This window comes from Furipterus horrens, unplaced genomic scaffold, assembly GCF_987537825.1.
Source record: "Furipterus horrens unplaced genomic scaffold, mFurHor1.1.pri manual_scaffold_11, whole genome shotgun sequence".
Taxonomy (NCBI): Eukaryota; Metazoa; Chordata; class Mammalia; order Chiroptera; family Furipteridae; genus Furipterus; species Furipterus horrens.
This window is the reverse complement of record NW_028327181.1, coordinates 29,960,554-30,032,642: the sequence shown is the minus strand read 5'-3', so window position 1 is coordinate 30,032,642 and position 72,089 is coordinate 29,960,554. Positions and strand designations below refer to the sequence as shown.

Here is a 72,089-nt window from a genome sequence, read left to right as displayed (position 1 = left end):
CATTCATACATGTTCCTTGACTAGTCCCTTCCCCTTCTTTCCACCTTTACCCCCCTCCCACCTCCCCTCTGGTCACTATCAGTCTGTTCCTTGTTTATATGCTTCTGGTTCTATCTCGCTCATTTGATTGTTTTATTCATTAGGTTCCTGTATTAGGTGAGATCACATGGTATTTGTCTTTCGCTGACTGGCTTATTTCACTTAGCGTAATACTCTCCAGTTCCATCTATGTTGTTGCGAAGTTCCTTCTTTCTTTCTGCTGCATAGTATTCCATTGTGTAAGTGTCCCACATTTTTTTGATCCACTCATCTACAGATGGGCACTTAGGCTGTTTCTAGCATTTGGCAATTGTAAATAATTATTGTAAATAATGAGGCTATGAACATAAAGGTGCACAGGTTCTTTTGAGTTGGTGTTTCAGGATTCTTATGGTATAATCCCAGCAGTGGGATCACTGGATCAAAAGGCAGTTTCATTTTTAGTCCTTTAAGGAAATTCCATACTGTTTTCCACAGTGGCTGCACCAGTCTGCATCCCCACTAACAGTGCACTAGGGTTCCCATTTCTCCACATCCTCACAAACACTTGTTTGCTGATTTGTTAATGATAGGCATTCTGACTGGTGTGAGGTGGTATCTCAGTGTGGTTTTAATTTGCATCTCTCTGATGGCTAGTGATGATGAGCATCCTTTCATATGCCATTTGGCCCTCTGTATGTCCTCCTTGGAGAAGTGTTTGTTCAGGTCCTTTGCCCCCTTTTCAATTGGATTGTTTATCTTCTGGGTTTTGAATCGTATGAGTTCTTTACATATTTTGGAGATCAAACCCTTGATTGAGGTATCATTGACAAAAATGTTTTCCCATATGGTTGGTTCCTTTTTCATTTTGATGATGTTTTCTTTAGCCGAGCAGAAACTTTTTAGTTTGATATAGTCCCATTTTTTTTATTCTTTCCTTTATTTTCCTTGCCCTAGAAGGTATATCAGTGAACATGTTGCTGCATGGGATATCTGAAATTTTACTGCCTATGTTTTCTTCTAGGACTTCTATGGTGTCGTGGCTTACATTTAAATCTTTTATTCATCTTGAGTTTATTCTGGTGTATGTGTATGTTGGGATCTAGTTCCATTTTGTTTTTCATGTACCTGGCCAGATCTCCCAACACCATTTATTAAAGAGGCTCTTTTTACTTCACTTTATGTTCCTACCCCCTTTGTCAAATATTAATTGACTATAGAGACATGGGTTATTTCTGGGCTCTCTATTCTGTTCCATTGATCTGTTCTGTGCCAGTACCAGACCATTTTGATTACAGTGGCCTGTAGTATAGGTTGATATCAGGTAATGTGATCTCTCCTACTTTGTTCTTCTTTCTCAAGATTGCTGAAGCTATTCAGGTTCATTTTTGGTTCCATATTAATTTAAGTTTTTTTTTCTAGATCTGTGAAATTTGACATTGTTATTTTAATAGAAATTGCATTGAATCTATAGATTGCTTTGGGTCAGCTAGACATTTTAATTTTTCCAATCTATGAACATGATATATGATTCCGTTTATTTGTATCTTCCTTAATTTCTTTCTTCAGTATTCTGTACATTTCCAAGTACAGGCCTTTTACCTCCTTGGTTAAGTTTATTGCTAGGTACTTTATTTTTCTTGTTGCTATAGTAAATGGGAATTTTCTCCTCATTTCTATTTCTGGAACTTCATCATTGGTGTACAAAAATGCCTTCAATTTCTGAATATTGACTTTCTATCTTGCTATTTTTGCCAAATTCACCTATTAGGTCAAGTAGTTTTTTGATGGAGACTATAGGGTTTTCTTTGTACACTATCATGTCATCTGCAAATAACGACAATTTTCCTTTTTGCTTTCCAATTTGGATGACTTTTATTTCTTTTTCTTGTCTAATCACTGTGGCTAGAATTTCCAGTACTATATTAAATAGAAGTGGTGAAAGTGGACATCCTTGTTTTGTTCCTGATCTTAGGGGCAAAGCTTTTAGTTTTTGCCTATTGAGGATGATGTTGGCTGTAGGTTTCTCATTTATGGCCTTTATTATGTTGAGGTAGGCTCCCTCTATTCCCACTTTGCTGAGTGTTTCGATAATAAATGGGTACTGTACTTTATCAAATGCTTTCTCAGCATCTATTGATATGATCATGTGATTTTTGTCTTTCATTTTATTTATGTGGTGTATTATATTTACTGGTTTGCAAATATTGTACCATCCTTGCATCCCTGGGATGAATCCTACTTGATCACGGTTTGTCATCTTTTTAATATACTGCTGGATCCAGATTTTCAATATTTTGTTGAGGATTTTAGCATCCTTGTTCATCAGAGATATTAGCCTGTAGCTGTCTTTCTTTGTTGTGTCTTGATCTTGTTTTGGGATTAGGATAATACTGGCCTTATAAAAAGAGTTTGTGAATCTTCAATATTCTTGAAATTTTTGGAATAGTTTGAGAAGTATAAGAGTTAGTTCTTTATGATCCATGGCTTTTGTGAGCTGGGAGGGTTTTTTTTATTATTCTTCAATAACACTAGTTGTTATCACTCAGTTCAAGCTTCTGCTTCTTGATTCAATTTTGGAAGCTTGTATGTTTCTAGCAATTCACCCATTTCACTCAGGTTGTCAAAATTCTTGGCATATACCTGCCTGCTGTGGCTCAGTGGATTGAGTGTCGGCCTGTGAGCCAAGTGTCACTGGTTCAATTCCCAGTCAGGGCACATGACTAGGTTGCACGTCAGGTCCCCAGTTGGGGGCGCATGCAAGGCAACCGCACAGTGATGTTTCTTCCCTCTCTTTCTCCTTTCCCCTCTCTCTAAAAATAAATAAATAAATAAACAAATAAATTAATTAATTAAAAACAATTCTTGGCATATAGTGGTTTGTAGTAATTTCTTACAATCCTTTATATTATTGTCCTGTCAGTTATAACTTCTCTTTTATTTCTGATTTTATTTATTTGGGTCTCCTCTCTCCTTTTCTTGATGAGTCTGGTTAAAGGCTTATTGACTTCATTTATCTTTTCAAAGAATCAACACCTGAATTTATTGATCCTTTGAATTAATTTTTTATTCTCTATGTCATTTAATTCTGCTCTTATCTTGATTATTTCCTTCCTTCTACTAGCTCTGGACTTTGTTTGTTATTGTTCTTCTAGTACTTGTAGACATAGGGTTAGGTTGTTTGATATTTCTATCCTTTTTAGGTAGGCCTGTATTGCTATGAACTTCCCTCTCAGGACCACCTTCGCTGTGCCCCATAAGTTTGGGCTATTATGTGTTCATTTCCATTTGTTTCCAGAAAATTTTTGATTTCCCCCTTCATCTCATTGTTAATTTATTCATTAGTTAACATGTTACGTACAGAGAAATTTAAATGCTTTTTGGAAATGATGAGAATTCTTGCCACCCGTACACAATGTGTTAATAGTATGTTATTTAGTCACCATGAATGAATTTTTTTAGCTTTTTCCTAGATGTTGGTTTCTAGTTTCAAACCATTGTGATTCAAGAAGATGCTTGATATGCTTTCAATTTTCTTTAATTTGTTGAAGTTTGTTTTTTACCCTACCATGTGGTCTATCTTTCAAAATGTTCCATGTGCACTTGAAAAGAATGTATATTTTGCTTCTTTGGGGTGAAAGGTTCTGTATATATCAATTAAATCCATTTGGTCTAGAGTGTTGTTCAATGCTACAATATCCTTATTGATTCTTTGCTTGGAAGATCTATCCATTGCTGACAGTGGGATGTTAAAATTTCCTACGATGAGTATGTTGCTGTCAATTATTTTCTTGAAGTCCTCCAAGATTTTCCTTATATATTTAACTGCTCCTAATCTGAGTGCATATATGTTTATAAGGGTTAGATCTTCTGGATGGATTACTCCCTTAAGTATTATGTAGTGTCCTTCTTTGTCTCTTTTTATGGCCTACATTTTGAAATCTATTTTGTCTGATATAAGTATTACTATTCAGAATTTTTTTATGTCTGTTTGCTTGTAATATTTTTTCCATCCCTTCACTTTCAGTCTGTGCAGATCTTTTGTTCTGAGGTTGGTCTCTTGTAGACAGCATATATCTGAGTCAAGTTTTCTTATCCATTTAGCTACCCTATGTCTTTTGATTGGTGCATTTAATCCATTTACATTTAAGGTTATTTTTGATAGGTACTTATTATTTGCCACTTTTTCCTTTGAACCTATGTTCTCTCTCTCTTTTTCTTCATCTTCTTAAAGCAGTTCCTTTAGCATCTCTTGCAATTATGGCTTGGTGATGTATTCTTTTAGCCTTCTTTTGTCTGAAAAACTCCTTATTTTACCTTCCATTTTAAATGAGAGGCTTGTGGGGTAGAGTAGTCTTTGTTGCAGTCCTTTGCTTTTTATTACTTGAAATATTTCTTGCCTTTCTCTTATAGCTTTAGTGTTTCTGTTGAGAAATCAACTGATAGCCTTATTGGAGCTCCCTTGTATGATACTAGCTGTTTCTCCCTTGCTGCCTTTAAGCTTCCTAGTCTTTAAATTTTTGCCATTTAATTACAATGTGTCTTGGAGTGGACTTCTTTGGATTCATCTTGATTGGGACCCCCTTTCCTTTCTGGACTTACATGACTTTTTCCCTCATTGAGTTATGGAAGTTTTCTGCCATTACTTTCTCAAACAGCTTTTCTATCCCTTTCTCCTCTTCTTCTCTTTCTAATATCCCCATGATATAAATATTATTGTGTTTCATGTTGTCCTACAGCTCCCTTAAGCCCTCTTTATTCTTTTTTAAGTCTTTTTTATTTTGTTGCTCTGCTCTGTCTTAGAGTTTGCTTCTACTTTGTCCTTCAGCTAACTGGTTTGATCCTCTGCTTCATCTAGCCTGAATTTAATTCCTTCTAACATATTCTTCATTTCAGATGTTGTATTCTTCACTTCCTCCTGGCTCTTATTGATAGTTGCTATGTCTTTTTTATGCTAGTGTTGTTCACAGTAAGTTCCTTATAGCTTCCCTGGAGTTTCTTGTGGTTATCACTGAGCTCCTTGAGCATCCTTATAACCATTATTTTGTACTGAATGTCTAATAGTTTGCTTGTTTCTCTTTCTGGGGATTCCTCCTTTCCTTTCAGTGAGGGGTTGTTTCTTTGTCTCCCCTTTTTAGGTGACATCTTATTTGTTTCTTCTAATTAGATTGATCTGCGACCTGTGAGACTCAGTGTTTTAGTCTCCTTGGTCTCCTGAGCTGGATGCTCTTGGAATGCCCTTTATGCTGTTTGTGTGTGCTATCTCGTTGTAATTTGGTTTTGGTTGTTGTTGAGTCATTCTTTGCTGGGTCCTTCCCAATAGCTGGCTGACTGAGAGTCACACCTCCCACCATGTCTTGTATGTCATTGTACAGGGGCTGCCAGAACAAAACCAAGCAACCCAGGAAACACAATCACACCTACAAAAATAACACCTACTCACAACCACACTATCCATAACAAATGAGCAAATACTAATAAAGCTATAAAGAAATTGAGACTATAATAGGAAAGAAAAAACAAATATGAGATGACTAACTGAAAGAAAAATTATTTTGAGAGGGTTGAGGGAAGAGAAATAATAAGAGTAGGGGATAGAAATTAGGCAAAGAAAGAAAGTTTATATTGTAAATAAAATAAGAAGGAAGATAGCAGAATGGAGTGAAAAGGGAAAAGTATAGTATTAGGTTTAAACTAAACTTTGAAATAAATATAGTGAAAACACAGGAACCAAATCGAATTAAAAATCCACCACAGCAATATCAATAACAAATGAGCAAAGATTAATATAGGTGGAATGGGAATAAGATGGAAAAGAGAAAGAAAGAAAAGCTTAAGAGACATCTAGGGGAAAGAAAGGTGATTTTGAGAGTAAAGAGGGAGAAGGAATACTAAGAGTGGGGAATGAAAACCAGGCTAAGATCAAGAAAAATTATTTAAAACAAAAATTAAAAGAACAGGAGGAGTAGAAGAAGGGAAGGGTAAAATTTGAGATTTGAAATCCAAAAATTGTGCAGATATAGAAATAAAATTGAAAAAATGCAACAACAACCACCATATCATCAAACAATGAGCAAGACTGATAAAGATGAAGAAAGAATAAGGGTATTTTAAGAATTGGAAAAAGAATATGAGATGACTAATGAGTATGAAGTGTTTTTAAGAGGTTGGAGGCTGGAGAAATAGTAAGAGTGTGGAATAGGAACAAGTCATATCAAGAGAAGAAAAAAAATTTAAAACAAAAATAATTAGTGGAAGAAAGAAGGTGAAATGAAGTAAGAAAAGGGAGGAGCAAAATATGAGATTTGAAATAATGAAATAAAAGTCACAAACCTGAAGGACAATAAATGGTTGTTAAAAAGATGTACAGGAGAGGAAGTAACTTAAGTCATGAAGACCACAGTGGGATTTGTCTCAGTAGAACCCAGTGTTTACCACTGTTTTTTCTTTCTGGATACACCTCTGGTAATGTCAGTTTTACATCCCACATATAAGTGGAATCATATGGTTCTTTTTCTGCCTGATTTATTTCACTTAGCATGATATTTTCAGAATTCATCCATGTTGTCACAAATGGCAGTATTGTATCTTTTCTTTTGGCTGACTAGTATTTCATTTTGTATATGTAACATATCTTCTTTACCCAAGAATCTAGCAAAAGACACTTCAGTTGTTTCCATGTCTCAGCCACCATAAAAAATGCTGCAATGAACATAAGGGTGCATATGTATTTGTGAATAATTGTTTTCAATATTTTTCGTAGATACCAAGACAAGGGGGTGCTGGGTAATATGGTCACTCTGTAACAGATCCCCTGAGCTGCTTCAATTGAAACAGAACCCATGGGCTGTTTAGTTAGGGGGCCGATTGCCCGCCACCAGAATTATAACTCTCAATACCAGAGTTTAGTGAAAAGAAAAAGAACTGTTTATTTAACAGTTATATAGATTTAGATTATTTGCAGATTTCTGTTGTTAAGTCTTATGTTCTTTAAAACACCCACAAACACATAGTTCTGCCTCCCCCTACCAAACCAGACTAGTTTTAGAAAAGTTAGAGATATTGTTTCCCTACTTCCTAGACACAGTTCAGCTTTACTGGTAGCTTGCCAATCATTCAATTCTGATTGGGGAGATCTTTCTGTGTTGTGGTGCCTGCCAGCTCTCAATGAAGAACCACATGGATTCTCAGCCTCCTTGTAAACTGCCTTCTCAAAGCCACATGGTGTTCCCCTCTCAAAACAGCATGGAGAACCTTCCCAAAACTTCATGGAGAACTCAGCTTCTTTAATCCACATGGAAAAACAGAGCCTTCTTCCTGAAAACCGCGTGGATCTCCTCTCCTCAAAACTGCATGACGAGAGCCCCTTCACCAAGCTGCAGGAGAGAGCCAGAGCTAAAAAAATGTCTGCAGCTGCTTTTTAAATCCCTGACTGCATCCTCTGACACAGTGGGCATGGTAAACAGTTCTGACCATTGACAGAACCTTACACAGGCTCTGTAAACTCTTTCAATACCATCCCATGGTCCAAGACCTCTCCCATCTTCCTGGGCCCTGAAAGCATCAAAGCCATTTGTGCAACAAAATTACCATCCACTAGCCCCAGGCATGCAAAAGCATCCTAAAAGCTGGTTCCTTTTCACCATCCTCCAGCTGCAAGCTCTGGGGGTATTTGGACACCCCCATTCTGTAACAACTCTATTCTTAATTTTTGAGAAGACTCCATACTGTTTTCCATGGGGAATGTACCAGTTTACATTCCAATCAGCAGCAGCAGTGAATAAAGCTTTCTTTTTCTCCACATCCTCTCCAACACATAACTTTTCTTGTTGATGATGGCCATTCTAACAGGCATGAGGTTGTATCTCATTGTACTTTTGATTTGCATTTCCCTTACACCTAGTGAAGAGGAGCATCTTTTCATATATCTATTGGACATTGGTATGTGCCTTTATTTTTCTCTTTACCCATCACCATTTTTCCTTCCTATAACCTCTTCTACCTCCACTCACCACATCCCCCATCACAATCACCACACTCTTGTCCATGTCCATGAGTTCTCTTTTTTTCTTTTTTGCTCAATCCCTCCACCTCTTCATATGACCCCAGAGCTATGAACCTGCTCTCTATTTACGACTCTATCTCTATTTTGCTTGTTAACTCAGTTTGTTCATTAGATCCCACATCTGAGTAAAATCATAGTGTACTTGTCTTTCTCTGACTGGCTTATTGCACTTAGCATAATGTTCTCCAGATCCATCCATGCTGTCGCAAAGGATTGATGTCTTCCTGAGGGAAGTGTCTGTTCAGCTCCTCTGCCCATTTTTAAATTCTATTGTTTTTTGTTGTTGTTGTTGCTGTTGTTTTATGAGATCTTGACATATTTTGGATATTAACCTATTATTAGAGGCATTGTTTGCAAATGTCTTCTCCCATTCAGTTGGTTGCCTTTTTGTTTTATTGACAGTTTTTTCCTAATCAGAAGCTTATTGATTAGATATAGTTTTGTTAGTTTATTTTTACCTTTACTTTCCCTGCCTTTGGGGGAAAATTCATAAAATTATAAGATCCCCTCTAAGACAAAGGTCCATAAGTTTAGTGCCTATATTTTATTCTGTGAACTTTATCGTTTCAGGTGTTTGATCCATTTGGAATCAATTTTTGTCTAAAAAGCAAAAAGAACCATCAGGGTCAATATTGAAAGTTAAATGAAGTGGGTTTAAATATCTCCATTTTGCCATTTAAAACATAGCAATTCAGGTAAGTAATTTGTTAAAGGTCATAAAGTAATCCATGTTAAGACCAAATTTAAACCATATCTGTCTGATTGTATTATTTCTCTAATGATAAACCATTACTATACTCAAAGTAGAACAGGACTCTGTTTCTAGCTGATGCTTAATAGCTTCTTAAAATTTATAGACTGAGGACCTTGCCATCAACAAAATGTCATCCAGAAGTCACACTTTCATTTATTCATTCACCAAATGAAGGGTTGGACAGTTCTAAACTGTAAGTACCCATCTGTCTCTCTTCGTCTCTTTGCACTTAAGTTAACTGTTACCCTTGAGAATCACTAGGTCAATCTGATTTTCACAGGGTGATCTGATACTTTATGTCATGATATAAAATTGAAACACAGAGAAATAAGAACTTAATTGTGTCTTAAATAGAAAATTTTACAAAAGAAATAACTAACTGTTCAGCTGAGGTTATGAAGGATAAGTAGAAGGGTTTCCAGCAGAGGAATCAGGGAAGGACATCTCAAGAAAAGTGAATAAAATCTACAAAGGCACGAAATTGTGAATGAATATATTTTAAGTCCTTTACTTAAAACACTTCAACCTCTGTACAGGATTAATTATTCCTGTTTTATTTTGCTTGTCTATTTTATATATTTCTATTAAATATTCATTATACTTTATTTCAGTCAGGTTTATATCTACCTTCCATGCTTAGCTATAAGCTTCTTAAGAATATGACTTAGAGATATTTGTTAATCCAGTGATTAACATAGTAATTATTCAATAAATGTGTCTTTATTAAAGGAACAAGACAATGGATGTATAAAAATGCAAAGAGGTAGAGTTAGGGAGTAAGCAGGAAAGTTTAGCTCAATTCAGGAGTATTGTGTGTGTTGCTGGGTAAATATAAGGCTTTGAAAGTCTAAAGAGGAAGGTGGGTCTGATTGTTGATTCCACAGATACTATACTAAGTCATTAAGTTATTTTAATTTAACCTATGAGCAACAATTATTGAATATTCTAAAAGAGTAGACTAGTATTATATGGTTTGCATTTTGTAAGAATACTAGTTTAAGATGTAAAGCGATGACAGCCGCTGGCAACGCCCCCTCAGCCAACTGCAGTGGTCATCTTCAGGTTGTCTTCAGGTCCCGAGTGCTCCCCCTGTCTTCTGTGTGGGAGTAGTTCCGGGACAAGAAAAAATTTCAGTCTACATACATGGAACTAACCAGGAATACCTGATAATTAATGTTCCCCAAAACATCCACCAACTAACGTGGGGCCGGAGTTGGTATAAAAATACCGTAGCTTCCTTTACACCCCAGTGGAACAACCTAGAGGTTTTCATCCACCATTTTTCAGAGGGTTTCGGGTATGATTGAGCCCCAGTTCTCCACAGTGGTAAACCACTTACTGACACTGGCTTAACTGATGTCCTTTCCTGTCTCAACTTTCTGCTCCCTGATCATGCTTCCGAGGATCATCATCCCCATAAATTGCTTACATGCAAACTCTTGTCTCAGTGTCTGTCATTGGGCAAACGCAAACTTAAAAAATGTTCTATTTCCTCTTTTCTCTAGTAGAAGGAACTCTTGAAGAAAGGCCAGTGATGACATCTTTATGTGCTATTTATACATATTGATAGGTATGAAGAACCCAACAACATATTTTGGCTTAAAAAGAGAGTTCTTACATCCTGCCAATACATATTTATTAATGAGTATAAACAACAAGAGAAAATAAATGTTTATTTATTTACAAAATGGGATGCTACACTTTGGTAGTAATGAATTAATTTCAGACATATACGATGATATAACTCAAAAAGTAACATTTAAGTTTTAAAAAAGCAAATTTCTGTACAATTAATTTTATATAAAGTTCAAAAACTTGCAATGTGCTATTTAAAGACAAAATAGGAGAAAATTTTTTAAAAAAAACAAGAAAATAATAAACACCAAACTCATGGGAGTGATGCTTCCTAGAGAGAATGAAAGCCAGGCCCGGGGCCCCTGGGAACATCGAAGGCATTTGCACCGTGCTCTTCCATAAAGTGGGAGGTGGGAGCCAGGTGTTCATTTTATATAGTTCTTTACACTTTACATATTTTATTAATATCATTTTCTAATTGCTATTTAATAAAAACAGTTTCTTAAAAAGGCAGCAAGCTGGACAATGAAAGATGACTTTTTGATGCTGTAATCTGGAATATTACCAAAACAAACATGAAAACAATAGTTTTAAACAACAGAATGTAAAATAAAGAAATGATAAATAATTATTTCTCACCAATTTATTATTGCAGTATCACAAGTATTATTTCTTGTACTAAAAATTGGCAAATCAAGTGACTAAAAACATTAATTCTGACTCTTTATTTATTTCAATTATTTTGATTTAGAACAAAACAGCAGGGTGCCGGGGAGAGCAAGGAATCAACAGAATAGGCAGCCACGAGGGGGGACCAAGATGGCCGCGGAGTAGGAACAGTGTTCTCAGCTCGCTCCTGTTAAGGAGACAATCCAGGAGGAACAAACTCGGGGAGGAATGACTGAGTGAGTGGGAATATCTGATAACATGAACGGGGAGGAGATCGTGGGAGCAGCGTGGAGGGGGGTGGAGGGGTTTATCACAAACTGCAGGCTGAGGCATTCTGAGACTCCGTGCGTTTGCAGTATCAAGCCGGAGAGCTCACTAGCCGGGAGTGAATTCTTGTAGGGAGTTAGGGAGAGGATTTGGCTGAAAAAGCCAGAGGAGGGAGAGAACAGTGAACAACCAGGACTGGGAGAAACTGTGTGACCTGAGTCTAGAGAGAAACATCCTCAGCTGCAACCTCCGACGGAAAGCTCGGCACTCCGGGCGCGCCCAGCACTAGCGCCAGGGCCCTACAGAACAAAGGAGCAGTTTTGGGGCAAGGAGATGGGCCGCACAGAAAAGCTGCTGCGGAACTCCGGACCGGGGGAGAACTGAGCAATCGCGCTAGAATCCCTCAGAACAAAAGGCAGGTTTGGGGCTAAGAGAGAAATAGGACGTGCAGGGTGTGTAAGTAGGGAAGAGAGCGGAGGCGGAGGTTCTGGAGGGGAGACGGTTTTAGGGCAAGGAGAAGGGCCCGCAGGGAAGGGCTGCCGCGGAGCTCCAGACCGGCAGAGAGCTCCGGGGAAGGAGAGTGCTGCGCTGACCGACCACACTAGAGTCCCACAGAACAAAGGGACGGTGCTGTGGCGGGAAGAAAGATAGAGCGCGCAGGCCGATAGACAGGGAAGCCAGCGGAAGCGGTAGCTCGGAATAGAGACAGTTTTGGGGCAGGGAGAAGAGCACAGGCAGGAAAGCCGCTGCAGAGCTCCAGACTAGGGGAGAGGCCCTGGGCAGGAAAGGGCCACTGGGCCCGGCGCTTTGACCGACTGTGCCAGAGTCCTGCAGAACAAAGGGATGATCTGAGACAGGGAGAGAGGTGGGGTGTGCAGGCATATGGACAGGGAAGCGAGCAGAAGCTGTAGCCTGGGAATAGAGACAGGACTGGAGGCAGGGCGGGGATTGCTGGCAGGCACAGGCTGGACCAACGGGGGGAAGGAGTAGCTGGACAAGCCTGAGGAGGGCTGAGGCTGCCTCAGGAGGGGACAACTAAAGGCAGCTCACAGCAGAGCGCCGGTAGGCCCACGAAAAAAAGACTAGCAATCCCAGAATCAAGCAGGACCCTCCCACAGCCAGCCAACCAACCAGAAAAGATTTGAAACTCATGGAATTTTGAATAGGAGCAGACTCAGGAAGGAAGCAAGGAAAAACCAAAAAACAAAGAAACCAAAAATACCCAGAGACTGTGCATAAAAGTTGAATTGAGTTAAAATCCTCATTCTTTTATCTCTCACTCTCTCTCTAACTACCCCTACCGTCAGTCCCTTCTTATTCTCGCTCCTTTTCTCCCCTCCCCTTCCCTCCCTTCTCTCCCCTTAGCATTCTCCCCTGCATCCTATTCTCAGTTAATTTTATAATTTTAAGTTCTCTCCCTTTCTCACCCTCTCCTTTCTCTGCACTACGCACCTTCAACTTTATTAAATTTCTTTCTTTATTTTGTCCCCCTTCAGTCTACATTCGTTTTTCTTTCATCCCTTGCCCTTATTTTCCTTCTCTCCCTATACATATTCTCTCTCTCTCCCTATTACACTTTATATTCTAATCTCTTAATATTCAAATTATAATTCTAATCTATCCCCATCTCCCTATACTCTCCCATTCTTACCCCTTCTCTTTTTCTACCCCATCCCCCCACTTCTTTCCCTACCTCTTGTATTTCTCTCCTTCATCCTATCTTCTGTCAACTCTTCAATTTCAATCCTCCCCTCCCTAATATCTCCTCTTCCTCCTGATTTCCTTCCCTCCTCTGAGCTCTTTTCCTCCCAAATCCTCTTGCTTTCCTATCTCCTATTCCTCTCTCTCTCTATTCACCTTTTCTCTCTATCTTGCAACTTTATATCATGTTTTAATCTCCTAATCTTTTTTATAACATATAATTTAAAAAAGAATTTTAATCCAGTCCCCTCTCTTCTACCTCCCCTTCTTCTTTTGTTCTCTCTCCTACCCTTCTCTTCTCTACTTTCTCTCTCTCTTTCCTCTCTCCCTTCCTGTCTTGCTATTTTCTACTCTGTATTTTTATCCTTAAAAAATTCTCTCTCAATCTATTTCCTACCTTCTAACCTCCCCAGCCCTCTCTTTCAATTTCTGGCTGTCTGTCTACCTGGATGTCTGTTGTGTCTACCCTACCTCCCACGCTAATCATATAGTATATACCGATTATATAATCCTAATACTATACACTTCCACTTTCACACTCCACACTGTAACCCTCCCCTCCTTTTCAAACAGACAGTGTAAGTGTTAATTGCTCTCTTACATAACCTTGATCCCAATTGCTAATATTAATACTCTATCAACTTCCAGCTCAAAAATTACCCTTCCTTCATTTAAAACAACTCCTTTCTGTTTCTCCTACGAAATAAGAGTCCCAGTATCTCCACAAGTATATTAACACGGGCTCATTTGCAGCCTATAGTGGGATTGTATTTGGGGGAGACATTGGAGGGTGTGGGTTTCTTGCCTGGGTTGTGTAATTATGTTTTAGCAGCACCTTCACAAAAGATCTCAAGACAAGGTGGGCAGAGTGACTCTCAATCAACTAACCAGAGAAAAAGATCCACCAAAAAGTAGCTGAAATACAACCAGACAGATTAAAGAAATATCATCAAGGACAACACAGACGGAGATCCAGGAGGGCGGAGGAGTAAGTGGAAGCTACACTAACCCCCTCCCAGGACCAGCCAGTGCTGACTCAGCCCCAGTACAGCAGACAGACCATCCCCCTCCAAGTGGTGTCATACTAAGGGGAAATAAAAGCCCTGCCTACAGGAATTAAGTTGCCACACCCACCGTCCTTAAGCCTGACGGCTGATCACAGATTGAGTATAGTAACAACTAAAGAAGAGAGACAAAGGCAGTAGATCCCTGGAAGTCTCCAACAGGCTGCCTAGGGCCAGTCTGGTACATGATCTGACGCTACCAGAGGCAGATCCAGGAAGAACTGATCATTCCAAGAAGCACCAACAAACAAAAGGAATCACAAAAATGGGGAGACAGAGAAACAACCCCCCATCAAAAGGAAAGGTAGAATCCCCAGAAAGAGTGCTAAATGAAATAGAGGGGAGCAAAATATCAGATACAGAATTTAAAACATGGATTATGGAGAAGCTAAATGAGCTCAGCGGAAACTACAAAGAACTCCAGAAAAACTACAGTGAACTCCAGAAGAACTACAAGGAACTTACTGAGAATTATACCAGCATCAAAAAGGACATGGAAGCTATCAATAAGAGCCAGGAGGAAATGAAGAATACAATCTCTGAATTGAAGAACACAGTAGAAGGAATTAAAAGCAGGCTAGAGGAAGCAGAAGATCGGATCAGCGAGCTGGAGGACAACGTACACAAAAACTCCCAGACAATGCAACAAAATGAAAAAAGACTGAACAAGACTGAAGAGGTTCTAAGACAGCTGCAGGACAATATGAAACGTAACAATATCCGTATCATTGGAATTCCAGAAGGAGAAGAAGAAGAGCAAGGGATAGAAAACCTCTTTGAAAAACTAATGACAGAAAACTTCCCTCACATGAGGAGAGAAAGAGTCATGCAAATCCAGGAGGCACAGAGGGTCCCAATGAAAATGAACCCCAACAGTCCCACCTCAAGACACATCATAATTAAAATGGCAACATCCAAAGACAAAGAGAGAATCCTAAAAGCAGCAAGAGGGAAACAACTAATAACATACAAGGGAGCTCCAATAAGGCTATCCTCAGATTTCTCAGCAGAAACACTACAAGCCAGAAGGGAATGGCAAAAAATATTCCAAGCAATGAAAAACAAAGGCCTACAACCAAGAATACTCTACCCAGCAAGGCTCTCATTCAAAAATGGAAGGCGAAATAAGGAGTTTCTCAGACAAAGGAAGACTAAAAGAATACATCTCCACCAAACCAGCAATGCAAGAGATGCTAAAGGGTCTGCTCTAAGAAGATAAAGAAACAGAGAGAAACAGAGAAGAACACGAGTACAAAGGGGGAAAATGACAATGAATAAGTACTTATCAGTAATAACCTTAAACGTAAATGGATTAAACGCTCCAATTAAAAGACATAGGGTAGCTGAATGGATTAGAAAGAATGACCCACATATATGCTGTCTACAAGAGACACACCTTAGAACAAAAGATCTACACAGACTGAAAGTAAAGGGATGGAAAAATGTATTCCAAGCAAATGGACATGAAAAAAAAGCCGGGGTAGCAATACTTATATCAGACAAAACAGATTTCACAGCAAAGTCCATAAAAAGAGACAAAGAAGGACATTTCATAATACTTAAGGGAAAAATCCATCAAGAAGATATAACCCTTATAAATATATATGCACCCAACTTAGGAGCACCCAAATATGTAAGGAAAATTTTGAAAGACTCCAAGAAAGATATAGGCAGCAACACACTCATCGTAGGGGACTTTAACAGCCCATTGTCAACAATGGACAGATCTTCAAAGCAAAGAAACACCAAAGATATTGAGGCACTGAACAACACTTTAGATCAAATGGACTTAGTCAATATATATAGAAGTTTACACCCCAAAGAAGCAAAATATACATATTTCTCAAGTGCACATGGAACATTTTCAAAGATAGACCACATGGTAGGACACAAAACAAGCCTCAATAAATTCAAGAAAATTGAAATTATATCAAGCATCTTCTCAGATCACAATGCCTTAAAATTGGAAATCAACCTCAAGGAAAAAACTCAAAAACATTCAAACTCATGGAGAATGAATAACATGCTATTAAATAATGAATGGGTTAACAATGACATCAAGGAAGAAATCAAAAAGTTCCTGGAAACCAATGATAATGAACACACAACAACCCAAAACCTATGGGATACAGCGAAAGCAGTCTTAAGAGGAAAGTTCATAGCAATACAAGCCTACCTAAAAAAGCTAGAAGAATCTCTAATAAAAAATTTAACCCTACAGCTACAAGAACTAGAGGAAGAACAACAAGCAAAACCCAGATCAAGTAGAAGGAAGGAAATCATCAAGATCAGAGCAGAATTAAATGACATAGAGTCTAAAGTAACAATTCAAAAGATCAACAAAAGTAGGAGCTGGTTCTTTGAAAAGATAAACAAAATTGACAAGCCTTTAGCCAGGCTCATCAAGAAAAAAAGAGAGAGGACCCAAATAAATAAAATCAGAAATGAAAGAGGAGAAATCACAACTGATACCACAGAAATACAAAGAATTATAAGAAATTATTACGAACAACTGTATGGCAAGAAATTTGACAACCTAGAGGAAATGGACAGATTCCTGGAAAACTATAGTCTTCCCAAACTGAATCAAGAAGAAGCAGAAAGTCTGAATAGACCAATAACAGCTAGCGAAATTGAAGCAGTAATCAAAAAACTCCCAGCACACAAAAGCCCTGGACCGGAAGGCTTCACAAGTGAATTCTACAAAACATTTAGGAAAGAACTAACTCCTATCCTCCTCAGACTATTCCAAAAGATACAAGAAGAGGGAAGACTCCCAAACTCGTTCTATGAAGCCAGTATAACCCTAATTCCAAAACCAGGTCAAGACACAACAAAGAAAGAAAACTACAGACCAATATCGCTGATGAACATAGATGCTAAAATCCTCAACAAAATATTGGCAAACCGGATCCAGCAACACATTAGAAAGATCATACACCACGATCAAGTAGGATTCATCCCAGGGATGCAAGGATGGTTTAATATTCGCAAATCAATAAACGTGATACACCACATAAACAAAATGAAAGACAAAAACCACATGATCATATCAATAGATGCGGAAAAAGCATTTGATAAAGTACAACACCCATTTATGATAAAAACTCTCAGCAAAATGGGAATAGAGGGAGCATACCTCAACATAATAAAGGCCATATATGAGAAACCTGAAGCCAACATCATACTCAATGGGCAAAAACTGAGAGCATTCCCCTTGAGATCAGGAACAAGACAAGGATGTCCGCTCTCTCCACTCCTATTCAACATAGTCTTGGAAGTTCTAGCCACAGCAATCAGACAAGAAAGAGAAATAAAAGGCATCCAAATTGGAAAAGAGGAAGTAAAACTGTCATTATTTGCAGATGACATGATAGTGTACATAGAAAATCCTTTAGACTCCACAAAAAAACTACTCAATCTAATAAGCGAATTCGGCAAAATAGCAGGATACAAAGTCAATATAAAGAAATCGAAGGCATTTTTATACACCAACAATAAAAACTCAGAGATAGAAACTGAAAGAAAAATCCCACTTACCATAGCAACAAGAAAAATAAAATACCTAGGAATAAACTTAACCAAAGAGGTAAAAGACCTGTACACAGAAAACTACATAACACTGAAGAAAGAAATTAAAGAAGATACAAATAAATGGAAGCGTATACCATGCTCATGGATGGGAAGAATCAACATCATTAAAATGTCCATACTACCCAAAGCAATTTATAGATTCAATGCAATCCCTATTAAAATACCAGCAACATATTTCACAGACCTAGAACAAATACTTCAAAAATTTATATGGAACCAAAAAAGAGCCCGAATAGCCACAGCAATTTTGAGGCAGAACACAGTAGGAGGAATCACAATACCTGATATCAAACTATACTACAAGGCCACGGTAATCAAAACAGTCTGGTACTGGCATCAAAACAGACATATAGATCAATGGAACAGAATAGAGAGCCCAGAAATAAGCCCAGGTTCATATGGTCAACTAATATTTGACAAAGGGGGAAAGAACATCAAATGGAGTGAAAAGAGCCTCTTCAACAAATGGTGTTGGGAGAACTGGACAGGGACATGCAAAAAAATGAAACTAGACCACCAGCTCACACCATACACCAGAATAAACTCAAAATGGATCAAAGACTTAAACATAAGCCGTGATACCATAAAAGTCCTAGAGGAAAAAATAGGCAGGAAAATTTCAGATATCCCACGTAGCAACATTTTCACTGATATATCTCTTAAGGCAAGGGAAATAAAGGAAAGAATAAACAAATGGGACTACATCAAACTAAAAAGTTTCTGCTCAACTAAAGAAAACATCAGCAAGATCCAAAGGAAACCAACCATATGGGAAAATATATTCACCAATGACATCTCAGACAAGGGATTGATCTCCAAAATATATAAAGAACTCATACGACTCAACACCAAGAAGACAGACAACCCAATTAAAAAATGGGCAAAGGACCTGAACAAACACTTCTCCAAAGAAGACATACAGAGGGCCCATAGACATATGAAAGTATGCTCAACATCACTAGCCATCAGAGAGATGCAAATAAAAACCACAATGAGATACCACCTCACACCAGTCAGAATGGCAATCATCAACAAATCAACAAACAACTTGTGCTGGAGAGGATGCGGAGAAACGGGAACCCTGGTGCATTGCTGGTGGGAATGCAGACTGGTGCAGGCACTATGGAAAACAGTTTGGAATTTCCTTAAAAAACTAAAAATGGAACTGCCTATTGAACCAGCAATTCCATTGCTAGGATTATATCCAAAAAATCCCGAAACACCAATTCAAAAGAACCTATGCACTCCAATGTTCATAGCAGCACTATTTACAATAGCCAAGTGCTGGAAACAACCTAAATGCCCATCTGTAGATGAGTGGATCAAAAAACTGTGGTACATTTACACAATGGAATTCTATGTAGCAGAAAGAAAGAAGGAACTTCTACCATTTGCAACAACATGGATGGAACTAGAGAAAATTATGCTTAGTGAAATAAGCCAGGCAACAAAAGAAAAATACCTTATGCTGTCACCTATTACAGGAAACTAATGAACAACACAAACAAATGAGCAAAATTGAACCAGAGGTATGTAAACAAGAAGTAGACTAACAGTAACAAGGGGGGCGGGGGAGAGGAAAAGAAAGGTGTAAGGGGAAGGGTCAAGTAAAAAAAAATATATATATATGAATGACCCACAGACAGGGGCAACTGAGTGGGGACTAAATGTGGGGGAAGGGAGGGACAGGGAGCAGGGAAGCAAGAGGGGGGAAAAAGTGAGACAACTGTAATGGAAAAACAAACAAAAAAATTTTTTAGTGGGGGAAAAATGAAAATATGAAGAATGGAAATGCCAGTTCAGTGAATATTAGGACAAAGATTTTCCTTCACATTGTATATTTTTCTCCCTATTTGATCCCTCCAGAGTTTGGCATTCTAAACAAGTAAGTAATGACATAAGTTTCTTTGCATAGAACTAATAAGACCAGTTGTCAACAGAGGTTCTTTTTTTTTTTGACCAAGTCTTTGACTGGAATGTCAAGCCTAAAGGAAACATACTTGGGCTCTAATTGTCACCAAAAAGCCCTGAGGAACTGGGAATGACTTTCAAAGGTAATAAAAGCCCGTGAGATAAAAGGCCTGGTACCATGGTTGGTTGTGCGGTCCACAGCAATCTTTCCAGGGAAGGAACGAAGGTTGTTTTCCTGAAAGATGGCTAGAAGGGACCTTAAGGCACAAGGAAAAACCAGAAAGACTTGGAAAAAACAGGTGTGTACAGGCAAGGATGAATGCCAGATATGTGGCTCAGCTTCTGTGCCCTGAAGAACAGACTGAAGGTCACCCCAAATATTCCTTGGGTAAGTTCCAGCAAAGCAGAACTAAAGATCATAAGTGATCATTTGCTGTTCTTGTTATGTTTATGCAAACGAACAGGATAAATTAAAAATGGACTTAATGTAGTCCCTTTAAAGACAAGGAGGGTAACCTTAGGGAGAAAAATTATTATTCAAGGAAAATCACCATGATCAGTAGTAGAGTATAAAACAGGGCAACTAACCGTCTTAAAAGTTTCTTCTCATTTAAAATATGGTTTCACTTGAAAATTAAACCATGTCTGTGATATCATCAAAGATATTCAAGTTGCAGGCAAGTAGAATTTCAAGTGCCTTGCAACTAGATGTCTTCCCAATAAGACAGTCTTACAGATTTAGAGACTTGTTTGTGGGTTATGTTACATAAATTAACACGTGTTTTTTGTTTTCAAAGGACATAAACCTATGATCGCATTACCTGAGTGATTATCTGTACGCATAAGCCTCACTTAATCCTCTCTGCAACGCTGCCTCCTGAGACTCAACGGTTTGGCTGAACTAAATGGCTGGGTTGGGGAAGAATGGGGTGGTCCGTGGGCTTCACTTTAAAACGGGTTTCTATTTTCTATCCTAATGGCTTGGACAGAAAAGGCCCAGAGGTCTGAGAGGGGGAAAACCTAAACTATTTCCCTCAGCCCAAACTAAGTATAATGGGCAAAAGGGTTTTGGACAGATGAGATGTGCCTAGCACACCTTCTTACAAAGAAGCCCTTTTTTTTTTTTTTTTCTAATATGGAACATTGAAAAATTAATCCCTGCCTTTTGTCATCTAGTAGTTATGGATTGAATGATGTCTTTTAACCCTTTTCGCCAAATCTGTTGCCCCCAGAACACAACAAGGATGCCAGCCTGTTAAACCAAGCACGCCGTTGACCGGAGACAGCCAACTGACCTGGAGTCTGCACGATCCTTCCCCATGTGGGAAGGCCACCCTCCCCTCCACACCCCCACTCTTATTAGGGTTTTCTGGACCCAAGGATAGGTAGGACGACGACCATGTCCAGCTTGAAGCAGCTAGAGGAGCTTGAGACCTTCGCCCATTGTCCTCTACAAGATTACAAAGGGTCCTAATATTTGAGAGGGGGGGGATAGTTAATTTTTATGAACCAGGGGTATGGACTTCGGGGGGATTGCTGGGGGAGGGAGCTGCTGGGTGGAGGGGAGCAAGGGGGAGAAAATTGGAACTGTTGTAACAATATAATCAATAAAAAACATTAAAAAAAAAAAAGAAAAAAGAATCCAGTAGACTTCTGGTCAAGATGAAGATGTAGGTAGACACACTTCACCTCCTTGTGCAACCACATAAAGAATTACAACTAAATATTAAAACAATTAACACGCAGAACTGTCAGAAAATTGAACTCTACGAAAGTCTTACAACCAAAGATTTCAAGAAGCCACATTCATCCACACAAGTAGGAGGGTCAGAGACACAGAGACGGGGCAGACAGGCGAGGAGGTGCGGTGTGGCATGAAGAGGCAGTGGTGGTGGTGGAACAGGCACAGACAGTCTCACATTCACGTGTGGTGGATAAAAATCAGAAAAGATACCTTGGAAGGGAGTGATCCCAGCCCAAGGTCAGACCACACAGCCCAGGGTTATAGCACCTGTAAGATAAATGCCCATAACTGCTGGCTTTAAAAACAAGTGGGGGCAGGGTAGTGGGGGAAACTGCCAGGTTTTCAGGAAACTCCATTTCAAGGGCCTGCACATTCTTCAAATGTACACAAACCCACCCACTCTGGGCTTCAACACCAGGGCAACAGCTGCAAGGGTGCCAGTCACATACAGAAAGTGGGTGAAGTGACTGGAAATGGGGCAAGTGGCAGACAAACCCCCAGAAGCAAGACAGTGGCACAATCTTCTCTCTGAACTCTCCCTCAAAAGAGTCACAAATTGATGAAGAAAGTCACCTGATTCTCGTGATTACCTAAGGCTCAGCACCACACAATTTACAAGGTGCCTTTTACAGGGAGTCAAAGAAGCTCTACCTAATACACAGAAACAAACACAGATAGGCTGCCTAATTGAGGAGACAATGAAATATGGCCCAAATAAAAGAACAAAATAAAACCTCAAAAAAAAAAAAAAACTAAACTAAACTAAATGGAGAGAGCCAATCTATCAGATGCAGAGTTCAAAACACTGGTGATCAGGTTGTTCAAAGAACTCACTGAGTATAGCAACATGTACAGGGAGAAATGAAGTTTAACTGTTAAATAAAGAAAAATCTACACAGAAACAACAGTGAAGGGAAAGAAGAAACAAGAATTTTAAAACACAAGAACAGAATGAGGAGACTCTGGGACATCTCCAAACATGCCAACATCTGAATCATAAGAGTGCCAGAAGGAGAAGATGAAGAGCAAGAAATGGAAAACTTATATTAAAAATAATGAAAGAAAATTTCCTTAGTTTGACAAAGGAAATAAACATGTAAGTCCAGGATGAACAGAGATTCCAAAAGAAGTTGAATCCAAAAAGGACCACATGAAGGTATATCATAATTAAAATGCCAAAGGTTAAAGATAAAGAAAGAATCATAAAAGCAGCGAGAGAAAAGCAGAGAATTACCTACAAAGGAATTCCCATAAGACTGTCAACTGATTTCTCAAAAGAAACTGCAGGCAAGAAGAAACTGGAAAGAAGTATTAAAACTAACGAAAACAAGGACCTACCACAAAGATTACTCTATCCAGCAAAGCTATTATTTAGAATGTAAGGGCAGATAATGTGCTTTCCAGACAAGGTAAAGCTAAAGGGGTTCATCATCACCAAGCCATTATTACATGAAATGTTAAAAGCACTTACTTAAGAAAAAGAAGATCAAAACTATAAACATTAAAAAGTCAACAAACTCACAACTAGAAACAATTGAATCAAAGAAAATTAACTAAGCAAATTAGAATGGGAACAGAATCATAGAAATGGAGGTCATTTGGAGTGTTTTCACCTGGGAGGGGGAAGAGGGAGAAATGGGGAAATGGTGCAGGGATTAAGAAGCATAATTGGTAGGAACAAAATAGACATGGGGAAGTTAAGAATAATATAGGAAAGGGTGAAGCCAAGGGTGAAGCCAAAGAACTTACATGCACGACCCATAGACATTCACTAAGGAGGGGATTACTGGAGGGAATAAGGTGCTGGGTGGAAGGGACCAAAGGGAGAAAAATTAGGACAACTGAAATAATATAATCAATAACACATACTTAAAATAAAAAAAAATAAAAATAACAACAACAACCCAAAAAACGAGGATAATGTAAGAAGCATCTTGCACAACTTCAAGATTATCAACATTTCCATCATGTGGCCAAAAGGAGTAGAAAGCAAAAAATTAAAAACCTATCTGGAAAAATGATAATGGAAAAGTTCTCTGATGTAGTGAAGAAAAGAGAGATAAAATCCCAGATGCACAAAAATCATCCAGAAAAAAAAAAATCTAAGTAAGAAAAAAGGTCTAAAATAAGACACACCATAATTAAAATGCCAAAGGTTAAAGATAAAGAGAGAATCTTAAAAGCAGCAAGAGAAAAGCGGTTATTTACCTACAAGCGAGCTCCCATAAAACTGTCAGCTGATTTCTCAACAGAAACTTTGCAGGCCAGTAGGGAATAACATGAAATATTCAAAGTGATAAAAAGCAAGGACCTTCAACCAAGATTATTCTACCCAGAAAAGCTATCATTTAGAATCAAAAGACAGATAAGGGGCTTTCCAGACAAGAAAAATTTAAGTTCATCCTTATCTAACCGGTATAAAAAGAAATGTTAAAGGGTTTTCTTTAAAAAGAAGGTAAAAAAGATAAAAGAATATAAATAATAAAATGGCAATACATTTATCAATGATACTTAAAATGAAAGTGAATTAAATGCTCCAATCAAGATACACAGTGACTGAATTTATAACAAAACAAGACCCTTACATATGATTTCTGCAAGAGACTCACTTCGAATAGAAACACACTAAGGAGAATGAAAGTAGAGGGATGAAAAAAAGACATTTCAATAAATAAAAATAAAACAAAACAACAAGCCTCAGTAGTTACAGCAGAAAAAAATAGATTAAAACAAAGGCTATAACGAGAGACAATAAAGAACCCAGGAATTCCACTTCTGGTTATTTTTCCAAAGAAACCCAAGACACTAAGTCAAAAACACATATATATTAATGCTCATTGCAGCACCATTTACATTACATAAAATAGCCAATATACAAAAGCAACCTAAGTGACCATCAATAAATGAATGGATAAAAAAGAAGTCATGGATATATACAATGGAATATGACTCAGCCATAAAAAAGAATAAAATCTTGCCATTTGCAGCAACATGGATGGAGCTAGAGGGTTTTGTGCTGAGTGAAGTAAGTCAGAGGAAGACAAATGCCCAATGATTTCACTTACCTGTGAAATCTAAAAACAAACAAGGAGTACAGAAACAGACTCATAAGATACAGAAAACAGTCTGACAGTTGTCAGATGAAAGGGAGTTTTTGAGAAAGGGTAATGAAGGTGAAGAGATTTAGAAGTACAAAGTGATAGTTAACAGCATACAGAATATTATCAATATTACTATAATTACTATATATGGTATCAGATGGATGCTAGATTTATTGGAGTAATCACTTCATAGGTTTTATAATGTCTAAATACAAGATTGTACACATGAAACTAATCTAATATAGTATGTAAACTGTAATTAAAATAAACATGAGAAAACACAAGTTTCAATAAGTTTAAGAAGGTTGAAATCATATTAAGCACCTTCTCTGAGGAAGTATGAAACTAGAAACCAATTTAACAAAAAAGTTTTAAAACATATACACATGGAGGCTAAATAAAATATTACTAAACAATGAGTAGGTTAACAAAGAGATCAAGAAAGAAATCAAAAGATGCTTTGAGACAAATAAATATAGAAAAAAAAACAACTCAAAATCTATGGGTGCAGCAAAACCAGTCATAGGAGGAAAATGTATAGCAATGCAGGCCTACTTCCAGAATCTTAGATAAATAATAAAACTTACCCTACAAAAACTAGAAAAAGAACAACAAAAAGGCAAAAGGAGTAGAAGAAAAAATAATAAATATCAGAGTAGAGATAAAAAAAAAATTAGTCTTAAAAAATAAAAAAAGAACAATAAAACCAAGAGCTGATTTTTTTGAAAAGACAAATAAGATTGATAAACATTTAACCAGTCCCAGCAAGAAAAAAGAGAGGGTCCAAATAAATAAAATCAGGGTTGAAAGAGAACTAGCAACTGAAATTAGAAATATACAAAGGAATATAAGAAAAGTATTATGGAAAACTGAAGAAGAAATCAATAAATTTCTAAAAGTATATATTCTTCCAAGACTGAATCAAACAGAAACAGAAAGTCTAAACAGATCAACTACAACCAGCATAATCAAAGTAGTAATAAAAAAAAATATAAGATCCCAACAAAGAAAAGTCCTGGATGCAATGGCTTCACAGATTATTTAACCAAACATTTAAAGAACAACCAGCACCTATATATCTCAAACTATTTTTAAAATTCAAAAGGAAGAACGCATCCCAATCCCATTTTGCAAGACCAGTCTTATCCTGATTTCAAAACCACACAAGGACAAAGACATTACAAAAATGAAAATTATAAGTTATCATTCTTGCTGTACATAGATACAAAAATTCTCAAAAGAATATAAGCAATTCAAATTCAGAAATACATTAAAAAGATCATATATCATGCTCAAGTGGGATTTATTCCTGAGATGCATCAATTAATATGATACACTACATAAACAAAAGAGAAGACAAAAGTCACATGATCATATTAATAAATGAATAAAAAGCAGTTGACATAATCCAACTTCCAAGTAACAATAAAGACTCTCACCAAAATAGATATATAGGAAACATATCTCAACATAATAAAGGCCATATGTGACAAAACCACAGCTAACTTCATACTCAGTAAGGAAAAGTTGAAAGCATTTTCTTAAGAGCAGAAACAAGACAAGAATGTCCCTTATTCAACATAGTACTATAAATCTTGGTTGCAGCAATCAGAAAAAAAAAAAAGAAATAAATTCTTCTAAATTAGAAAGGAAGAAGCAAAACTGTCATCATTTGTATATGACATGATACAGTATGTAGAGAACCCTAAAGATTCTACCAAAATACTGTGAGATCTAACAAATGAACTCGGTAAAGTAGCAGGATATAAAATTAATATTTAGAAATTGGTTGCATTTTACACACCAATAAGAAGCCATCAGAAAGAAAAACCTAAAAAAATCCCATTTACACCTGCATAAAAAATACCTAGGAATAAATTTAACAAAGGATGTACAAGACCTGTACTTGGAAAAATATAAGACATTGAAAAAAAGTGAAAGGAAATATAAATAAGTGGAAGCATACTGTGCTCATAGAGAGCATGAATTATCATTAAAATGTCCATACTACCCAAAGCAAATTATAAACTCAATGCAATCCCCATCAAATTACCAATGGTATATTTCACAAAGCTAAAACAAGTCATCCGAAATTGTATATAAAAACACAAAAGTCCATAAATAGCCTCAATGATACTGACAAAGCAGAACAAAGTTAGAGAAATCACACTACCTGGTAGGAAACTGTACTACACGTTTATAGTAATCAAAACGGCATGGCACTGGCATAGAAAACAGACACATAGAACAATGGAACAGGATAGAGAGCCTCAAAATAAACTCACATTTATATGGTCGATTCATATTTGACAAAGAAGGAAAGACTACAGAATGGGGCAAAAACAATAAATGGTGCTGAGAAATTGAACAGAAACATGAAGAGAAATAAACTCAAAATGGACTAAAGACTTAAATGTAAGACTCAAAACCATACAAATTCTATAAGAAAACATAGAGTGTCAATTCTCTGACATTTCTCTTGGCAATATATTTTTAGTACGTCTCCTCAGGCAAGGAAAGCAAAAGGAAAAAATAAACAAATGGACTACATCAAATAAAAAGTTTTTTCACAGCAAAAGAAAATCAGCAAAACGAAAAAGCAACCTACTGAATGGGAGAACGTATTTGTCAATGATATATCTAATAAGGAGTTAATATCCAAAATTTATGAAGAACTCACATAACTCAACACCAATAAAACAAACAATCCAACTTAAAAATGGGCTGAGGACCTAAACAGACATTTCTCCAAAGAAGATGTATATACACCGAATAGATTAAAAGAGCTCAACATCATTACTCATCAGAGAAGTGAAATTCAAAACCACAAGGAGATATCACTGTTAGAAGGACCATCATCAATAAAACAACAAACAACAATTGTTGACAAGATTATGGAGGAAAGGGAACCCTAATGCACTGTCGGTGTAAGTGAAGCTTGGTGCAGCCACTTTGGAAAACAGTATAGAGGGTCCCCAGAAAAGTAAAAATTGAACTTCCTTATGACCCAGAGATTTCATTGCTGGATATATATATTTGAAAAAAATCAAAACACTAATTTGAAAGAATATATGCACCTCTATGTTTATTGCAGCATTATTTACAATATCCAAGCTATGGAAGCAACCCAAGTGTCCATCAATAAACAAATGGATAAAACTGTGGTGTTATAAATACAGAGTGAAATATTACTTGGCCATAAAAAAGAATGAATTCTTACCATTTTGAAAGCCTGGATCGACAAGGAGAGTATTATCCTAAGTAAAATATGTCAGACAGGGAAAAATAAATTCCATATCATTTTATTTGTATGTGAAATATAAAGAGCCAAATAAATTAACAAACAAAAATAGTAATAGACTCATATATACAGAGAACAGACTAATTGTTGCCAGAGAAGAGGCGGTGGGGGGCAGTAATAAAGGTGAAGGGATAGAAAACATCAAATAGTCCCAGGGATATAAGGTACAGCACAGGAAACATAGTCAATAATATTGTAATAACTACTCAAGATGCCAGGTGGGTACTTGAAATATCAGTGGGGGACCACTGTGCCATACAACTGAAACTAATACGAAATAATTTACAATGAAACTGTAATTGAAAAATAAAATTAAAAAATAATTCTTCTCCAAACCAATCAGAAAAAAGGAAGAAAAGAAGCAGGGAAGGAAGGAAGAAAGGAAGGAAGAAAGAAAAGTGGGAAAGCAGGAAGGAGGGAGATAGGGAGGGAGGAAGGAAGGAAACAGAAAAAGAGGAGACACACGGGTCATATGTCACAGAGGGTATGAAGATGCTACTCAGCCATGGCCTCACAAAATCGAAGTAGCCTGTTGAGATGTCTTAGTGAATAGATCCCAGTTCTAATAATAGCTAACAATTACTGTGCACTTGCTGTGTACCAAAATTGTTCTGAGAGCTTTATGAGCGTTGTGTTTTTCAATTCTTACTAGAAATATATCAGGCAGGTAGTATTATTTTTCCCATTTCTAGTAGACTATTAAGTCTCAAATAATTTTTTTAAATAGGCTTTATTGTTTATGCTATTAGAGTTGTCCCAATTTCTTTTCCCTTTGTTCCCCTCACCCAGTGACCCACCTCCCTCCAGTTGTCCCCACCTTAGTCCATGTCCATTGGTTGTGCATATAGTTCCTCTCAACATCTTCCTGTCTACTCCACTCCCTCCTACTATGCTTCTTAATTTCTGTACCATCTTCCTCCCTTACCCCCTTTGCCCTCCCGGCTGACCTCCCCCCAGTATGTTCCCCATACCCATAATTCTTTTTCCACTTTCGTTGCCTACTTAGTCTGCCTTTGTTTCAATTCCCTAGCTTCTATTGCTGGTTGTTGTGATACAGTTTTCATTTTAATGTTCATAGTTTTGACCCTCTTTCTCCTAAACAAGTCCCTTTAACATTTCATATAACAGTGGTTTGGATCTGATGAACTCCTTCAGTTTTACTTTGTCCTGCAAGCACCTTCTCTGCCCTTCTATTCTGAATGACAGCTTATCTGGACAGAGTAACCGTGACTGTAGGTTTTTGCTTTTCATTCCTTTGAATATTTCTTGCCAGTCCCTTGTTGCCTGCAGAGTTTCTTTAGAGAAATCAGCTGACAGTCTTATTGGGACCCCTTTGTATGTAATTTTCTTCTGGTCTCTTGCTGCTTTTAAGATTCTCTCTTTATCCTTAATTTTTGACATTTTGATTATTATGTGTCTTGGTGTGGTTCTTCCTGGGTTCAGTTTTTTTGGAACTCTGTGCTTCCTGGTTTGTAAGTCTATTTCCTTCCCCAAGTTAGGGAAGTACTGCTTCATTAGTTTTTTACATAAGTTTTCCATTTCTAGTTCTTCTTCTTCACCTTCTGGCAGTCCTATGATTCGGATGTTGGCCTGCTTATAGCTGTCCAATAAGTTTGTGAGCCTCTCTTCATTTTCCTCACTTCTTGTTTCCTCTTTCTGCACTGGTTGACTGTTTGTTTCTCCCCTATGTTCCGATTTGTTGATTTGATCCCTAGTTTTCCTTCCCTCACCACTAGTTTCGTATGTGTTTTTGTTCATTTCAGCAGGACTAGCCTTCATTCCTCCCCCATCTTGTTTAAGATCTGCTGTTAGGTCTGTAAGCATTTTTATAACCAAAGCTCTGAACTGAGCCTCAGAAAGATTTCCTATCTGCTGCTTCATTAGATTAGATATTTGCTGTCTGGTCAGCTGCGTCACTGGGATCTCTATCATGATATGTGCCATCCTGTTTTGTGTTTACCTTTGCTTCCTGGACAGGACTGTCACACCTCTTATGCTTTGGGGGAAGATTCCCATGCACCCGTGAAAGCCGGGCGACCCGTCTCAACACGCTGTGACGTTTTCTGTGGGGGTTGGGGGTCGAAGATGGATTCCTGCTGTTCACTCTCTGCTGAGAGACCAGGAGCCTCCTCCTCTGTCCCCACCCTCTCGAGGCCTCACAGTCCAAGGCAATGGAGGTCTGCCTTCCCTGGCTTTGGAATTGCAAGCTGACGGGTCTGAACTGCAGCCAGGGGTGCTCCCCAGGCGCTTCTCCCCTCACCCTAACTATGAGTGTCTGTGCTTACCACTGTCCTCCCTGTGTCGCTGCTGCTGCTGCTGTGGACATCACAGCTTGACATCTCCTTCCCAGCTTCACTCCACCTATCTGTCCAGATGAGCACCACTTCTTTATAACTTCATATGTTGGTCTCCCATTCATTTTCTGGAACTTCTGGTTATTTCTGGTTTTGAGGTAGTTGTATTCCTTTTTATTTGTGGAATGATATGGAGTATGTCAATCTAGGCTTCCCTCTCGGCCGGAAGTCTCCTGTGTTTTTGTCTCCGTGTCTCAGGGAGAGCTGTCACTCCTACTATGCACATTGTAAAACGTGGAACCTTAGGTATTCGTCAGTAACAGGCAACCTGTTTCACCACGTTTGGAGGTGTTTGTGGGGAAGGGGTTCAAGAGGGAACAATGCCGCCTACCCAGCACTCGTTCCTATTTCATGCACCTCTCCCACTTCCGGACCGGACTGGTGCCCATCTAGCTTCTGCCCTGGCCGTTGTTCCCAGAGTGGGTGGGTCTGTGGATGTTCTAACTCCGTGGGGGTCCTTTAAACAAGCGGACTCTGCTGAGAGACCAGCACTTTCTGCCTTTGTTCTAACCCCCACTGGTTTGCACAGTCAAAAGCAATGACCCTTGATTTTCCCCGGTGCTGGGATCTTGGGCTGCGTGGTCTGGTGAGAAGCTGGGAACGCTCCCCAGATGTCCCTCCTGACTTTTTAAAACATGTGAGTGCACTTTCTGCCAGCCTGCTGCTGTTGCTGCTGCTGTCACCAACACACCATGTCCTCTCTGCCCCGGCTCCGCCTCTCCTATTTGTCTGGATGAGTATTTCTTCTTTATATCTTTGTTTGCTGGACTTCCATGCACTTTGGTTGTCTGGAATTTCTGGTTGTTTCTAGTTTTAGGTAATCGTATTCTTTCTTAGATGTGGAGGGAGACTCAGCATGTCTGTCTACGCCTCCATCTTGGCCGGAAGTCTAGTCTCAAATAATTTAAACAACTTAACTGAAGTAATAGAGTTGGTTAAAGGCAGAGCTATATCTCAAATCCAGGATAACAGGATTCCTTTCTTTCAGTCAAATAATAACAATAAGGTTATAACTAATTCTGATTTTCAAATACTCATTCACAACTAAGATCACCTTACATTCGTGGTTGGTCAAGTTTTCCAATGTACTTTTATGTTATTTTAATTCTCTCAAAAACATATAAAATGGGTCTAATTAACTCCACTTTGTGAGTAAGGGACAGTAAACTCAAGCAATTGTGACTTTTCTAAAGTTAGATCATAGAAGAGCTCAAGCCAAGCTTAACTCTCTTTCCAGTACATCATCAAGTAACTGAAAACAGCCAGCCCTTTATGAGAGGAGAATTATTAATCGATTTATTTCAGAGATTTGGAGGAGTATTATGTATACCCATTACTGTGTTTATCTTTTATTGCCTGACAAGATTATGGCCTTAAACTATGGGGGCGGGGGGGAGACAGAGAGACAGATTTGTTCAGCTCATGTCGTGTTTCATAGGAAATAATTCCACAAAATTCAGAGCCGTTTTGCTATGGTATACTTGTAGAAACATTTGCCTTATGGATCATTCTTGTTTTACTCAGAGAAAACAGCCTGCCTTATTAAGCCTCTTTTTCTCTACTTCAGGGAATGAAGTCAATCACTGGCATATTCTAGCAACATCTGGTTTCTCAATTATTTATTTAGCAAAACTTTTTGATTATAAATAGCAGGGCTAAACTGGGACAACTATAATAGCATAAACAATAAAATATTTTATAGTCCTATTAAAATCAAAAGTAGTAACAATAAAAAATAAATAAAACAACGGGTATAAGAAGAAACAATAGGACCGAGCTGCTTCACTTCTGGGTATTTGAAGAAACCCAAAACACTAGAACAAAAAGACATATGTGCCCATATGTTCACCACAGCATTATTTACAATAGCCATGATATGGAAGCAACCTGAGTGCATATTTGACTTGGGATGATGAACGCACAACACGGTATGCAGATGGTGTATTATAGAATTGTACGCCTGAAACATATGTAACTTTATTAACCAATGTCCCCCCAATGAAATAACTTTTTAAAAGATGAATGGATAAAGAAATGGTGCATATATACAATGGAATATGATTCAGCCACAGAAAAGAATGAAATCTTGCTGTCTGCAACAACTTGGCTGGAGCAAGAGGTTATTGTGCTGAGTGAAATAAGTCATGGAGAGGAAGACAAAGACCAGATGATCTCACTTATATGTGAGCTCTGAAAAATCAAAGTAAACAAGCAGATCAGAAAAAGACTCATAGATACAGAGAACATTTTGACAGTTGCCAGATGAAAGAAGGGTTGGGGGGACGAGTGAAAAAGGTGAACGAAGTAAAAAGTACAATGTGGCAGTTACAGAATAGTCATGGGACGTAAAGAACAGCACAGGGAACACAGTCAATAATATTGTAATGACTCTGTGTCCTGTCAGATGGGTGCTTGGCTTTATCAGGACGATCACTCTGCAAATTATATAAATGTCTAATTACCATGTTGCATACCTGAAACTAATAAAATACTGTATTTCAATTGTCGTTAAAGTATTTTAAAAAACTAAAGGGATGGAGAAATACATACCATGCTAATGCTAATCAAAGAAAATTGGAGTGGCTATATTTTAGATAAAACAGACTTTAGAAAAAGGAAAATCATCAGGGTAAAGGTATTACATAATATTAACAGTGTGAGATTCTCTGATACCATATTTTTAATGTGTATATTCTTGAGAAGAGAACATCAAAATACTGAGGCAAAAACAGAACTAAAAGTAAGAAAGAAAGAAAGAAAGAAAGAAAGAAAGAAAGAAAGAAAGAAAGAAAGAAAGAAAGAAAGAAAGAAAAGAAAGAAAGGAAGGAAGGAAGGAAGAATGAAAGAAAGAAAAAGAATACAAAGTTAACTCGCTGCATGGGCTTTTTTCTTGGTTTTCTTTGGACAACCAGAATCATCAAACAGATGGTCCGTTTTTAAGGAAGCACAGGCTGGGAGTTGGGAGAGGAACAGCAAATGCTAAATGAGTCGCACTATGGCAGAGAGGTCAGCTCCCCTCTTTCTCTTGGGGTGAGTGGCCCAGAGTTCAGGTCTCAGGCAAAGCTGCTGTTGCACCTGCTTCTCCTTGTAGTATCCTAGATCAGAGCCTGACTCAAAGGCCTCACGGGTTCAGGCTAGGATGGGACTCCACTACCACCCTCTTACTAAGATGCTTCCTGATCAAGAAGAAACATGTGTCTCCGACAGGTATGACCCAACCCTTGGAAGGCAAGCAGTAAAGGCTGGTACAACCCAGGCAGCGTCCATCTGGAGGGTCCCTACCAGGGCCCATTCTCACAGCGGACCCTTGGGCTCTCTCTCTGTCATCTTGAGGTTATAAATCCCGGTGTTGGTTTCCAACTCTTCATCCCGTCCAAGGATAGAAAACTTTATAGCTTGCCAGTCCTGTCACATAAATACGTGAAATCACAGGAATAGACAGAAACAATGCAGAGTTTTCCAGTTCAGCCATTTCCTAACATCAGTGTTGCGATCTTTAGTCTGAGCCCACGTCACCAGTTTTTCACATTATACTCTGAGGGCACACGCTGGGGAAAGGTGAGTCACTTCCACAGGAAACCTGGAGCACAGGGGCAAGCTGTGCTGGGCACCCTTTGCTTTTACGACAAGAAATGAACACATGACAGCAGAAGAAAAGGTAAAGGAAAGGACAGTAGCATAAAAGAAGCACTTCTTCTTCTGGTCGGTATCCTCACGGGGCAAAGATGGCAGGATCAACAGATGATTTCAGAAGGGCAATTGCAGCTTCTGTAAGCACCTGCAGGTCGGAGCCTATTGTGAACAGAAAACAAAAATGAGGGCTGAGGGACAATGATGAGAGTCCACGCCTTCCTGCCAGTCTCCCCTAAACCTCCCTGCTCATCTCCCGAGTCCTGCTTTTCTCTCGTTGCAGTAGCCCTGGCTTCAGGTTGCCCAATTCCCTTCACTCCTCTCTGGCCCAGAAGTAGCCAGCAGCAGTGAGATGATGAACTCTCAGGAGTACTGACCCAGTGAAGAGGGTCAGCGCCACTCCACGTCCTTCCCACTGTTCACACTGCCCACCTGCATCCCCTTCCCACTTCACATACCTCCCCACCGCCCCCAATTTCACACGCACCCTCATCCTGCCGAGGAGAGCGCTAGCTGGGAGACCAGATCAGGCCTGGGCCAGGATGGTTGGGGAGAGGACAACAGCGTTTCTCTCCTGACCACCCTCTCCCAGGCCTGGAGGCTCCATGTCTGGGAAGACGCCCAGCTCCCTAAGGAGGGAAGATGGGGTCTGAGGGTTGCGCTCCTACCTGCATGGACGTGAATCCAGGCCACAGCTTTCCTTTCCAGAAGCTCCCACTCACATTTCTGGTCCTTATAGTTGTCATGCAGCCAGAGCACTGCCAGGACTGTGGCCCAGACTGAGGAATCCACACTCTGCAACACACAGACTCCCATGAAGCCTCCGCTCCCTCCTCACTCACCATGCCCCCAGACTGCTACTAAATGAGATTACCTGCCCTCCCTAACTCATTGACGACTCGCAAGGCACAATGCCAGGCCCTAAACCTCAGGGCAAGAGTCCATTGAGTCTTAGGATAGAAAGGTCTTACATTTTAAAGCCAGTGTAACCACCAGGGCAGTGCTTGAAACCCCTAAATGCCCCTAACAAGAATTAGCCAGCTGTGATAAAGGAGGCACAGCAGCCCCGACCCGGTGGCTCAACTGGTTGGAGTGTCAGGCCCTACACCGAAGGCTGCGGGTTTGATGCTCCGTCAGGACATGGATGGGAGGCAACCGATCGATGTTTCCCTCTTTCTCTCCCCTATTCCTTCTCTCTCTCTTCCCCTGCGCCACCCCACAGTGTCCTCTCTCTCTAAAATCGATAAATATATCTGCAGGTGAAGATTTAAAAAACAAAAAGAAACACATGCACTGTTGCTTTATATTTTCTAAAGCATTTTCATGGTTTTTTTGAATCCTCACCAAAACAAAAACAAAGAAATGAAGACTCATCAATAACCACATTTTCTTTTTTTTTAAGAGAGAAAACGAATTCATACAGAAGTGAAATGATGTGCCCAAAGTTAGCCTTCTAGCCCACGATGGAGCTGGGACTGAAGACCCAATATTCCAGTTTACGTCACATGGCTCGTAGAGCCCAATAGAAAGTCTCATGCATAGAACCAAAAACAGGTTCCCATGAGTTTTCACCCACGACCCCCAATTCCAGTTTTTAGAGACACCAGATCCTCTTTTATCATGACCTTTGAAATCTGGAAACAGCTACGACATCCTCTGATAGTCTTGTTTCACATCAAAACCCTCAGTCCCTTTCGTTCGCTCTTAGGAGGACTTCCGTCAGGGCAGTAAGAATCCCTGTGCTTGTTCTCTGAGTCTAGAAACACACACTATGATTTCAACACCAAAAAAATAAAATAAAAAATGGACAAAGGACCTGAATAGACACTTTGCCAAAGAGGACATACAGGTGGCCAACAGACATATGAAAAGATGGTCAACATCACTCCTCATCAGAGAAATGTACAGTAAAACCACAGTTAAAAAAAAATCATCCCACACCTGTCAAAATGTCTATCATCAATAAGTCAAAAAACAGAAAGTGTTGGCAAGAACGTAGAGAACGGGGAACCCCTTTGCACTGTTAGTGGGAACGCAGACTGGTGTAGCCACTGTGGAAAACAGTATGGCATTTCCTCAAAAAATTAAAAATGGATTTGTCTTTCAACCCAGTGATCCCACCTCTGGCAATACAACCAAAGGACCCCAAAACACTAATTCAAAAGAACATAAGCACCCCTATGTTCATTGCAGCATCATTTACAATCACCAAGATAGGGAAGCAGCCCACGTGTCCATCAGTAGATGAATGAATAAAACAACTGTGGGACATTTATATCATGGAATACTACTCAGCTGTGAAGAAGGAGACAATTTTACTTTCTGCAACCATATAGATATACCTGGAGAACATTATGCTAACTGAAATAAGCTGGTCAGAGAAAGCCAAATACCATATGAGTTCACGTATATGTAGAATCTAATGAACAAACTGAACTAACAAGAAAATGGAGACAGACTCATAGATGCAGAGCAGGCTGACAGCTAGGGGTCAGAGGAAGATTAGGGGTGGAAGGATTGAGCAAAAAGGACTCAGGGACACGGACAATATAAGGGGGCTAAGTGGTAATGGAAAAAATACAATAAAGATTAAATCAAAATGAACAAATAAGAGTATTTTTCAATAGAAATATTGTGCTAGATGCACATATAATTTTAAGTATTCTAAAAGCCACATGTGAAAATATAAAGATAAAAAGGTATAATTATTTTATTAATAATATATTTTATTTAACTTAATATATTTAAAGTATTTTCACTGAATTTTTTTAGAGAAGGAGGAAGGGAGGGAAGGATGGAGACAGACAGAGAGACAGAATGACAGACATCGATTTGTTAATCCAGGTACTTATGCATTCATTGTTAGATTCTTGTATGTGGCTTAACCTGCAACCTTGGTATATAGGGATGACAATAACCCACTGAGCTACCCAGGCAGGATTTAAAATATCATTTAACCTATAATCAATATAAAAATAATTATTGATGAAATATTTTACATTCTTTTTATATTAAGTATTTAAAATGAGAATATATTTCACAACTATGGCACACCTCAATTCAATTAAAATTTTAGTTCCTCATTTCCATTAACCATATTAATTGCTTAATAGCCACATCTGACTAGTGAGTAGATGCTGTACTGGATGTTGTAGCTACAGGATATTTAAAGTTTTTTAATTAACTTCCACATTTTGTAAATTAAAAATGACACTTGTCCTTTTCATGCTTTTGGTTTTTGTCATATTCAACAATGTCTCAGTCAGGAGATTTAGTGAGTTACCTTGAAATTTTGGAACATAATTTGTTCTCATCAGACTTGAACACGTTTGAAATAATTAGGTCATCCCTATTAATACTTCACCTTCCCAAACTTCAGTAAAATTTTGCTAATCTCTAAAACACTTCCTTTAGTAAGAAGAGGAGCAATAATGGCAGGTTCTGAAGAAAGACAGTCCTAGAGTTGAACCCAACTCTCCCACTAACTGGTAAGGTAACTCAGACACATTATTATACTTCTCTGGGCCTCGGTTTCTTCATCTACAAACAGTAATATGAATAGGATTTATTTTCCTTAATTGTTGTGATGAATAAGTAAGGTCACGAATGTTCAGTGCTTAGCATGATGTTCGGCACGGAGTACTTCCTCAATGAACAGCTGTTATAACTAAGATGCTTGGCAGGGACCATCAACTCTTACTAGATAGACAATTAGTTCCTTGTTCTTTCTGCTCTAACCTACCCAGAAAAAACCTTCAGCCTCCTCTTATTGGGAACTTATTTACTCTATGGCCTCCTATACTTGCCTTCCTCAGGTGAGTCATGATTCACCCCAATTCTCTTTATGGACTCCAACCACTCCAAAATATACAGACTCCTTTTTCATCTCTGAATCTTACCTTGACAGGAAGTGCAGCCAGTATATCCTTCAAACTCACACCTAGGATCGTGGCCAGACCTTCATTCAGATCCCAGGAACCATCAGCCTTTTGGAGGGAAATCAGCTGTACAAGATTATTATCTTCAAAGACATGGGGGAGAAAAAAAGAAAGAGGATGAGAAATTAAGAAGCTTCTGGCCCCTGGGCATACCTGAGAGAGAGAGAGAGAGAGAGAGAGAGAGAGAGCTCTGAATTCAGGGACAGGCTACAGAGCATGCAGAGCAAAGCAGATCCTACCAAAAGCCCATGTCAGTTCTTCCCCGGGAGACAGGCATCCTCTCTGCGACGGGGTAGGACTGTCCCAGGGATGTACCACACTTCAACACTCAGCAACAAGAGAAAGATATGGGAACTAAAGACCCCACATGATGGTGGTGTTTAAAGTCTTATCCAGTCTTGTTTAAATGACCCTTAAAATGTTAGGCATGCTAAAAAAGAATTCTAGACCAACATAGCTTGAATTTTAATTATCAAAACTTTCAAAAGAAAGCAGATATAAGGAAGCAGTTGTCACCCATCTCAAAGAGTAGTCAAGTGCCTAATCCTGGTGGTATGAAAATTGTTTAAAGACCACAGAATTTTTTGCCCTGGCTGGTGTGGCTCAGTGGATTAAGTGCTGCCTGGTAAACCGAAAGGTTGAAGCTTCGATTCCCAATCAGAGCACATGCCTGGGTTGTGGGTCAGGTCCCAAGTTATGGGTCTGCAAGAGGTAACCAATCGATGTATCTCTTGCACATTGATGTTTCTCTCTCTCTTTTTCTCCCTCTCTTCCCCTCTCTCAAAAAATAAATAAATAAAATCTTTAAAAAAAAAAAAAAAGACCACAGAATTCTCATAGAAAGTATCTCACATCTGGCTATCTATCATATGGGAGGATGCACTTACAGTAACTTGAATCTTAGTAGGCAAGAACAACAGATCTACTCTAATGGGAAAACAGATCTAAAGCTCTGAATTTCAAAAGTCTGAGTTTGAATCTCAGCTCTGCTAACACTCAAAATCTCACAGTTATTTAACCGACAGGAATCTCAGCCTCCTCTGTAAACAGGAGACAATGATGCCTGATGCATGAGAAAAGGGGAAAGTACCTGGAAGGCCCATAAGCGGCTCCCTATAAACAGTAGTTGCCAACTAATTCACAAAAACCAGCAGGACTCCCCCGGGGAATTTTTATTTCTATTTTAATAAGAGGGTCCATAAGAGAGAAAGCTAGGACACCCCAGGAAGTCAGCACACTGAGAGCCTACTCTGGGGGTAACACAAGGGCTCATGACAGCCCTAGGAGGTGAATGGGAGAGCAGCTGAGGAAACCAAGACTCTAAAAAGGGAATTAATTTTTCTAAAGCCCCAGAGGAACTGCGAGTACATAGATTTGAATCCACCTTAGACCTTGAAGCCCTCTCTTTATCAGAAGCGTAAGAAGAATAAGCAGAGAGTAAGTGGCAAAGGTGTTTAAAGAGTTAAACAATTGCACTCCATAAACCCTGGCTCCACAATTGGAGAGACTAGCAGGAGTTGCCTTTAAGCCTATTTAAGTTAGTGGTGAAACGCACTTTGACTCAATGTGTCAGGTACAGGAAAAACCCGGCTGCTTGGAACACAAGGCAATGAAATGACTAAGGAACACCTTCTGGTGACAGGAAGTCATCAGAGAGCATTAGAAAAATCTGTCTTCAAGCCTAACTTGTAAAAGAATGGCTAATGCAGCTGGGCCCCCAAGTGGGGTGGCAGCCAATTCTGGGAGAGGAGGGCCCCAGCTGGTGGGCAAGGCATGCGGGCTGAGGCGGCAAAGGTTAGTGTGACTAAGGCTCATCTCAAAGAGCACCGGGGCGGGTTTCACTGTCCTGTCGGGGAGACCGCGGACGCTGGGCTGACCCTGGCAAATACAGGGCCTGGACAAGTTTTACCCTCTGCTGACGCTTCTCAAACAGACTGCCTCAGGAGGAGAGAGAGCCACAGAACAGCAGAGCGCCGAAGATTAGTTCTACACTTCCCATGGATCAGAAAAGAGAATGGAGGCCCATCTCACCGGTGTGGTGACTTTCCAAGTCGGTTCCCTCGGTGGGAGAATAAGCTTCATCGTCCATAGGAGAGTCCAGCAAAGAGCCTGGTTTGAAACATATGAATCTCTTGTTTAGTCCACCACCAGGAGCTCGGTGTGTGCTTGGTCCTTGTGTGTGACAAGCATTGGTGAGGAAACGCCCATGGAAAGGTGCGCACTGAGAGAATCCAGGCTCATGTTAATCATGGACCTATGGGAGTGGTAACCTGTCCCCTGGGCTCACACGCTCAGGTAGGAAAAAGGGCCCCTGGCGGGCGACACGCAGGAGGCTGGCAGGAGAACGCGGCCTGTGTATGAGCTGAAAATCACCAGTGCAGACGTTGACACGGAGGCGCCCTGAGCTCTCTGCTGCAGGCAAAGGGCCCTGATCATCTGAGACACATACGAGGATGTCTGGCCCATGGCAGCCTCAGTCACCTTCTTTATGGTGCATTTTTCTTCTCCCCTGAGCCCACATCCTATGCGAGCCCACATCCTATGCACGCCCGCCCTCTCTGATACATGACAATGGCCTTTAATGCCTCTTTAGTTTCAGTATAGGAGGCTTCTGCCAACTACTTAAAACTAATTTTCCTCCTAAAAATCTTTTCTCCCTCTATCGTTCTCAGTGGTGGTGCTCCAGGTACCATACTCCAAGCACCCAGGTTTGAGAGGTGGGGTCGGTACAGATGGCAACCTGAAGAGTCCAATTGCCACATCCATATCACTCCTCTCCATCTTCACCTGGATTACCGTCCTCATGTCCTCACTGCGTCACCCTCCCGCCTCTCTGTCACCTCCCATCAGTCACTAAAGTATCTGAAAACCAGATCAGAACTTTGGCCTCGCTGCAAAGCCTGCCATCACCTTGAGAGATTAGGGACCCATGTAGCCCACCTATCTGACACCCAAATTCAAAGCTTCTTGTCTTTCTCAAATCAACGGCTTCAGCCTCCATTCCACCCCAGCCGCTGCCTCCCAAGCCAGGGTCTGGTTATCCAGCAGCATCATTCCCACTGTAAGAAATCTACGTGTAAATACAATATTTACATCCCATCCCAATTTTTCCAGCTCTCTAACTCAGAGATTCTTATTGTACCTGGCCCTTGACTTCGTCTGGATCTTTAAATCTTCGTCTCCTCTGTTTTATCCTAGATGAAAACGTCCTTGTATCTTTACTCTTTTCCATTTACCCTAAATCTCAGGGTCAGTACTTTACAACTCTCTTACCACCAGCTTCAGTCCCATGTCCCTGACTGCCTTTTTATCACATCTATTGGCCAAACCCAACCTCGGAATTACCCCAACACTCTGCCCTCCTCAATCATTCCCACACCAACGCCGCTGAACACCGCTGAACTGAGTCACACAAACCGGTTCCCCCTAGTAGCTGGGTGCCACTAAAAGTCAGCGTATCGCAACTAAACTGGACCTCAACACTCCTTGTCAAATGCTCTGCTTCTCCCTGAGCATTTCGCTCTCCAGGTTTCCACAGGGCTATTTCCAACCCTTTGCTCCAATTCTCTGTTCTGCAACTCTGGTCTCCCACTCACTAGGTAATCTTACCGTCTCCCACTAAAACAACAGAAAACGATCAGACAGAAACTCCCAAAACTTGCCTCTCAGCCTCTGAGCTGAAATCTAATTCATCATTTTTCCTCCACATCCTGGCAATGCAGGGAGAACGTTTTAGCACTTGTTCTGTTAAAGGCGAATCCCTCCTCTGCTGTTCTACATCCCACCCTCTCTCACCGCCTCAAACACCCTTCTCAGCGGGTTACCCTCCCCTCTCCCAGGTGCTGTCGGCCCTCTCTAGGGGCACTTTCCTGTTCACATGATAGCGTCCTCCAATCTCTGCCATTCTGAAGTGATAGCGCTATAACACACACACACACACACACACGCACACATACACATACATACACACGCACGCACGCATGCACACACACACGCACACACACACACATACACGCACATGCAAGCACGCACACACACACATGCACACATACACGCACACCAAAAAACTAAAATAAAACAACTCTACAATTTCTTTTATAAATATCTCTCCTAATTCCTTCCCCATTTCAGTATAGAATCTGCGTCTCATTTCCCAGCTCTCATTTGCCCTTTAACCTGTAAATCCAGGCTCTCTCCTGAGCTACTCCAATGGAACGGTGCTTGATTAGATTAGCAGGGGCTTCCTTTGATGTTAACACAATACACCTATGTCAGTTTTTTTTCCCATTACCATTTATCCCCCCTACAACCTCTGCCACTTCCACCAACCCTAACCCCCCAGTACTCACCACACTGCGTCCATGTGCTCTCTTTCTCTCTCTCCCTTTTTTTTCTTTTTGCGCGATTGCTCTACCTGGCTCCCCTACATTCCCAACCTTTCCAGTTTTACTTTGACTCCTCTGCAGTATCTGAACTTTGTACTCCCTTTGTTATATCAGAGTTTCCTTTTGTTTGGGATATGCACTCACTTCTTCTTACTTTATTCCTTTTGCTTATGGTTTGGGGAATCCACTCCTAGATATTCTTCACTGTTCCATTCTTAACCCCATTTTTATCCCATTCTATACCTGCCCTCTGAGTAATCTCATCCGCCTTCTGACTTTAGTTATGTCCTAGATGCTTCTGGCTGAGACAATCCCCGCAATCAGCCCCCTATCCAAACACTGCCAGGTTATTCGCCAGCCATCTGTGTAACTATTACTCACCTATTGATAGAATTGATCGGCTTCAGATTTAGACAGTGTAACTGCTCAGTGTTTATGTGTATTTTTGTTTAATTTTCCTCAATTTTTCCCTTAGGTTACTTCAAGTTTTCTTGCTAATGGGATATTTTCTAAGTTTCTAGGACAGAAACGTTTGACACCAGTCTGAAACCCTAGATGTGGAGAGAAAAGAGGGGAAAGGAAACCTCTCATAGGCATTTACTTTAAATGATGTATTCAGATACCCTTGTTTTATATGAGTTTAAATAGGATAAAACTCACCATCTAGAAAGCCGTCCATATATGCACTAGAACAACCATAAAACAGAAAGGGACTTGGAATGTCACGATGATTCAGGGGTCCCTGAACCGGCGTCTTGAGATCCTTGTTGATGGCAATGAAAGCTGTGTAGGAGCTTATTACTCCACACTCGAGGCTGACTTTCAGCACGTCTTTCTTATCATTTGCTGGGGTGTCCCAAACGCCCATGTCCTTGGTCTGCAGAAAGGACTTGGCAGCAAGGCGGTGGATGGTGAGGCTGGAAGAAAACGATTCCTGCGACTTAGGGAAGGCCCACCTGCCAGCCACTCGGAGCCCTCAAGGTTCGGGGTGGTGTGGGAGGGAAACCAGACAGGGTCAGATAGAAGCTGAGTGGCTTCAAAAGGAAAAGTGATTTTAGGGAAATAAGTGAGCCCAAAATTAAGGGCAGGAAACCAACCCCCCGAAATGGCAAAGACAAGAGGAAAGGGATGGGAGGGGAAGGGGAGGGGAGGGGGAGGGAGAGAAGGAGGGAGGGAGGAAGAAAGGAAGGGGAGAAAGAAAATAGAAAAGGAAAACAAATCTCACTTGGCATCAGACTTGGGTTGTAGAGAAAATGTCACGTTATTCTTAAAATTCTTGCCCTGGAGGGTGTACTTGAGGCAAACTTCTCCTGTTGCCTCTGCTTGCTGGAAATTAGAGAAGAGTAGAAACGATGGAAGGGCGCTATGACCCAGAGAGGTGTCAGAACTGGGCCAGCTCCCCAACCCCGCACATTAAAATCTCTGACTGGAAACCAGGCAGCGCAGGAAACCGAGACTCAGCGTGACAGAGAAGGGTGGGCTGAGTCTGCCTGCCAGGGGTCCGGAGCAGCGTTCAGGGCAGCGCCGCTCTGAATGGAGAAACAACAATGGACTCTCACCGGCATCGTCCCAGTCAACTGGGCGTAGATAATTAACCTCTGACCCCGAAAGATGACAGTCTGTCCTGGAGAAAGCATTTTAGCAGACAGACCACGTGGCAGCTTCCATTTCAGAGAAACGCCCTCTACTAGAGGCTGCAGAGAACGTTTCAGGGCCCTGAGGACCTGGTGGAAGAAAGAGAACAGAATAATAACCAAAAGGAATAATGGCAATACTCCTACCAACTGAATGTTCACTCTGCACAGGTGCTATGCAGCCCAACACATGTCGTCCTATTTCTTAAGCCCTATTGGGAGACAGGCGTTGTTACTTCTGCTTTACACGTGAGGAAGCTAAAGGAGAGAAACAATAAATGTGAGTGAAGGAAACGTCTGCGGCAAGAGACCCTCGAGAAGTAAGCATCAGATAAGAAATGGCACCGACTGGGAAAGAGGACCTTAGAAATGTACCTGAATAACAGGGTGGGGACGGACTGGGCTTCAGGGGCACAGGGGAGAGCAATGGGAAAAATTGGGACAACTGCAATAGGGCAACAATTGAAAAACAATAAAGGGTGCAATCAGCACAATTTTAAATGGAAAAGAAAAAAAAAGAAAAAGGAAATATAACCAGAGGCGGAAGACGCCTTCCCTTGTGTACACTAACCAAATGGAGTATCGGTATACCACCTATTCCAATCTACCAGACATATTACAATTGTCCCTGTTATTTTCTTTGTGTCACCTGCATGCAGAATAGAGCACAGGACCAAAAGAGGTCATCCATACACACCTGGAATGTCACTCATGACAGTCAAAATTCTTAGTTTCTCTGTCTTTTGTCTTAACACAAGGCCCTAACCTCAACCACAATTTTGTTTCTGGGTTTCCAGCCGCTGGGACTAGATGCCATTTCTCCAGAAACGACAGTAGACCCTTCTAACATAAAGCCAGAAGAAGCTCAATAGGTACATAGCCCAAGGCCTTGGGGATAGAAAGCAAGGAGTCCCAGAGGCAGAGTGTGGCCTCTGCTCACGAAGCTGTGCACCCCTGCGCCACACACCCTCTGGTCACCACCTCCGGACACAGCCCATCCCTCACCTTCGGCTGCATCCTCTCCTTGCCCGTGATAAATTCTGCTGTGCCCCCTGATGCCCGGGCGATGCCTTTTATTAGGCTGGTGGACGCTCCTTCTCCAATACCAAATGAGAAACATCTGCAATTGTAAAACACATGGAGGTTAGAGACAGGGACTGCAGGGTGGAATTATAAAATCAATACATCATGGTCAAAAACACAGAGAGTAGGTACTTCCTTGACCACAGGCATAATAGCTTCCATTTATTGAGTACATTCTATGCTTTAGAAAGCCAAATGCCTTAAATTAATGATGTAATTTAATCATTCCAGGACTCCTAAGAGGCAGGCTAATGTTTCATTTTGCAGATAATCTGAGGCCCAAAGGATCTTAGAACTCTGTCCAAGATCACAGACCTACTGGTACAGATGAAATTTGAGTACTGATCTGCTTGACTACATGCTCCCCCTGACAAATCCTTATATATTGTACCGAATCTAGAAGAAGAAAAAACAAAATAATAGGTTTATATCCTCATCGATTATTTTAATAGCAAATCCAAAGAAAGTGGGAGAGTTAGGGGAAAAAATAGACACTGTCCTCAGTTCTTGACTAACACTGTTCCGGAACCATATCTGCCCCGTGAGGCTAGCCTGAGGATGGGAACAGTACCTCCTGCTCTTTTAACTGGAGAGTTCCCTCCGTGCGCTAGCTCATGTGTACCAAATAGCCTTTTAATCACAATATGGCTCCCCAAGTAGAACTGTACATAAATAGAGAATATGTTGGTAACACTAATACCAGCAATTTAGAAGCATGACAAGCATAGTTCTCATTATTAACTAATACCGTGCTTTTTGGGCTTATGTCTCTTTTGAACTGCGGTAGTGTGAACCATCATCCCCATGTCTAGTGACATCAGCCTCAGGATTAACGCTCTGAACCTATAAGGCTAAGAACCAGATTTCTCATTATTGTGACTTAACTGTGACAATGTTCCCTGCAGGTCACCGCCTCCCAGCATCTTGAGATTATCACCTTTAAATTTCCAACAAGCTTTTAAACTGCAGCCTAGGTTCTTGATGGCTTATAAAGTGCTAGGATGTTTAAATATTTTTATGTATAAAACTGAAGCTGAACAATAGTTATTGATGCCTAACTATATGCCTACAACTTACTTAACTGCTTTGTGAAATGATAATAGAATAATAATTACAATAATGGCAAAATTTTATATAGCATTTACTTTGTGTCAAGCATAGTCGCTAATGCTTTCTTTACATATACTCTCTTTAACCCTCATGGTAAACCTGTGGCAGAAGTATAATTATTATCTCCATTTTCAAGTGAGGGACCTGAGACTTAGAGAAGCTAGCTGACTTGTCCAAACAGCTAAGAAGCAGGAACACTGGAACTTAAATATATGGCTTCCGACTAGAAGTGTAACACCCTAGGAGAGCTCTGCTCACAGCAATGCCCGAGTGAGCTGTTCCAGGGCAGTGGAGAACTAGAAAAGCTGTGCACAGTATCTGTAACAATCTCTTTGAAAGCATCAGATGGCTGCCAAGACAATAAGAATCTGTGGTCTGAGACGTGGGAGGGGGGGAAGCCACGAGTGACGTGTTACTTGGTGTCCCTTCACACCTTTAAGTAAGTGCCAGGTTCAGACCAAGAACTGAATGGTTAGAATGCTAAGCAGTTTCAGTTTGGGGCTTTTCAAAGAGACAGTGCCCTGGCAGACACCCATGTGTTTTAATATAAGCCTGTAGAACTATACTCTAGAGAGGTGAATCTAAAACAAACCGGCCATCCGCTGACTGATGCTCATTAGACTCTCACTGGGCTAAGATTATCTGTCTTTTGCCTAGCAACCTGTCAGTAGCAAACAGTAAATCTTCTTAGTGAAAGATAACATCATCCAGAGGCCCAAAATATTTCCAGACTCTTATATATACAACAGCTGACAGTTCACAATAAAATACAAAGCCCCCAAATTTCGGGGGAATTATACACTATACTTTGGAATAACACAGACTTTAAAAAGAAATCACAATTATAATTAGAAAATATTCTTAAGTGAATACTAACAGAAAATGACATATCCAAATTTAGGATACAGCCACAGGTATATTTAAATTTGTAGTTCTAAATACATATATTAGAAAAAGAAGTTTAAAATTCAACTACCTGAGCATCCATCTCCAGATCTGATGAAAAGGACAGCCAATAAACCCAAAAATTTTAAAGGAAAGAAAATTAAAAAAAGAAATAAAGAAAATAACAAAGGTATGAGCAAACATTATTGATACAGAACCAATCATACAACAGAGAGAGGATCCACAAACTCAAAAGTGCTGAATTTTTTAAAAGATTACTAAAATTGACAAACATCTAGGGCAAGAAAAAAAAATAGAGAAAGCACAAATAATCACCATCAGAAACGAAAAGGAAATACTATCATTGTTATTGCAAAATTCAGTAACATCATCTGGCAACATCAAAGACAATTTCATGCAACAAAATTTAAAAATTTTGATAAAATATACAAACTTCCATAAGAATCAACAACATATGAAAATATACTTTTGTTTCAATAAAGAGATTTAAAAACCTTTCCACAGAAAAATCCTCCAGGCAACATCTAGTAAACGTGCAAGGAAACTTTTCAGATCACAGAAAACAGGCTATTATTCTCAATTCATTATATGATGCCAGTGTAACATTGATATTAAAACCCACCAAGAAATTATTTTTTAAAAATCAATATTTCTCATGAAAATAGATATGAAAATCTTAGACAATTATTAGCCAAAAGAATAAAAAATATATGAGAAATATTAATAGGTCACAACTAATTTGGGCTTATTTCAGAAATGCAAGGTTGGTCTAACATTTAACGTAGTCATTATAATTCATACGCTAAAAGAATAAGGATAAAATCATCTACTCATCTCACCAGACACATAAAATGCATTTGATGAATTTCAACAACTATTAATTCTTATTTTTTAAATGTAAAGAAAAAGAATTCTCATAATGAAAATATAGGAGAATTCTAAGGAATTCTAAGGTTAAGACCTGCTAAAGGATATCTACAAAAAGACCTACAGCAAACAAACACACGATTAATTCAATGTTAATTATGTTCCTCTGAAGTCCAAAATAAGTTATGGATATCAGCTATGATTCAGGTTTGTATGAGCGGTTTGTATGAGGGCAATACAGGAAGAAAGAAAATTCAAGATACAAGGATTAGAAAGGAAAAATTGATATTATTTGCAAACATAATTAACCATAGAAATTCTAAAAGAATCTGCAAATATACTATTAGAATTAATATCTCCCTTAGGCAAGGTCATTGACTACAAGGTCAATGTAAATCTTAAAAGCCATTGTAATCAATTTCTATGTAGAAGTAATCATCCAATAAATAAAACGTTTTCAAAAATACTATTTAGCCTTGCCAGTGTGGCTCACTTGGTTGGAGTGTCATCCCATAAACCAAACGGTTGAGGGTTCAGTTCTTGGTCAGGGAACATGCCTAGGTTGCGTGTTCGGTCCCAGTTGGGGTGCATGCGAGAGGCAACCAATTGATGTTTTTTCTCTTTTACATCAATATTTCTCTCCCTCTCAGTCTCCCTCCCTTCCTCACTCTAAAATAAATAAGCATGTCCTCAGGTGAGGATAAAACATATATACTGTAGCATCAAAGACCTAGGGGAAAAAATCTAATGAAAAACTCATGAAGACCTCTATACAGAGAACTATAAAATATCACAGGGAGCTTTGCATGTATTGTTAGATTAAGAAAAGTAAATTTTGTGGGGAACCAGGTTTCTCATTATGGATAAAAGAAGACACAAATACAGAAGAGGAGAAAGAAAGAATGTTATGCTGTTACCTTGGAAGTAGGGGCATCAGTAAAAATAATATGCTTTTCTTAACAATTTGGTAGTTCTGGCTGCTTAAATGCCTACAATAAATAATAGGCCAGTGGCAAAGAGTTACACCTAACACTTAAATATCAACTTCTATTTATCATTTGCACTAAAAAGGATAAGGATCATTCTAGAAATGACTGGCTACACAAAGGGTAATGTAGAAGTGAGTGTGAATCATTCTTTTAAGAAAAAAAAGGAAATATTCATAAACCAAAGAGACATGTGAAAAGAGACATAGCAGCAAGTTAAAAGGGGCTCCCGGTGACCAAATGTGGAAATTTTGAGAATCTGAATGCACAATGAGAGTAATGAGTCTTAAAACATTGAGAACTGAAGAAAGAATTCAAAGTATATGTTAATACAACAAAAGGAAAGGAGAGGAGGAAGAGGACAAACCTCTTCTTTACTGTAGGATGACAACTAATAAATATGGAAAGGTTGACAAATTAGACATCACCATTTCGTAACCACTGACAGTAATAACACTCGGGCAATGATCACCAGTGAACGCTAAAACTACTGAGAACAAGACGTTTACAAAATGTCCGAGTTTTCTGTACCATACCATCTCTAAATAAGCGCTCAAATGATCACCAGACCCAGTTACTTTTGGAATATTTCTCCCAAAATATTTAATATTAACTTTAACATGATTTTACACAGTTGAACATAAATCAAAATTCTAAAAACACACTAGCTAGAATTCTCAAAATGTTGATGTCATAAAAGGTAATGAAAAGTTGAGACGTTATCCCAGAGAAGACTAGAAAGACATACTAAAATAAATACTTGCCCTGATTTGCTCCTGGAACAAGATATTAACAAACAAACAAAAATCTAGAAAGGCCATTATTAGAAAAATGGACATGTATGACCTATATTTAGGTGATGGTGTTATCTCAACATTAAATATCCTGAATTTAGTAGTTTTATTCTGGTTGTTTGTCAAAATGTCCTGTTCTTAGAAAATCAGCGCATTATTTATTTGCACATGAATGATTATGATACCCGTGGCAGAGCAAAACAAAACAAAGCAATGACAGTGAAGCAGACGTGGTAAAACGTTGCTAACTGCAGACCTGGGTGAAAGGCATATGACTGTCTTTTGTTCTGTTTTTACAATTTCTGTTCAGGTTTAAATTTTTGAAATAACATTTTGGAGATACACATTTAGAAGAATCAAGAAAACCTAAATAAATGGAAATACATACTACTTAAATAAATTGACAAACTCAATAGAGTTAATAGTCAATTCCTCCAAAACTAATCTATAAAGGCAATGCAATTCTAATCAAGATCCCAAGATTTTCTTTTTTAGTAAAAACTGACAAGCTAATTCTAAAATACAAACACAAAATGTCAAGAATAGCTAAGACAATCCTGGAAAAGAATACAGTTGAGGATTTTACTAGAAATTAATATTTATCAGAAAGCTACATTAACTTATATGGTGTGGTACTAGCACACATCGAAATACATAAACCAGTGAAATGGACAGAGGCCCCCAAAACAATCCACAGGTGCAAATGCTTATCTGTGACAAAAATGGAATCGCATATAAGTGAGGAAGGAAAAAACTTTTCGATAAGTGGTACAGAATCAATTTCATGTGCATGCAAAAAACAAGGCCACCTGACCCCACTTCACACAGTGCACAAAAATAAATGTCAGCTGAACTGTAGGACCAACTGTAAAATAAAAAGTAACAAAACTTCTAGAAAATAACAAAGGAAAAGAGCTTCATGATCTTGGATAGGTAAAGACTTTTTAACAGGACATACACAAAGAACATAAAATGTAAAGAAAAAGACTAAAAAATTAAGCTATACTAAATTTAAGAAAAACTATTAATTGAACGGTATCATTCTGAGACTGAAAAGGAAAGCTATAGTGTAGAAAAATTCATGTCTAAATATATTAACAAAGTGCTTATTCTAGAACACAGAATGAACTACAGATCAGTTAAAGAAACTAATAGAAAAATATAAAATGAAATTTTAATGTACATACCAAAGAAGACATCCAAGTAGTCAATAAAAATATTAAAAAGTGCTCGACTTCATCAGTCACCACAAAAATGAAAATTAAAATCATAATGAGATTCTACTACAAACCCACAAAATTAGTTAAAAATCTAAAAAACAAACCATGCCAAATTTTATATAGAAAATGGGGTGATTGTAACCCTCATCCAATGCTGGTATGAATTAAATTAAGTGTACCTTGGGAAACTGCTATTCCCAATAAATTCCACAACTATGTGAACTCAAAAAATTATGTGTGTACATATGTGAAAATCAATATGTATACATGCATATATGTGTACACACACAAGTGTGTGTGTGCAATAAATACATGTATAAGAACACAAGGATATTCACAAAAGCAATATTTTTAACAGTGAATCTGATTTCTAACAACAATAGAATCAATAAATAAACTATGGTTTAACCATCCTATGGAAAATTATACAACAATGAAAATTAACTATGTTCCCATACAAAATGTGTGGCAATCTCAATATACTGCTGAGGAAGCAAAATACTCAGAATAAAAACATAGGGTATAACGTTTATTTTTATTCGAAAGCAGGCAAAAATAATCCATGGTGTTGTAAGTCAGGAAGCTATTTGTCTAGAGAGATAAAAATGGGTAGCAAATTGGGGACCTGACGGAAAAGAATAGAGATGGAGAGGCGCACTGGTAACATTCCGATTCTTCACCTGTGTGATGACTACACATGTGTGTCCATTGATAGTTCATCCAGCACTATACTTTTGATTTGTGTAGCTTTCTGTCTGTTTTAATTTGATGGAAATGTTTATATTTTTAAAAGTCTTACTATTCAATACTTTTTTCCATTGTGGTTTAGAGTGAATACTGTACAAAGGTAGTACTGTGTTACTGATGTTATTTAGAAAACTACTTTTATCAGTTAGTGGAGAGGAAAAAAATGATGTAGAAGAAAAACTTATCAGCTGATAAAACAAATTCTTGAATTATTCTGTCCTCTACAAGGAATGTCAACACCAGTATCATGAGGCACTAGATTACATGTGGCACTGCTTAGGTCAGTCACCCAGAAATCACATTATCTTCATACCTGTGCTTCAGACCATTGCTTTTAACTTCTTTAATGACACTAAACGTGTCATTAACTTCTCCATCTGTGAAAACAAAAAGCTGAACACAAGAGACATTCATTAGGTCTCTGTGAAGTTCATTTTTAAAATAACAAAATCTGCCCTTGAAAAACACAACCACTTCATGCCAGAGACTTTGATGCCTCCTCGGACAGGTGTGAAACCTCTAATGGGACACTGTCACTTGCACTGTGTTCTCATGTGGTTTGTACTGAACCCCGGGCATTTTCATCACCTCCCACTACTAGTTCCACCTAAGGCGTCTCTGCCACTTCATAAATACATGTCCACCATCCATAGTTCATAGCATGATGCTAAGGAAGAGAAATTCTATTGAATGCCTCTTGTCTTTTCCTCTTTACTACATAATAGACAACTCAGAATTCTATTCCATATTTAGATAATCCTATAGTGAAACTCAGGGCTATACATCCTTGAACAGAAATTTAATTCTCTCTATCCCCTTCTGATAGCTCTGTTGCAATTCTCACCTGCAGAGTATTGCCAGGGATGGAAGGGTCACTGTAAATGCTCTTGAGTGGCTCCAAGATTTCGGTGCCCCCCAGGTCAGCGTCCATGAGCATAACTTTCCCCAGGGCCTCCTCCATGGTATGCTGAGTGTACTGCACACTATTCCTGAAAAAATCGCACACAGTGACAGAGCTACTCGCCACAGCCCAGTACTGAGTCCCTGAGTCGAGATGAGCCCCACTGTAAACAAGCTCAATGAACTCCCCAATGCCAAAGTCAATTCTACAGTAGTCCCTTTAACAATCTAGTCCTTTCTTTAGAGTATTTTTTTGAACACTTTATGGCTTTTTTATAAACTTACGGAAAGACTGACTCATAGGTAGATCCAAATCCATAGATGTTGAAATAACAGCCCATAGGCAAACTCTTTAGCAGCAAAATCAGTGTTTCCTGAATGAAGAGAGTATGAAGAAGCAGTGAGAGAGGGTCCTCTCAGACACACAGACCTGCCAATCCAAACCTTGAGGGTGTGAGCCTTCACCCCCATTGTGCCTCTGGGTCTGGTATTCCAATGCTAGCCTCAGAGTGTATTGTTAGCTGTAGGTAAGGTGGAAACAGACCCAAAGTTCCAGATGGACTTTAGTTTAACCCTTGAGAACTTGACTGGAACAAGAAAAGAACTAGCTTTACCTTGGCTGCCTCTATGCGCAGCTGAGCTTTATCCTGGTTACTCATGGGAGAGTGCATACTTCCTGAGCGGTCCATGAGAAACACAAATTCTCCGCACGTCTTTGGCGGTTGAGCTTCTGGGATATCTGGGTAGAAACTCACCATTGCAGATGGATCTCCCATCAAACCATCTACTCAGAAAGGATAAGGACACTAAGATGAAAAGGAACTCAAACACACATACTAACAACACCAAGAATTGGTTGTAGTTACTAACATATGAAGCTGAGAAAACCTGAATCTAAAATTGTTTGATCTCTACTTTCTGGCAATGAGTCTGAGGTGAGTTATAAACATATAGCAAATAGAAGTGTAAGAAAGAAAGAAACTGGTGACTCTCAAACCAGGAGGAAATAATTAACAGCTAAGGACAACATAATTGAATCTTGAATCAGGGGGTCAGTCTCCAAGTAAACAGTAAAGCAAAGGGAAAATATGAGCATACAAGGCAGGAAATGACATTCTGAAGCTCATCACGAATGTCTCTGAGATCAAAGCGGGGAGGATATTCATCACCAAACACAGGGAAAATTGGAAATGAAGTTAGACAACTCAGGAAACAAGTTAGGGAATCTCAACAGAGAGCTAGAGACAGACCTATAAGCAGATTACTCTTCGTTAACTACTACCCTCAGTTAACTTAATCACATTAGTTGTAACTCCAGAGTATCCAGCATGGAAAAAGAGAGGAGGAGAAGGAGGAGGTGGGAGGAGGGAAGGTGGGCTACTCCCATTAGGATAAAACCAGTTGGCTTTTTTCGCTCCAGCATGCATGCCCCTGGCTGGCTGTGCCCGGCTCTGCAGACCCATGAATAAACAAATGCCACATTTGCTGCTGAAGTCCTGTGTCCCAGTGTTTTAATTGTGAGCATTTCTCACAGAAGCAACACAGATATTAAAGAGAGGAAAGAAGGTAGTTTACCAGGAACAAGCAATGATTAAAATACTATAATTGGATGCAAGTTTCCAAGCAGGTAGACAAATTAATGAAATACATTAAGTGGTTTCAACATTTGCCAGAAGGATCAGCCTCACGTATTGGCAGAGAAACAATTCCCTTCAAGTCAAATCAATGGGAAATTTATCACATGGGACCTTGTTTAAGTGTTTAGTTACAGATTTTTAAAAAAGATGGTCATGTGGACAATCCTTTTGTTGACAACTTACAGGAGCTGGGAGTGTAAGTGTATGTCACACACACCAAGGAGAGTCCATCTGCTTGGGGTATGGCGCACTGACTGATAATCTCCAGAACAAGAGAAGCACTGGGAGGTATGTTGGAATAATAATAGTATCACCCAAACATAGTATGGAGAAGACCATGGGAGGTGGTCTATGTCACCAGCTTGTCAAAGCCATGGCTATGATTTTATTTTGAGGAGCAAGTGAAAACTGAGGCTGGAACTGAAATGCTTGTATTAAGGTAGAGATGTAATGAGAATGGCTAGTTTATATCAACTCTAGTTTAACAGTTGAGAAAATATAAGACATAGAATCTGATTACAGTATCCTAACTATATTATAGTCATCCCAAAATTCAGGTTTAAATACTCAGTAGCCCTGGGAGTCAGTGTGGCTACAGGACTGACTCAGTTGACTCTCTTACCCAGAGAGCACTTCAATAACCAAGCTGCTTCCAAGTAAAATGGCTGAGGCTCAGCAAATATGTGAGAGTACACTGATTCAAGGATAACTTTTACATATTCCAGATCTCTGGATGTACAGTGGCTGAGTATCTTTTCCTTTATGGGCAAGGTAGATTCCTTTCCATTCAGCAAAACTGTTGGGTCTAAAGGGTCGGGGACTGAGGCACTGACCTGACAGGTGAGAAGGGCCACCTTGAGAATAGTGAGCTGGCATCGCTAAACTGTGTAGAACACTGCCAGATACCCAGTCAGCACTACAGATGTGGTATCTACTAGAACACAAACTTTTGGCTTGGCTCAAATTATTTTCAAGTCCCCAAGTCTGTGCTTCCTCAATTTTAAATGAGGGTTTTGAACCCTAGCTCTTCTGCTTGCTAGCTTCAGTTTATTGATCTAAAGAATCAAGGTAGTAATAACTACACCAAGATTACTTTAAGAATTAAGTGATATAATTCACTTAAGGAACTCAACCTAAGGCTCAATTCAGAGTAAGCTCTTAGTTTCATAAAATTAAAGTTTTTGATACAATAATTTGTTTTAAATTGTAAACACATATTTTAAATCACGTTCTTAATATGGTTAGTACCTTCTAAGTTTAAAAAGCCTATTTTGCAATTTCACAAAGTGGAAGGAGTTGGAGGACAGGAGGGGAGCCGAGGCAGAGTGGAGGTGAGTTTCGCTCGCTCTCCCACCGTAGAAGGGGCGGGAGGAGACAGGAGGCGGCCGAGGTGATGTGAACTTCACTCGAGGCTTAGTACGGGGGGTTAGGAACCCCTGACATAGAGGAACGTTTCATATGGCAGAACTCTAGATGGTTTTAGTGAGCAAGGTGCCAGCTGTCATTTACTTCTCTGTATAGATATGAATAGCAAGCCATCTTGACCAAATACATGACATGAGAGGCCCTGCTGCAGGGGAAATACAAGATTCATGAAGGCTACCCCTGAAGCCCCCAGGTCTACACAGCTGGTCACAGTGGAGAGATGAGGAAATCTGCAAAGGGGTTAGAGAACTTCTTAGAAGGACACGGACTGAGACCTCAACCCTTGCCTTCTAAAATGCAACATTTTAAAACTTTTTCTGGTGGACTTCTCACCAAGATGGAGGCGTAGACAGACATGCTGAGTCTCCCTCCACAACTGAAAAGGAATACAAGTACCTCAAAACTAGAAACAACCAGAAATTCCAGAAAATCAAAGTACATGGAAGTCCAGCAAACAAGGATATAAAGAAGAAATACTCATCCAGGCAGATAAGAGGGGCGGAGCCCAGGTAGAGAGGACATGGTGTGTGTGTTTGGGGCGGGGGGGTGGCAGAGATGGCAGCAGCAGGCAGGCTGGCGGAAAGTGCAGTTACACGTCTTAAAAAGTCAGAAGGGACACCTGAGGAGCATTCCCAGCTCCTCACCAGAGCAGCTCACTGTCTCACCTCTGGAAAAAATCAAGCCTCATTGCCTCTGACTGTGCAAACCAGTGGGGGTTGGGACGGAGGCAGAAACTGCTGGTCTCAGCAGAGTCTGCTTGTTTAAAGGACCCCCATGGTCCTAGGAGATCCGCAGACCCACCCACCCTGGGAACGACGGTCAGGGCAGCAGCTAGAGGGGTGCCGGTCCAGTGCGGAAGTGGGAGAGGTGCCTGGAAAAGGGGCGAGTGCTGAACAAGAGGCATTGTTCCTTCTCAGAACACTCCCCAACACACAGCACCACAACATGGTGAAACAGGTCGCCCATTACTGAAGAATCCCTAAGGCTCCGCCCCTTACAATGTAGTAGGAGCGACAGCTCTGCCTGGGACATAGAAGCAAACAAACACAGGAGACTTCTAGCCAAGATGGAGGCCTAGACTGACAAGCTCCATCACCCTCCAGAACTAAGAAGGAATACAACTACCGCAAACCAGCAATAATGAGAAGTTCCAGAAAATAAATGGAAGTCCAGCGTATGAAGTTATAAAGTAGTGGTGCTCATCCGGGCAGGTAGGATGGCAGAAGCCGGGGACAAGAGGTCAAGCTGTGCTCTCCGCGGTGGACGTGAAGCAGAGGTAAGCACAGGCACCCGTATTTAAGGGAAGGGGGTGAGAAGCACATGAGGAGCACCCCCAGCTGCAGACCAGACCTGTCAGCTTGCAATTCCAAAGCCGAGGAAGGCAGACCCCCATTGCCTTGGACTGTGAGGCCCGGTGGGGGGTGGGGATGGAGGAGGAGGCTCCCAGTCTCTCAGCAGAGACTGAATGGCAAAAATCCATCTTGGACTCCCAACCCCACAGAAAACACCCGGTAGTGACACTAGCACAGGGTTCCGGCCCCTATAGCATAGGAGGTATGACAGCCCTGCCCAGGAAGCAAAGGTAAACACAAAACTGTCAGGATGGCACAGATCATGATAGAGATCCCAGTGATGCAGCTGACCAGACAGTAAATTTCTAATCTAACAGATCAGCAGATAGGAAATATTTATGAGGCACATTCAGAGCTTTGGTTATAAAAGTGCTTACAGACCTAACAGCAGATCTTAAACAAGACAGGGAAGGAATGAAGGCTAGTCCTGCTGATATGAATGAAAACACATACAAAACTAGTGGTGAGGGCAAGAAAACCAGGGATCCAATCAACAAATTGGAACATAGGGAAAGAACAAACAGTCAACCAGTGCAGAAAGAAGAAACGAGAAGTGAGGAAAATGAGGGGAGGCTTAGAAACTTATTGGACAGCTATAAGTGGGCCAACATCCGAATCATAGGGCTGCCAGAAGGTGAAGAAGAAGAACTAGAAATGGAAAAAGTATGAGAAAAAAATAATGAAGCAGAACTTCCCTAACTTCGGGAAGGAAATAGACTTATAGGTCCAGGAAGCACAGAAAGTTCCAAAATAACTGGACCCAGGGAGAACCACACCAAGGCACATTATAATCAAAATGTCAAAAATTAAGGGTAAAGAGAGGATCTTAAAAGCAGCAAGAGAGCAGAAGAAAATTACATATAAAGGGGTCCCAATAAGACTGTCAGCTGATTTCTCAAAAGAAACCCTGCAGGCAAGAAGGGACTGGTAAGAAATATTCAAAGTAATGAAAAGCAAAAATCTATAGCCATTATTACGCTATCCAGCGAAGCTGTCATTCAGAATAGGACAGAGAAAGTGCTTCCAGGACAAAGTAAAACTGAAGGAGTTCATCAGATCCAAACCACTGTTATATGAGATGTTAAAGGGACTTGTTCAGGAGAAAGAGGATCAAAACTGTGAACATTAAAATGAAAACTGTATCACAACAACCAACAATAGAAGCTAGGGAACCAAAACAAAGGAAACTAAGTAGGCAATGAGAGTGTGAAAAGAATTATAGTTATGGGGAACATATTGAGGGGAGGACAGTTCGGAGGAGGAAGGGAAAGGGAAGGAGATGGTACAGGAATTAAGAATAGTAGGAGGGAGTGGAGTAGACAGGAAGATGTTAAGAAGAACTATAAACTATATGCACAATCAATGGGCATGGACTGAGGGGGGGTGACAACTGGAGGGAGGGATGTCAGCGGGTGGAGGGGAACAGAGGGAAAAGAATTTGGAACAACTGTAACAGCATAATCAATAAAGCATATTAAAAATAAATAAATAAATGAATAAATGGAGAAAGGAAAAAAATTTTCAGGTGGATTAAAATAATCTTTACTAAAAATCAGGTCACTGTGGTGGGATTATTTCATGGGCACACAAGGGGAGCTCTGTAAAAGGAGAGGACAAACCCAGGTAACTGATGTGGAAGACAGAGCGTGCAGAGCGGGAGCACACGCAGCTGAGGCTGGGACCCCCTCCAACAGGAGTAGCATGGACTGCTTGCCCCAAGGAAACAGTGGATGAACAAATGAGGGCAAAGTAAGGAGTTCCAATCTGTGAACTCAAGCGTGAGGCTACCTCGGCCAAAACTTCACAATGAGATATAAAAATGGCCAATTGAAGACCAACTATAGGTAATTGTTTTAGAGCAGCAATAGTTACAGAAATACGAGCCAAACCCCAGACAGCGTTTTCACTGTGATGGTCCCCAAGGACGCTTCCATTCCACCAAAGTGGACAATGCTTCAGAAGGGTCAGTATCCCCCCCAGTTACGTGTCAGGTTCTCTGCAATTGGGGACATGCAACCCAGGAAGCCCCAAGAGAGCAACAGACTGATGTGTGCTCTGTCAGTTATAATCAAAAGAAAAAGTAAATATATATTAAGAAAAATTTAGAAAATAAAAAAATTTAAAGAAATTTAAAAACTAAACATAATAAGAAACTAACCTTAGTCTTAGAAATTAAGAAACTAGGGTAAGATTAGAAAGCCCTGAAGATGCCGGCAGGGGGAGCACAGGACAGTGGAGAACAAGGGGGGAAATTTGGGACAACTGTAATAGAACAGTAAAAAGAGAAATTAAAAGAAAAAGCTCTGAAGATGGAGGTGGTGATGGTTACACAACAAGGTGAATACACTTAAGGGAAGAGAACTATATACTTAAAAATAGTTATAATGGTAAAATGTATGTTATGCAAATTTTATAGATTTTAAATATTATGAAATTATGCCAAATTATTAGTTTCCATTTACTTAAAATCTTAAAGTTTATGTTACATACATTTTACCACAATAAAAAGAAGACAAAAAGAGAACTCTAGGTGACATTACATGTCGGTGTGATGAATCAATCAATAAAAGGTATATATTAGATAAAACAAGAAATTAAGAAAGTAAACTTAGTCTTAATCTAATCACAATTAATACTTGCATATTTTCTCTGGTTTTAAATGTTTTTCTTAATTCATAGGTTATTTTCTTTTAGTAATCTATATAATTTGCTCTTCTTTTACTTAACATTTTGTGGAAGCCTTTTTTTCCATATTATTTCAATCTGTCAATATACATTATTTTGGTAGCTGCATAACTCATCAAGTAATCCTAACATAGTGAATTTAATTACTGTAAGACATTTTGATAATTTACTAATATGTAATATTATTAAAATGACAGAGGACACCAGTCAGGGTACATTACTAGGTTGCACGTCAGGTCCGCAGTTGGGTGCACATGAGAGGCAACCACACAGTGATGTTTTTCTCCCTCTCCTTCTTCTTTCCCCTCTCTCTAAAAATAAATAAATAAATAAATAAATAAATAAATAAATAAAATTGTTAAAAAAAAATGACAGAGGACATTTAAGTGTATTTTTTACTTACATTTAAATTTATTTCTTTAGGTGCGAGTTTTAAAATTGGAATTACCAAAATGAATATTCATTTTGACACATATGGCCAAATTTCTTCTCAAAACTTTGATACCACATTATCTTCCTTAAAGCAATCTACAAGGGTGCAAAATTCACCACACCTTTTAAAACATGAGGCTTTACCAGAACTTGGAAAGCTTTGATCACTTGAAAAGTAAAAAGTTCACATCATTATTTTTATTGTATTTTAATTTACACTTGTAGAGACTGATTATTGTCACATGTTTATAAACTAGCTGTGTTTTCCCTTGTGGATTCTATTTCATGTTCTTCGTCCAATTATCTACTCATTTACCTAAATTTGCCTATAGATAGTCACATGATCTTCACTGAACTGAACCATTTTTGTGTAAGCTATACATAGCTATGCCATAGTGTAAGCTATTTCAATTTTTTACCGACTACTGGAAAAAAAAGTGAGGTTGATCCAAGGATACTTCCAAAAGAAGAGTTACCCCCTAGGAGGTACCTACAAAGGACAGAAGAAAATACCTGGCTTTGCTGTAGGTTGCCCCATCTCCACAGCTACACTGGGGGTATGCACCTCACTGTAGTAAATCAGGAGTTCCACATCTCGATCAAATTTGTGTCCATCAGCCAAGGAAATCTGGGTTGGGAACAGGCAAAGAAGCCATGTTAGAACTATCACTGTTGGCAAGAATGGACAGGAGGCTCTGGAGACCAAATGGGGATAAAGAAGGAGCTCAGTGTGATTCCCTCTCGGTTAATTGGGAAAAGTAAGGAATATTTAAGAAAGATTGGCTATTTAGGAAAATCAAGACCGAAGCATAGGGGTGCTGGCAACAATAGTTTTCTCTTATCAAGTACCTGAGCAGAAGTCTTATTTCCAAGGTACTCAATGGGACTCAAGGGGCAGTTGCTCTGGATCCTCTCGATGCGGTGCTGGGAACTGATGGTGGCAACCATGCTAAGTGTGTAGTTCTCCAAAGGGACTGCAGGAATCTTCATTTTAAGGCAACTGTCCTCAGACCGTCCTACAAAAAGTTACCTCAGTGGTGTTTTCCCTTCCCACACTTTTGAGCACCCCTACAACCTGGAGGGGGCTTCCAAATTGTGTCACCCACCACTACTAACTGAGGAAGAGGATACTCACCAGAGAGTTGGTACCGAGGATTCAGGATGGCTGGGAGCACGTAGCGCAGGGCCCCATCTGCTTCCACGGGCAGCTCTTGCACATACTTCAGGGTGACTGCCACCTTCGAGCCAGGGGGCAGGTTCCCCACATTACAAGAGAAGATGTCCCTGGAGAACTCGTCTTCCTCCAAGAGGAAGGCTTCATGGCCCTGGCTGATGGCCTCCGCATAATTGGCACGGGCCTAAGGAGACCAAGGAGAGAAAGATGGTATCAAAGTGACATGTCTGATGAGGAGGTGAGTGGCACAGGAAAGAGTCTGGAGGGGTGAGACTGATTGGCTTGCCAAGTTCACAGCTGTACTTTGAGTGCTTCTGATTGATTTTTCCCTCCAATGGTTTCAGGAAAGGCTCATTTAGAGGGGAGGGGAAGACAAAGCTTTCAATATCTGCACTTTCGTGATGCTGCATTTGATAGAGATCTTAAAGAGTGTGCATTACAGAAAAGAAAGAAAGAGATAATGTACTCATCCCTAGTACCTCCATCTTGTCCTGTAATTCTGCCACGATTTTCTTCCCATCCACCAGGGCCTCAAAGCTGTAGACAGCTGAGTCTTCATCCATAGGGAAAACAAAGAAGGCCTCCAAAGGAACCTTCTCTTCATTCTCATAGTTTAAAGTAGCAGACACGCCAGCCACAAACTCACAAATGGATAAGGTCACAGAGATGCTCTTCAGTGGCACTGGAAATAGACCAGAATTTAAGAGTTCAGTGACGTTTAATAGAATGTCTCCTGCAGGCCAGGCACTGTGCTAGGTGCCAAAGCTGCAATGGCAAGTAAGACTCACGAGTCAGGCTTACCTGGCACTTTTTTGCGTGTTAGTAGGCCACAGGAACACACCATGGTGGCACAGGGTTACTGTGGGAAAGACACATCATGAATAGAGTTTCCTGTTGGGTATTATCTACTCAAACACCAGCACCCTATGTGCTACTCTCTGGCATAAAGATATGTTCAGAGGGTTGACTTCCAGCCAAGTGGAGGCATAGGTAGATACACTTTGCCTCCTTGCACAACCATAAGAAGCATCACAACTAACCTCAAAACAAAAAGCAACAAGAACTTCCAGAAAAGTGAACTGTATGTAAGTCCAACAGCCAAGGATTTAAAGAAATATACATCCAGACAGGTAGGAGGGGCGGAGAAGGGGAGTCAGGGCAGAGAAGACATGGTATGGCGACAATGAGGTGGCAGCAAGGCAGTGGCTGGAAGAACGGGTGGTCCCACATTCATGTGTGGCAGATAAAAGCCAGGAGGGACACCTGGGGACCAATCCTAGCCCTAGGCCAGACCTCACAGCCCAGGGTTCCAGCTCTAGGAAGATAAAGCCTCATAGCTTCTGGTGAAAACCAGTGGGGGTTGGGGCGGAGTAGAAATTGCCAGTCTCTCAGGAGAGTTTGCTTAGAGAGCCCCCATGGTCCTACAATACACACAAAACCCACCCACTCTGGGGAAAAAATGGGACAACTGTAATAACATAATCAATAAAATATACTTAAAAAATATATCCAGAGGGTTAATGATGGAAATAGGAAGGGTGAGAAGCTGAAAAAAAGGGGACAAAAAGCCACTAGTAAGACTTCTTTTAAATGCCAGGCCCAGGTTGACAGCTGTAAAAGTCACTAAGTACCTGCTAAACAAATACTAAGCCTGGTTCAAACACAACTCCACTTTATTAGAAGTGTATTTATGATGCCGCTCCTTACATATATCCAACAAATGGTTAACTCAACCCCTCTGAACCTCAGTATTCTTTCTACAATGAAAATCGTAATACCTACACACGGTATATGCATATATGAATTAATATACATGAAGTTTCTAGAATGGTGTCTGGCCTACAGGAAGCATTTAATCAATAATAAACATGAGTAATGTTTTTGTTACTATTGTTAATGAACCTTGGCTGTTACACTGGATCATGCTATTCAGAGACCTGTATATAAAAAGTTGCCTGATCCAAAATGGACCCCTGCAGCTTAGATAACTTACCTCATGCCTTTTCTTTTGGGGTTTATAATTGAAAGCCCTATTTCTTTTCTCTGTCTAAAATATTAGTGTATCATATATTTAAGCTGTTACAGAAACAGGGGTGTCCAAAACCAAACCCCAGAGTTTGAGGCTGGGGGATGGGGAAAAGGAAGCAGCTTTTAAGACACCTTTGCATGCCTGGGGCTAGTTGTTAGTGTCTTTGTTATGCAAAATGGCTTTGATACTTCCAAGGCCCAAGAAGATGGAAGGAGTCTTGAACTGTGGGATGGTATGGAAGGAGCCTACAGAGCCTGCGTAGGGTTCTGTGAACGGTCAGAAGTGGTTGCAACACCCACTGCCTCAGAGGACGCAGTCAGGGATATATAAGCAGCTGCGGACATTTTGGCTCTGGGTCTCTCTCGCTCTCGCTCTGTCTCGCTCTCGAGCTCTCCCTCCATGTGGTTTGGAGGAGGGGGCTCTCCAGGTTGCTCTCTCTCACGCGCTCTCTCCATGTGGTTTGGTGAAGGAGCCTTCTCCATGCGGTTTTGAGAAGCTAGGTTCGCCATGCGGGTTAAAGAAGCTGAGTTCTCCATGCGATTTTGAGGGGGCTCTCCAGGCTGCTTTAAGAGGCTCTCGCCATGCGGTATTGAGAAGGAGAGGAGACCCACACAGTTTGCAAGAAGAAGGCAGTTTACAAGGAGGTTGAGAATCCAGGAGGTTCTGCATTAAAAGCAGGAGGGCACCATGGCGCAGAAAGGACTTCCCCAATTAGATTTGAGTGATTGGCAGCTACTGATAAAGCTCAACTGTACCTAGGAAGTAGGGAAATGGTGTTTCTGACTTTTCTAAGGCTGGGCTGGTTTGGTAGGGGGAGGCAGAACTATGTGTTTGTGGGTATTTTAAAGAACATAAGACTCAACAGCAGAAATCTGCAAATAATCTAAATCTATTTAACTGTTAAATAAACAGTTCTTTTTCTTTTCACTAAACTCTGGTATTGAGAGTTATAATTCTGGCGGCGGGCAATCGGGCCCCTAACTAAACAGCCCATGGGTTCGGTTTCAATCGGAGCAGCCCAGAGGTTCTGTTACAAATATATCCTCTATTTTAAATCAGGCCATCCTAAATATACCTTCAAAATTATCATCTTAAACAACCATTTCATGTGATATGGCAACAAAGAAAATGATGCATGTAGATTAAAACTTACATTACAACATTTGTATCTAAAGAATCAACAGGTAACTCTGGTCCTAGTCATCGGCCCTATTATCACTGGAAGCTGCTTTGCAACCATTCTGAACTGAGTCATCTGTGAGCGTACCCCTCCCTGTCGGTCAAAGGCTGACCTGAGCCACAATCTCCAGCACCAATTAGGGGGATTTTTTACTGAAAATAAACATCAAGGAGACAAAATCTAATTGCTTGGTACACAAAGAATGCTGAAGACAAGTAAAACTAATCCAGGGCCCCAGGGGCAGATGGGTCACTGGGAACCCAAACTTTCATTCAAGAACCTACAGGCCAGAAAACATGTGGGCTCTCAAGAAAAGTAATTTTCCTTCCCAGGACAACGCCCACCCCACCTCAAGGATTCTGAAGCTTTTGGCATGACTATCTCTAGGCCCTCGGCGCTCATCCCAATCACCATTAAAACAGCTCACGCTGCTCCAACCCAGAGCAAGGGCCACATTGCTCACCCATCTGATAGCAATGGTGTGTCTTATACACCACGCCCCACACCTACAAACCAGCGCCGAAAGGTCAGGATTTTTGTTTTGTGTCTGTTGCAGAAGTGGCTGTGGTGGGCGGGAGGGATGCTCAGGAGAAGCGTTTCCGTGCACACACGTGTTTGGGGTAAGTTCTCCGGTAAAGTGTGCTGGGGCTGGGGGAGGGAAGGGATCCCAGGAACACCAGCGGGGGCTTCAAGCAGAAGACCAGGACGGACAGGTGCAAGAGCTGAAGAAACGGCAGACCAACCAGATCTGTCACTCTGGGCAGTACTCACCAAGGGCGGCTTTCAGGTGAAGACACGGAGCAGAGGGCGTCTCCTGCCAAGAAAGGGGATTCTTTCCGGATTCCAGCCCCAGAACAAATCCCTCCCGGGGGGATGTGCTATTCTGCACGTGCTCCTCCGCCCTTCCCAGTACAAACCCGGCTGGGTCAGAACTAGTCCTTCTTCCTTCAGGGCAGCATTTCAGAAATGCAATCAATAGCAACAGGTAGGCAGACTGGCCACCACGGCAGAGCAAGCTCAGGGCCAGGAACAGGAGGCAGCTGGGAGGGCCGGGCGCCAGGCGCTGGGTGGCGCCGCGGTCGCTCCCTGCAGCCTGTTGCCGAGGGCGGGCGCGGAACCCAGGGTGCAGCCACGGAAGTGATCTGGGTGGCAGTGGAGCTAGGAGTGATAGCACTTTCACCTCTTCCCTCCTAGCTTCAGCGCCCAGGCGTTAACAGAAGGGATCTGCGCTGGCCCCTTGAATTTCCATACACAAGGGTTTCGGGGCTGCAATCCCATCCGGATGGGGGGAGGGAGGGGGGCTTGAAGCTCCACTTACACAGCATCCAATGACATAAAACTGAGGAAACGCCGATTGCCCGTAGGAAAGAGGGACAGGGAGAGGGAGAACGAGAGAAGACGAGTGACAGAGAAGCAGAAGAGAAGGAAAGGGGCTTTGAGGTTATTCGGAAACGGCTACTCCCACTTCCAGCCCCAGCGGACTCCCCTAACCGGCCACACCCGCAGGAACCCTCGGGGCATCGGGGGTCGCACACCAGGACTAAAGTCTGGGCCACCCGTGGGCTTGCAGTCAAAACAATGCCCCAGAGACCTGGAGACGGGGAAGGGGAGTCAGAATGCGCGGGTCTCTGTCCTCGGGGACGAGGCGTGGGACCCAGCCCCGAGCCTACCTTCCACCGGGTATCGCTTGTCCAGAGCTTCTGAGTCACCCGATGAAAACACTGCTGTCAAAATTTCCCGGAAAACCCGCCCACTGCTAGGGACCGTTATAAAGTAGCGACCGCACGACTGAGGGCTCGAGGAGAAGTTCCTAAACAAAAGTTCTAACATTCGCTTTTTTCTGGATCAAAAGAAAGTTCTTCAACCCCGAGACGTTTTTTCCTTTTTCTTTGCCTGGTCTAGGCTCAGAGACAATCAGAGGACAGGCAAAGGGAAGGCATTTTATTTTTTTCCAACTGAAAATGCTGTAATATAACAACGATATCAAAAACTACATATTTCTGTAAGAGACTTAATTACCAAGGGACTGTATACTGGAGCTGGTGGGGGGAGGGGGACGGGTAGATGAGGAGCCAGGGCATTGCCACACGGATCAGGTCTTCCAGTCATGAGTCACTTTCGGGTTTTTCATCAGGACCTTAAACTTAGTTCTGGGGGGTAACGGTGTAGGTAATTGAGAATGTCTGTGCTCAATTTCCTGCCTCAGGGACATGAAGAGTGAAGCTCCCTATGACCTATTAAATCTGAGGCTCAAAGAAAGGCATATTGCTGCTGAGAATCTGTATAGCGGAAAGAACGTATGTATTGATGGCTCAGGTAAATTTTGGTCTCTGCAATTTATTCATTGTGGCGCATTTACTCTCTTTGACTTTGTTTTCTTGTCTGTTAAATGGAGATAAGGACATACCTACAGCTCCTGGGGTTGTTTTTAAAAATACAGTGGATCTTAATAGATGTGGAAGTAAAACCCTGCACACACACACACGCACGCACACACACACAGACATGCACACAGACACACGCGTGACACACATACACACATGGACATGCACACATATGCCCGCACATGCACACATACACACACAAACACACGAATAAAGCACAATGTAAGCACACATTCTATTTTGTCAGTATTAGGCCCTAGAACCATGTTCCTTACAGTATCAAACTCACTGTGAAGGGGAATTATCCTTTTATGTTGGTAGAAACCACATCTGGTATTATGTCTTCTGATTGTAACTTCTGTCTGTTGGCTAAAAATTCTGGGCAACAGCAGAGAGAAGTTGGAAAAGCAGGCAGAGTTCATCACCTGGTCCAGCTGAGCTAAAGAGGCTATAACTGGAAGCCTGCCACAGATCAGGCATGGCAGCGTGGTTGGAAAAAAGCTCATATGTATGAATCAGGAAACACACATATGATGTTGGTTATTGGAAGAGCGATTATATGAAAAGTCTCTGAAGCTAACACAATATATACAATTAAACAGACCTTTATAGCTATTAAAAATATGAATGCATTTTTACTGTTTATTCACATTTTGTTTAAGCACAATGAATAATTTTATTCTTTTCATACAAATACTTAATGAATCCAATGATCAAACTTTTGAAAGAGAAATATATAATTTGTTTTTTAGTCAACACGTTATTGTCAGACTTCTATTATATGCAAGGCTTTGTCCTAGACTTTGGTATTATGGCAACATCAAGACAAAAAGTTTTACCCACCTGGAACTTACATTGCAGGGGAAGGAAATATTTAATAAGCAAATAAATAAATAAATATCCAGTAGTAAAAGTGATTAAGAAAATAAAACATGTAGTATAATAGAGGATAAATAGAGGCTACTTTAGATTAGGTATCTGCACCCGAAAATCTGTTCTTGCAACTTAATGTTGCTAAGTATTCTCCAAAACTGATTCTCAAGTTCAGCACAAGTTTAGGCAAGTTTATGGTCATTCAGAATAAAGAGATTTCCTAGCTTCCCTTAAAGCTAGGTGTGACCTTATTCTACATCTGGCCCACAGGACACAAGAAACTCTGTGCAACACGTCATCACACTTTTCAGAGACAAGAGTATGGTCTCCCTTCCACTTCCCGTCTTCCTGCTCAGTGGTGGGAATGCAGATGTACTCTGAGCCTTTTGGACCATGAGGACTATGGTGATAATTCATAAGAATAGAAAAGAAACCAAAAAAGAACCCTAAATCCCAGAGGCTTTCATGGGTTGGAATTGCTCTATTAGCATAGATTGTCACTAAGGGGAGTTAACATTTTCCTATGATTTATAGCAGTTACTTGGGCTCTGTGCCACACAATTCTTATCCTACCTGATTATAATCGATAAAAAGTGTAAAGGTTTAAGGAAACGATCTTCTTTTGAATATCAAAAGCATATTTGCATAAAATGGAAAAAGATCTGTGCATTATGAGACAGTATGCCACTTATTCCGCACCCACCAATGTAACTCTAATGCCCCAAGTGATGTCAGTGTATGCTGTGCAGAGAATGCTGCTCATTTTCAGCCAGTTCTTCTGAGAGATATTGCCCTTCCTGAACTAAAAGCTATTTGTGTTACCACATAGAACATTATCACTGGTTAGAAACAGGCTTTTTATGAGGTGTTTTGCTCATTTTCTCATTCACTGCTGTTCTCAATCAACATGGAGTTTCATTTAGTCCTTCTGTTCCACTTGCTTTCTCTCCTCTGATGCTTCCACAGCAGTTCATCTAAGATTCCCTATTGTCTTACCGTACTTGGACCCCTTACATCTTCTTAAAACTTATAAACTTTTAAGTAAAAAAAAAAAAAAAGCTCAAATGTATAAAATTATTTGATTAATAAATAACTGCATATAAATGTTGACAGTTGTATATACTTATAGGACTTATGATTGCTACTCATTTTAGATATTGTGAGACAGATTTCAAAAAGAGTAAATGTTAGAAATGTACACAAGTCTTATAAGCATTTTCTAGCTGACCTACTCACGATAGCAATTACAATTAATAGTTATCATTTTCATATGATCAAAGTGCTCTAAGGACTTTTAACTTTTCTTCTTTCTTTCTTTTTTCTTTCCTGGAACACTCCTGGGTTTTTTGCATAGATGTTTGCAAACTTTAAGACCCTTGAATAAATCTCTACCATTTTCTTCTACCAAAGCCTCCAGGCTCTTTCTGAGTTTGTCCAACATCACAAAACTACTTGGCAGAAATTTCTTAGAAGATGCTGATTATTGCTTAAAAGGAGCAATCATCACCAACTCCAGCAAATATGCGTTAGGCAAACCAGAGGCACAAGTCAGTGCAAAAAAAAAAATAGGCGTGGCTAAATCAAGAGTTTAAATTTCTTACTGACACAGAGGGTCAAAAACTGTAGAGAAAATCAGGAACCAGGTAATGATATATTAGAATCAAGTTGATTCTCCATAGATTTCATCTGTGAGTTTTAGATTCAAAGAACCTGGGCCTCGATCTCTACCTCTACCACCATCATTTGTAAAGTGGACTAATAATACCTACCCAATATAGGTGTTGAAGAAGTATAGAAAATAAGATTTTTACAGACTTCTGCCACAAGTAAACACTCTTTGAATGTTCTATTTTTTCTTTCTTCGACTGGTCTGGTAGAATCCCATGAATCTGGAAACTGTATGTCTTTTAGATTCCATAGAGGATGTGCTATTATTATGAGAAGGATTTCTGAGATTTCTCATATTTTTTATAACTCTAGAAATACTAGTTTTGTTTTTGTTACTCACCATTTCTTTTTCTATAATAACTAGTAGTTAAAACCAAACAAAACTAAACCAACCGAACAGACAAAAGAGGGGGAAAGACTCAAAGTTAAAAAGGAAAGGGGTAGGGAGAAAAGATTATAATAATAAAGAGAAGTCGGTGCTCCATCTAATTTTAATAAAAATCAGAGGAGCATGTATTGTGTGCATAAGCGCCATCCTATAGAATACTATCATTGCTCCATTTTACAAATAACAATATTAAGGCTCAGTGAGGACCATTGACCTACTCAAGAACTTATAGCTAATGGGAAACAAATGTGTTCCTTACACCAGAACATTCTGAATCCAAGATCGTACTCTTTTTATGTTACAATTTCCTTCACAACTATAAGAGGTAAGGAAATAGACAGAAACTGGAAAAATGACAGCTAAGCAGGCCAAATCCCTGAGGTGTATAGATAACACAAGGGATCCATGTGATGTCAACACAGAAAAGAAAAATAGGGTGGCCAAGGGGGACCCGCAAGCTTTAAATATTATCTTGATTACTACTTTCTCCTAAACTCTCTCAACACCCAGCATTTAATTGCTCCTGTGCCCAAAAGGCTTCTGGCCCCTGAGTCTTGGGATATATCATAAATCAGACTCCAGGTAAGAGACGTTTTTCCTTCTAACTCTGAGGAAATCCTTCTAGTTGACAGGTTGGCCATCAGAGGTATAGCATCCTCTCTCTGTGTGATTCTGAATGAAAAAGGCCATGTGGGGTCTACAGTTAGAGAACCCAAGTCCGATTCCATGACACATAGGACAGAGAGACATTTGGGATGCAAAAACCCACAACTCCTTAGAAGAAACTGAAGATAAAAAGAAAGAAATAATGTTTTGTTTTCCTTACTTGAGCCAGTCATGACTCTTTTTGCCACCCAAGTGCTCAGAATATCTCATCTTCTCCGTTTCTATTTTTAACTCCACTCTGGAGCCTGGGTAGCAGGGATTCTTGGAAGAAATTATCATTAAAGTCTTCCTTCTCATTTTATGCAATGTCTAGGGTCCTTTTCTCTATTCACTCTATTAAACAGCATGTAGAAATAAATGCATTCATTTATTTTATTTTTTTGGTCATTAATCATTTGTTCAGCATCTATCATGTTCTAAGCATGACACAGTCATTTAGGATTAAAAAACAATTAGTTGGCTATATTCCCAAACATACAGAAAATATATTTCTATGGCATGGAGGAAATCCTTTGAAAAATCTATATATTTCTTCTTATATGGCTCCTTTTTCTCCTCCTTTTCCTCAAATGTATTTCTCAAGGTTTAGCCTTCCATACTATTTTGTCCTCACATTACCCTGTCTCTCCTCATTCAAGCTTAAGACAAGTGACTACTTTCCAAGTTGTTTAGCATGAGACTATAGCAAATATAATAATTAATCATTATATAACATATTTGTATCAAACAGATCTTGAGAATATCATGCTAAGCAAAATAAATCGGACAGAAAAGTGAAGAATCATCTGACTTTAGTCATATGTGGAAAATAAAACTGAAAGCAACATAGAACACAGAACAGTGTGGTGGTTACCAGAGGGAAGTGGGTGGGGTTAGTAAAGGGTAAAGGGGGTCAAATATATGGTGAAGAAAGAAGGTTTGACTTCAGGTGCTGGCCACACAATGCAATGTACAGATTGTGTGCCACAGAAATGTACACTTGAAACCTATATAATTTCATTAACCATTGTCACCCCAATAAAGTTAATTAAAAATGAAGAAGTAAAAAATTGTGAACATCATCATACATATTTAATCTTTATAGCAATTCTATGCGGTAAAGATTGCCTAAATTAATCAAAAGCAGTTAGTGGGCACCCACTATATGCCAAGCACAATTATAAGAACATTCCAGATTTCCAAGGACTACAGCTATAGCGGTGCTTGCTAACACACAATGGTGTGGGACACAGTGAGGGCATCACACCACGGAGACTGGTCAGCGCCTCGGCAGGGACTTGCCTGGTGTACCTTTATTGTCCTGCCTTAATTATTTATAATGCCCCCTTTCACTCTCAAAAGTGTCCTAGTTCTTACAACGAATTACTTAAGGTTGAGGTTACTGGTGCCGAAAATGCTTTCTGCTTCTTTAAAGATGAGAAGCTGAGGTTCGGAGATGTTTAAGTTTAATCACATCACCAAAAATCGCAACTTGAACTTGGACTTAAGGCCTGTAATCCAAGCCTGTTTGTTTGTTTTTTAATATGCCATGTTGTCTCTTTCCTAAATAAATGCTTCAGTCTGAGTGGAATCTTCGAGGAAAGCTGTATCCATTTCTATTACGGATGCAATCCTAAATTACTGCTCGGATGGTCATTCTTAGTCCCATGTGTGCATGATACCTGCAAACCTGTCTGGCTGTGGGTCTTGAAATAGTGAGGAGCTTGACCGTTTAAGATTTTTTTTTAAAACAGTATTTGATGTTATAGGACAATTTTTTTAAAAATAACGTGGTAAATAAAACCTCAATCTGAAATGGTGTTATTTCCACAAAGTATTTCTTATAAATTTTTTTTGCTTTCAGTGTTTTGTCAGTTTGCATCTTACAGAAAATAATGC

General features: G+C 40.0%; 1 protein-coding gene and 1 long non-coding RNA gene across 2 annotated transcripts; both read right to left on the bottom strand.

Moving 5' to 3' along the window:
- Positions 1-34,401: 34,401 nt before the first annotated feature.
- On the bottom strand, positions 34,402-39,823 carry LOC149997322 (uncharacterized). The gene is made up of 3 exons (XR_016514123.1): positions 39,718-39,823; positions 37,648-37,769; positions 34,402-34,543 (listed from the first exon to the last, which is right to left on the bottom strand). It is a non-coding gene; the product is annotated as an uncharacterized LOC149997322 (long non-coding RNA).
- A 146-nt stretch (positions 39,824-39,969) lies between these two features.
- Positions 39,970-65,959, bottom strand: LOC149997321 (von Willebrand factor A domain-containing protein 5A-like). Its single transcript, XM_090257472.1, has 16 exons — positions 65,903-65,959; positions 64,944-65,046; positions 61,825-61,882; positions 61,503-61,705; positions 60,985-61,207; positions 60,699-60,865; positions 60,363-60,477; positions 52,933-53,102; positions 52,604-52,692; positions 52,263-52,407; positions 51,732-51,811; positions 44,711-44,825; positions 43,631-43,795; positions 43,297-43,397; positions 42,732-42,988; positions 39,970-40,244 (listed from the first exon to the last, which is right to left on the bottom strand). The coding sequence occupies exons 3-16, from the start codon at positions 61,865-61,867 to the stop codon at positions 39,970-39,972; spliced, it is 2,148 nt and encodes a 715-aa protein (XP_090113598.1). The 5' UTR covers positions 61,868-61,882; positions 64,944-65,046; positions 65,903-65,959.
- Positions 65,960-72,089: the final 6,130 nt, after the last annotated feature.

Bases quoted from the DNA above. Each gene is read 5' to 3' on its own strand.
- LOC149997321 (XM_090257472.1), bottom strand. From the start codon at position 61,867: ATGGTGTGTTCCTGTGGCCTACTAACACGCAAAAAAGTGCCAG. The intron at 51,812-52,262 runs GTGAGAATTGCA...TCTTGTGTTCAG, and splicing joins TCCCTGGCAATACTCTGCAG to CTTTTTGTTTTCACAGATGG. The intron at 42,989-43,296 runs GTGAGATTTGTT...GTTTTCTTCCAG, and splicing joins CAACCCAAGTCTGATGCCAA to CCTCACCATCCACCGCCTTG.